The sequence below is a fragment of the Triticum urartu genome, chromosome 5A, assembly GCF_056163025.1.
Source record: "Triticum urartu cultivar PI428250 chromosome 5A, HENAU_Tu73, whole genome shotgun sequence".
NCBI classification, from domain to species: domain Eukaryota; kingdom Viridiplantae; phylum Streptophyta; class Magnoliopsida; order Poales; family Poaceae; genus Triticum; species Triticum urartu.
Window position 1 is genome coordinate 13,372,514 of NC_141877.1, and position 72,089 is coordinate 13,444,602.

Genomic DNA, 72,089 nt, shown 5'->3' on the forward strand with positions numbered 1-72,089 from the left:
TATGGACGTACGAAGCTAAACCACAGGTCAGCTAGATTATGCATGTACTAGTGTGTAGTACGTCGGCAACCTCAAAATGCCTGCACGTAAAGCTAATTAGAGGATGAGCTAGCGGATGCATATGAATGTTGTACTGATGCGTATGTTTATATGTTTTCTTCCTTGTATATCCTGCATTTAAGAAAAGAAAAGAAAAATCTTCCAAATTCAAGATTAATTTATGAAGGTTAGTCAAACAGGAGAGAAAGAAAGAAAGTCGGCGATCCACGATTTTTTGTTCTTCTTTTCTTCCTTCATTTCTTAAAATATCATGCACAAGTATTAACTTGTCTTTTGTGGTATAAAATTCCGTCGAACAGCCGCAACTACAGAATTGTAGTCACGGCCTAGTCCTGTAAGGATGTAGTCTAGCATCTCCGTATGCCGTATCTGACACCGGACAGCCAGCAGCTGCAAGTTCATCTCCATGGCTCTTCATCTTTACCATATAGGCAGCGCTTGTCATAGTGCCCTTCTTGATGGTGGTGATCGCAATTCCGAGATTTATAGTCTGAGACTACGACTAAGAGGTTAAGAGGGTCGTCACCGTTGTCCATAGATCAAAGGTGGACTCCTTCCCAACAATCCAGGGCCTGTATAGAGGATTCGGCCCCATGGCTAAAGTCTTCTCCGCCTATATGATCTCAACCATCTTGGGCGGAGAGGTGTCGGTTTTGTCCAGCCACCACTCACCTGCGCACCTCACATGGGCTCCAAGGATCTGCGCCTTTCAGTGGATGAAATTTCCTCTTGCAAACTTATCAGATGGCGGCGCACCAAGGACGAGGGTGACAGCCGTTGACAAAGACATGGAGGCGGCGACGATGTGGTTTGGTTTTTGTTAGGCTGATCATAGTGGGGAGTAACTTAGACTAGTGTCATATGCATGACTCTAGTCTAAGTTATTACCTTCATATTGCAAAGTAACATAATAGCAGTGTTATAAATGGATTTATTTATTAGCTTGTAGACTCATCCTTTCTCGGGAATAGCTATGTTATAGTGACATATTATGTTACTCTAAACACATCTCTCCTCATTAACTACATGCCACATAAGCAAAAAAAATTAGAGTGTGCTATGTTACTACCTAAGGCCCCTTGCAATGCTCCACCTTGTACAGATGCTAAGGTTATCATGTAGGCAAAAAGTCTGATGTGGAAAGATAATTAAGAGGAGAAAGATGAGTGTGATGACCTCAGAAAGAAACAATGCCAAGTGTGAGAACCTAGGCAAAACACTTAAAAGAAGAATCCCACCAATGCATATAGAACTTTAGTTGCAAAAAAGTTTGGTTTATTTTTCTAAGCACCTTGCAGTGTACATGGTCTTAGAGGTTGAGATAGCTACCGAATAGAGAGAAGTAGTTGAAATTACAACAGAATAGATACCAGAGAAGAGTACGGCGTACCAGGGCACCGCGGCCACCATCTCGACGACCCACCTCACCACACCGGCGAGAGAGCATAGCCCGAGAGAATCCCAGGGAGTTGCGGAGCCAAGTCGCACGAACCGCCGTGCCGGCTAAGCGCCCAGATCGGCTCTCAGCCACCGGGAAGAAAATTGGTGTTCCTTTTTCTTTGGGAGAAAGAGAGTGGTCAATCGGTTGAGACTTGAGGAACACAGGCGGTAGCTTTTTGTTGTCAATGGAGAGAGAGGGTCTGTGTTTTACGGCTGGAAATGGACGGACATCTCTGCCTTCCATCGATTTTGTACTCTAGTAACCGAACGGATGGGAAACGGAGAGACGGCTCGTCTTCAATCGATTCCACGTTAAAATTTGGTGATATGGCTGGGTTGCTCACGTGGAGATAATTTTGATTTTGATAAAGAACATTTCATTGAATTGATTTATCAAGATGATACAGCCATATCAAAACAATATCCAGCCTCTGCATAATATAACACACACAGTCAACAAGTCCAAACGACTTAAAAATAAACATTGTTTTGCAGAAAAAATAACTCATTACAACCTATGGTGGGGCACATCATATACGTAGATTACACCGCCATCTATAGAGGGAGAAAACCTCTTTGACCATACACTCCAGCCGTGCAGACGCAATTATAAAAAGATCTTTGTCCTCCGACTTCCTCAAGATAGATCAAGTACGAAGCCATCGCATACATGCATTAATAACCTGCAATACATTTATTACTAAAACCACATCACTCCTGATAAGCCACAATTCCCAGCAAAAGGCAGCCGCCCCATAAAAATATATGCAAAAAATTGTTTATCAATATCCCGCAACCAATTGCCGAACATGTTACATATACTACGTGAGGGGGCATGGATCTCCTAGGTGTATATAGCATATGATTGGGAATTAGCATCTGTGTTGTGCACGTTCTTTTTACCTTTTCCCTCTGGCAGTTAGGACGTCCATTGCTGTCAATCTGGTTTAGGACATCCATTGTAATGTGGTTGGTCCAGAAAATAGCAGTGGCCCCCAATCCATGCCGAAATTAGCATCTCTCTCGGTACATAAACACGTACGCGCCAGCATGCAAAAAAATCTAAAAAAGGTGTGAATCCCACCCACTTTACGTTAACCGACCATGCACGCCGATCAACTAGTACCGGCGGTCGTCGCCGCCGTGGCCGTGGTGTGCCTGCTCATCACCGGCCGCGTGGACGGCCAGGACGAGTACGCCCCTGGTGGCGCGGCGAGCCAGGAGGTGGAGCCGCTCGCCACGAACCAGAACCCCGGGCAGATCCTCCCGCAGCCGGAGGTGATGCCAGTGCCCGGCAATCTGCTCCCTAGGCCGGGGGCCGCCCTATCCCGGCCGTACACCGGCGGCAACTCCCGGCAGCAGCCGACGACCGAGCCGGAGCCAGAGACAGAGGCGGAGCAGCAGCCGGAGCAGACGACCGAGCCGGAGCCACAGACGGAGGCGGAGCCGCAGCCGGAGCAGACGACCACGAGGGAACCGGAGCCGGTCACGCCCACGCGCGACCAGGGCGATTTCTACCGCACCGGCGCGACGCCGACCACGCCAGAGCCGCCGGCGACGCCAACCTCGACGGAGACGTGGGAGACGCCGGCGACGCCGTCTGTGCCCGTGCAGCAGGGTTATACTTAGTTGTTGCACATGCTTAAATTGTATCTGCAGGCAGAAGACTCCTGTGAAGACCAATACCAACACTCCGGTCAAGAAGAAGACTCTAGGAACTCTAGGAACCAAGAGAAATCTGCTTCCTTGGATTGGGGGATGGATATGCTTACTTGTAATCTGTTCTGGACCATGCGTGTGTGTGTGTGTGTGTGTGTGTGTGTGTTAGCTCAAACTGTTACTTGAACTGGTGTCTGGGGTAGCTGTTTGTGTGTGGTAACTCAAGCTGGAGCTCGAATTTTAAGACTATATTCTGGTTCATCTACTATTATGCAGAACATTTTCACTTGTAATCTGATGCAAATTATCTGTATTTTCACTAAGGTCATGTCAAAAATTTCCACTAACTTTATGCATCTCTTCTCTCCAAACAATGCACATTATATTCACAGTTTACTTTGCTCCATTCACTTGAACACCACATTCACTGTACATCATAGGCAGAGAGGAAGTTTACACTTTTATGCATCTGTATATTTATATCTATACATTCACAGGCTTCATGCATCTTTCCATCCATCTAGACAGAGAAGAAGTTTACACTTTTAGCACAACCACCAGAAGCAATGCACACATAGAAGCACAAAAAAAAAATCACAGGTTACATCTACAACTACAGTGTTTCCAATCTGCCTACTATTTACATCACACAAAGTCTCAGCATTTCTTTGCTGAATTTCACACATCATCTTGTGTGCATTCTTCAGGTGTCGCCGCCTTCTCCGCTGCTGCCACCGACGCTGCCCTTGCTATTGCTCCAAGAAGCAAACGGTAAGAAGCTCCACCCTGCAGGTACATCTCTCAGGGCCATGCTGGTGTTGCGCGAGGTGGTTGCATGAAGAGCTACGGTGGCGCTGCTGTGGGGAGCCAGCGACGCAACGAAGAGGCAAGGGCATGAGGCGAGCGACACTGCCAGTTGCGAGGAGGAAGAAGGGAGAGAGGAGGCGACGCTAAGCAGCACGGAGACAGCTAGGGCTGCGAGGCGCCAACGGCAGCTACTGGAGCACACGACGAGGAGATGGAGTTTGGGTTAGATGGGGCAAGGGGGGGAGAGAAGGGGGTGGCGGCGGCGGTGGTTAGAGCTGTGGGGCGCCGACGGGAAGGGTTACGGCGGCGGCGCACTGTTCTTAGCGACAGAGGAGGGGATCAAGAGGAAAACAGGAGGAAAAATATCTAGTTGTATTTGGTATAGTGCATGGAGGGCGCATGGGTATAAAAGTTCCCTCCTCGACCAACTTTTGGGTTTTGATAACCTGCATGGGGCCTTCTCAGCATGCACGAGTTCAGCCCAAATATCTGCATAGCATTCACGAACAAAGAACAGCCCATCAGCTGTTCACTAGTTAGCATGCATGAGCGAAGCGGGAGACAACTTGTTTTAAAAAATATTTGGAATTTTTTTAAAAAAAATTAAAATTTTAGAAAATGTTCATAATACCAAAAATTGTTCAAATTTTCTAAAATGTCCAAATTTTCTAAAATTTTCAAAGAGATCCATATTTTCAAATTTTGTTAACATTTTCAGAAAAAACTTCAGAATTTAAAATTTCGTTTAAATTTTTAATAAAAGTCGAATTTTGTTTAGATTTTCAAAAACTGTTTGGATTTTTCTCAAAAAATGTTCAGATTAAAAAAATAAAGTTTAAAAAGATAAAACTTTCAAATTTTGTTTCGATTTCAAAAAAAATTAAAATTTCAAAAAAAATGTTTAAATTTTCAAAGAAAATAGTTTTTACATGTTTCAAAAAAAATTCACATTTTTGAAAATACTGGTTGCTATAGTACCGACTGACATGTTTAAGCAGATGCAAGCTGCCAAACAAAGTACCAATTTAGCATGTCTCAGCAAATACACCGCTACCAAACAACAGCAAATATATGTACTCAGCATGTATCAAAGGAGAACAACCATGCTAGGTTCGGAGTGCTACCAAACACACCTGTAGCGAATGGTGGTGGCTAGCGCTCGGTGTCGGTGGTTCTGAGTTTGTTGGGGCCAAGGGCATTTTCATCCAGAAGAAAAATAAGGGACATATACAAGACAATGTTTTCACTAAAATTGACCTCGGTAACTGAAGTGGGAGAATTGGAGTGGCATTTTTCTGAATTTAGAATTTGGAGTGGCTTTATTTGGAATCACCAAAATTGGAGTGGCATTTATCCAATTAACCCTATTTATAAGAAATATGAAAAATTACATTTGCTCGGAGAATAATTTTAACTACCCTCTTAACATCAATTTTAGTGACATGGTATGCCTCACTCCAAAAACAATGTACCATTGTGAACATTTCTACTTGAATTTTATAATTAATCATTTTCCTCAAAGCACATTCAACACCCCTATATCTTTCTTAAACTGATGGGTTCGATAAGTACATTTCTGATCTGGTAGTTTGGCTATAATTCTTTGGTAATTTACATGTTGTTACGTGCATATTCCAGTTGTAAAATTCCCCTAACTATAGCATTGACACTCTACTCACCATTCTAGTCGCGCCTGGATCAGTATTGTGCGCATCCCACCATGACGTGGCTGCACATGCCAAGGGAGGTGCGTGACGTGGTTGGACAGGGTACAAGTTCTCACTGGTGACAAAAGGACGAAGAAGAGCCTAAAGGTGTTGATGCTGGTTATCATGGTGTTGGTGTAGATGACAGGATAGTGGCATAGATGCATTACTGATGTGGTTGAGTACAGTTTGTAGCTGGTAAGGAGGAAAAACGAGCAGAGTTGGGTGCAGTTGAAGCCCAACAAGTATTACTGGAGCTACCTCCACCATGCCTCGAGCCTAAATTAGAGAGGACCTATTCATTCATTTGTTATCTTGATTTTGTGATTGTTCAACAAGTCTATTGGATTATCTTTTTATGGTAAAGGTTTCCCATTTCTTTGTCCTTGAACACAAGCTGCATTGCATTATGAAATGATTATACCTTTTATTGTTTATGTGATCAGTGGAATTTTCACAATACCATGTATGACCAAAACAATGTATAGAAATCAATTTTAGTTGACACAATATTTGAAGTTATGGCCAAACTATAAAACATCAAATATTATTTATAAATTTGTCTGGCTATTATCATTTATATTAGTCAAGATGTGCGTTGCACGTGCACCCGTATTTATCGATAAAGCAAACCAGCCACAAAAGAGTGTTGTGTACGGGATCTTCCCTTGGCAGTTAGGACGTCCATTGCTATCAATATGGTTGAGGACATCCATTGTAGTGTTGTTGGTCCAAAAAATAGCAATGGCCACCAATCCATGCCGAAATTAGCATCTCTCTTCGTACATAAACACATGTACGCGCCAGCATGCAAAAAATTCTAAAAAAAGGTGTGAATCCCACCCACTTTACGTTAACCGGCCATGCACGCCGATCAACTAGTACCGGCGGTCGTCGCCGCCGTGGCCGTGGTGTGCCTGCTCATCGCCGGCCGCGCCGACGGCCAGTTCGAGTACGTTCCTGCCGTGGCGAGCCAGGAGGTGGAGCCGCTGGTCACGAACCTGAACCCCGGGCAGCTCCTCCCGCAGCCGGAGGTGATGCCAGTGCCCAGCAATCTGCTCGCTAGGCCGGAATACGTCGCGCAGACGGGGTTCATACCGGGGGCCTCCTTAGCCGGGGCGTTCACCGGCGGCTACGTCCCGCAGCAGCCGACGACAGAGCCACAGCCGCAGCCACTGCCGGAGTCGCAGACGCCCAAGTGGATGCCGGAGACGCAGACGACCAAGTGGGTGCCGGAGCCGCAGACGCCCAAGTGGATGCCGACGCCAACCTCGCCGGCGACGCCGTCTGTGCCCGTGCAGCCGAGTACCAGCGGCGGATCGTACGCTGGCGGGGCCGCCAACAAGCAGTTGGACGACGACGGAGAGCCGGTGGACGGGCTGAGCCCCAAGGCCATCGAGAACATCCTCAAGGAGCACAACGCATTCCGCGCCAAGGAGCATGTGCCCCCTCTCACGTAAGCACTGGACATGCAAGCATGCATCTCGCGGCGGCCGGCGCCGGAGACGATGATGACAACTCGGCCAACTGGATGGATGGATGCAGGTGGAACGCGACGGTGGCCCAGTACGCGCAGCACTACGCGAACGAGCGCAAGGGGGACTGCGCGCTGAAGCACTCGACGGGGCCGTACGGGGAGAACCTCATGTACGGCGAGGGCAGGGCGTGGACGTGGCGCCACACCGTCGACGAGTGGAGCGACGAGAAGCAGAACTACCACTACGGCTCCAACAGCTGCGACGCCGGCAAGCAGTGCGGCCACTACACCGCCGTGGTGTGGAAGCACACCACCGCCGTCGGCTGCGGCCGCGTCACCTGCACCAGCGGCGACACCCTCATGGTCTGCAGCTACTACCCGCCAGGGAACTACGACGGGGAGAAGCCATTCTAACTCATCATATCATCATCCTCAGCATTTCTCTCTTAATTAATATTCCATCTGATTAATCGGTTAATTAATCACGTAGTTCATTCTCCGCATCCACACGACAGTAGAACAACTCCAGTAGAATGTGCGTATATTTTTTAATATTTCTTGCACATACATAACATGTGCAAAAATTAGCAATCTTCTGAGATAAAGCCTTGCAGCTGCTGGTAGGAAAATACCAGGTGTGCAGTATTTTTTTTTCGGGTAGGTATTGTATTTTTTTTCTCACTTTGAGATTGCTTTTACCACGCTTGTCACGTGGTAGGTAGGTATTGTATTTCGTTGCCAAGAACAACTTATGATGTTTATTCTTAACCAAGTAATGTGCTTTGTTTTTTGTAGTAGAGAGAATACTTTACTGTCCTATGTAAGCAGTTGTCTTTTAACAATTGAAAGTTGCGTCAATTGATAAGGAGGTTCCAAGAAAAACGATCGAGTTTTTTTTCGCAAGGAAATTTTTTCATACATCAACCACGAGCGTCAAGATTACATAAAGGGCACCTCTAATATATAGATGCCCAATAAGCTATAACTAGTACATATGCCCGTGCGTTGCAACGGGCTCCTCATCTCTATTGTAACGTCTCCATAGGGCACGGCAGCCTCGATGAGCGCATGACCCCGGCGTCCTACTCCTCCACTCAACAATTCATCCTAGGGGGATGTAGCATGCAAACGATGGGGATGAGGAGACCAAAAACCATGATATGCAAAAAAATATGTTCTTATCTAGATTCCATGCAATGGCGCACTATCATATCAAGATGCGAGGGCAAGGAGGCAATCATCTCCGTTCATGTTTTTTACCCCAAGAACGAATGCACGCACATGTCCTATGGGTAATAGATGCAATGCCCTAACCTTAGGAAAGACATTTGCTTGCATTATCTTTGGCACACCAGATTTATTCCATTAAGAATGAATACTTACCCTAACTTTATTTCTCTCAATACTAAAGCCAAAATGACACGAAAATAAGTGTTAGATTCTACTCTTTGTTATACTGCCTTTTACTTACAAAAACTTCAGATAGATACCTTGAATTTATTATTTATTATGCATGCCTCAAGTTAATCATCTATTTATTTTTAAACATAATATATTGAACTGGGGATTTCTAAATATTTTGGTGTAAGATGTATATTTACTCACATAACATTGAAGTATACAAATACTTGGACATACATATATACCCAGCCATGTAAATATGAGAAGTTCGTTATGCGTCATCTATAGTGATAGCTCTGTTTGTCTTCTCTATTTGTAGACGAATTTCAAGATTTAATAATGTTGCCAATTCTGACCAATCCATTGTTACATGCATGTACGTACACATATGTATGAGCCATTATGCTAAAAAGGCTAATTTAATAGAATCATTAGCCGAGACAGCATGATGCCATTGTTATTACCTTTGCTACCTGTAGAAATTCAGTCAAATATAAATAGGCACTATATGCTAGACTACATGATGCCATTGTCATTGCCTTATTGCACACATGGCTCTGGCTGCATGCATACTACTGTGCCCAAGGCCAAGAGTAGCTCTCGTTGAGGCAGTCCTCTTCTGGTGTCATCGATCTACCACCAATACAAATCTCTTTTGCTGAAGACAATCTCACCATAATCTTCAGGACTTCTATTAAAACTGGGCATTCATGTTAGCAGATAGAGAGGGAAACGTGATGTCGTAGTATATATGAAGAGAAGTATAACTGACAATATACAATAATGAGCTAATTACTACGATGAGTTATTTCCAGCGCTGCATCCCCTCCTGAACATAGGAATTTTGTTAATTCAGTACGTATGGAAGGCAAGAGCGTCAGACATAAAAACTGACAATACATATGCCTGTCGCTAAACTTAGGTACTAATAAGATGAGATGGACATTGAACTTCTAAACAAATTAATGGTAGGTGATGCAAGAAGGCACCTGTCAATGGCAATGCACCATTTAATGTTGATAAAATCTGGAACAGTTAACAGAGTCTGCAATGCTGACTTCCCTTGTTGACTCTGGTGCAACTCCTGCAGTGATAACCAGAAATCTTAATAAAATTAAATTGAAAAGTGGACAGAACACACATTATGAGTGAACCATGAACAATACTTGATGCTAGAAAATCTTGTATTGATGTGCTCAAGGTAATTATATGCTATGTCTTTCACCGAAGAATGAAGTATTCGCTAGCTAGTTGTGCATTGTAAGCTTCTTCTTTAAAAGAATTACTCAATGCAAACTTCTTACTGAAATGGATACTGCAGAACTTGTGCTACTTGTGCTGCATCATCAATCAATTCATACTATCATAAAAAAAATGTATCACAGCCTTTGGCATGAGCAGTAGCACATCATTCTCACCTGGAGCAGTTACCTGAATAAAAATGAATCAAAACTGCAGGAGATATTGTCCACGCATTTAGATCTGCAGCTTTACTATGCCTCAGCATGTTTGTGTTTCCCCAAACCATCTTCTTTTCCTGGACCTCTATTTCCCTAATGAACACGATGGCTTATGATTGTGGTAGCCTCATGAGATTGGGAGAGAACACTACCATGTGAGACACGAAGCCCTCATCCTCAGGGAAGGTCAAACTAAATAAGATATGTGGTAGTATGGACGTTGAAGACGATGCTTAACAGCCAGCAGTCAGGTTGACGTCACTATTGTGTGCACCAACCCCATCGCCGGCGCAACCGGCCATGGCCTTGTGCACCTTCTGTCTGCATGACCAACCAATTTCAGTTAAAAGCATTGTACAAAAGTAGGCACAAATTAGTAGAACGAAAGTGGAAAGGAGTAAATACTGGAATATATAACTGTTGATATTGATTTAGCTATTAAAACAAGAATCCACACCAAGTAAGTTCGTAAAGAAAATCCACACCAAGAGATAAGAGACCTTAGATGGACATGATCTTTTTTTGTAACTGAATCCAGTTTATATGGTTTCTTTGTAACAATATATGGCCGGCTGCTGCATTAGAAGTGGTACTTTGAAGGATCTGTTCGTCGCAACACAGTAGGATCTGTTCATTGATCTGTATTAGATAGCACACCTTTAGCTTGTAGTGCAGATTTATTGAAATTGACAGTGCCACACTCCAAAATCAGTTATACTCCACAATCTAATTTTAGCTCTATATATTCATGTAACTGAAGAAGTAGTACATCTGCGGCAGCATGCCTCTTTTTGGCCCTTACATAATTTGCTGAATTGAATTGCAATCATGGTACTGAAAGGACACATGAGGACATCCAGTTTGCATGAAAAGTTTTCTGTAAGAATAAATCATACACTCTGATTTCATCTAATCACAGGAGCTGGTGCCTAGGCAGGATCATCCACCTCATTCCCAGGCTCAGTGGCATCACACGTGAACACACTTGACCAAATTGCACAAATAAGGTAATTCCAATCAAAGGTGATGGTGTTACTATTGCTATGAGCAAGCAGGATGCATAGTGCATGAAATCGTGATATCAGTAAGAAGTTCTGATAGCAGCCACGCCACAATCGAGGTCTCAGAATAACAGAGTAGATGGGGAGGGTACCTGGGTCGTTCGGGAGAGGGAGATCGAGAGTGACCACTGCTAGGGCACAGGGGACGTCCGGTTCTTGCAGTTACGGATGCCGACGATAGGATCCGGCGACAAATTATTGAACGCCGGCGAGGCGGTTGAGGGAGACGATGGTCTCCATCCCGCCGGTGCTCGTATTCCCATGCGACGATGGTCTCCATGCCGCCGTGGTCCCCATGCATCTCCTGGACTTGGGACGGGAGGAAGGCTGCCGAGCAGTTCGAGGCTCGAGGGAGAGGGAGGCGACGGAGGGATGTATACCGCTGCTCCCGGCGTGGAGTTCGGCCGCGGACTCAGCGAGGAAGGCGGCGGCGGCGGCGCGCCCGCTCGTGCGCGGGGAACAGGAAGGGGATCGTGGCGTGATGTGTCTGTTGAAAGGATTGCGGGCTGAATGTACTAAACTACAGGGACGTTTCTACAAACAACGAAACGCTACCTTAAATTGGCCACTTAAAAAGGATTGCGGGTTCAATTCCTAAAAAGCACAGGGACCTTTGTGTAAAAGAGCAGCGACGGTGAAGCCGACACACTTAGTTTAAGAAAAATTGGTGCTTTATTATTAGGGAAATATAATAGGGCTTAGTCGCTTTTTACATCATCAAGGGTCAAAAAAAGTGCTCTAACAGGTGTCATATCTCTACTTTTTTTTACTCTAAATTTACAGCACCCCTCCAAAACAGCATCAAACGTTGCAAATTTTCAACACCTGGGCCTTTGGAGTAGAACAAATTCGGTCGTGTGTAAATCTCCAGCTGTCGTGATCCAAGCGAGTTTATGGCTAACATGGTTTCTTTCTCTTCTAACATGTCATATCACACGTTAATTAAAAGAATTTCGTAAGAAGGTAACTTGTCACGAGTAAATTGAAAGAACACGCTACATATATAGAAATATATTTGGAACTACCTCATGTGGCGTCGCATACGTGGTGAGCATTCAAAACTTGATAAGAAAAAGAAAATACAATCAGAATTTTTTTTTGGAGTGGCAGAGAGATCAGTCCTCGGGTCCATTTCATCAAGGAAACCTTTGATAGGGTTCGGCATCAAAATGGAAAATTGAGCTGTTTCGGCGTGTACCGGCATATCTAGAGCCGCTCATTGCGGTCTGAAGATTAGTCAAACAGTCGGGAAGCTCACCAACGAGGAGTAGTCAGTCATCCTCTCCAGCAAGACCTCGACTCACTCGGAGGTTACTGTCGGGGGTATAAATACAGGGTATCCTAAGTATATGAATGGCCCACCAAAAGGCCCTAACCCATTGAAGATACGACCTGGAAGATTATAGGCGAGAAGGCAACGTCACGGTGGCTTGGAGAGGACCAAGTCCCTACACTCGGATCCCAAGGAGTCTCACAGGCAGGAGTAGTCGGCCAAGAAGATGACATGACAGGAGTAGTCGGCTAGGTCAGTAATCCGCAGCTACCTAGGATACCTCCCAACTATGACATCTTAAATACAATAGTTAATTACCCAATGATGGCATAATCTGGTTAAATATGACAGTTATTAGCAGTATATGCCAGGAAACAGTCGGCCGCACCTAAAGCCATGAACAACATTAGCACCAACCCATTATGTACCCCCTCCTAGCGCACTCTATATAAGCCGGGAGGGGAGCATCGGCCTGAGGTTTGAGCATTCACGCCTTGTACCTTACGCACCCTGTCCATCCGAGGAATGACGGCCTGCTCGTGCTGCTTGAGTAGTTGCGTCCCAAACTAGAGCAACAAGTAGCGTCGGTGCACCTGCTGCGGCGGCACTCCCGCTGGTCCTCCTTCCTAGGCAGCAGCGTCGGTGACGATGCTGGGCACAGGAGTACGTGGAGCTAGCGCCTCGGCGAGCAGAGCAGAAGGCATGCGCGCGTGGCCACGAGCGCAGAGTCCGGCAACGGCAGCAGGCTCTCCGGGAGGTGGCACCGGCCATGGCGACACGGGACAGTGTGTGGTGGTGTCGACCACGACATGGCGAGGCAGCGGGAGGCGGCGCTGGTGGAGTCATGGGATGTGTGGGTGGAGAAGAGAAAGAAAAGGGAGGAGATAGAGAGGTGGGAGGTGGGTGGATGATATATAGGACCAAAATTTGACCCAAATCTAGGATAGAAATTGGTCCAACAAACGAAAAAATGAAATGGGTCCCTACGTTTTGGCCAGGAAAATGAAATGGGCTCTTGCGTTGGGCCTCGTTTCTTGTTTGCGTGGACCAAAATAGACATAGGTGGACGAAATGATTTCCTGTGTTAGAGTTGGCCTAAGAGCACCACAATGGTAGGGTACATAATTCTTTGCGTGTACCGAAGAGGGCCAGAACCGGTAGAACGATTGCATCTACATTCATACTCCTAGTATTTTCCTAGTATTGTTAGGATTATATCCACAACATCATCTCTAATAATTATGGTACTTCCAGAGGAAATATCTGATACTTCCACCCCTAGGGTGCTCCCGGTGCTCCAAAATTCCGTAACACATTTTTAAATGTTTGAAAATTTTTGAAAAAAATTCAGCACATTGACACAACATCAAAATATGTTGTAAAAAAATGAAATCAAAATTTGAAACAAAGCTCGAGAAACATAAATGACAAATTCAATAGTAAATAGTACACAACATAAGTTGGGCTTTATATTAGGCCAATTATCACATTGGTGTCCATTTTGTCATTTTTGTATCTCGAGCAATGTTTTGAATTTTGATTTGAATTTTTTTAACAACATTCATTGATGTTGTGCCAATGTGCTAGAATTTTTTCAGAATTTTTTGAACATTTTAAAATATGCTACCGAGCTTGGATCACCGGGAGCACCTTAGAGGGGCAAATTTTTGTGTTTTGACCCTTTTCCAAAACCTATTCGAGATTTGACCCTAAGTTGAAAAAATTTCGAGATCTGACCCTTTTGCTACCGCGAGAGTCCATGGCGATAGGGTCTAACAGCCTACCGCCAGGGACTTTGGCGGTAGGTGAGGGAGTTCAGGATTAGGGGGTCTCCGGACAGCCGGACTCTATCCTTTGGCCGGACTGTTGGACTATGAAGATACAAGATTGAAGACTTCGTCTCGTGTCCGGATGGGACTCTCCTTGGCGTGGAAGGCAAGCTAGACAATACGGATATGGATATCTCCTTCTTTGTAACCGACCTTGTGTAACCCTAGCCCCCTCCGGTGTCTATATAAACCGGAGGGTTTTAGTCCGTAGGACAACATACAATCATACCATAGGCTAGCTTCTAGGGTTTAGCCTCTCCAATCTCGTGGTAGATCAACTCTTGTAATACTCATATGATCAAGAATAAATCAAGCAGGACGTAGGGTTTTACCTCCATCAAGAGGGCCCGAACCTGGGTAAAACATCGTGTCCCCTGCCTCCTGTTACCATCCGCCTTAGACACACAGTTCGTGACCCCCTACCCGAGATCCGCCGGTTTTGACACCGACATTGGTGCTTTCATTGAGATTTCCTCTGTGTCGTCGCCGTTAGGCTTGATGGCTCCTACGATCATTGATAGCGATACAGTCCAGGGTGAGACTTTTCTCCCCGGACAGATCTTTGTGTTCGGCGGCTTCGCACTGCGGGCCAACTCGCTTGGCCATCTGGAGCAGATCAAAAGTTACGCCCCTGGCCACCAGGTCAGATTTGGAAGCTTAAACTACACGGCCGATATCCACGGAGACTTGATCTTCGACGGATTCGAGCCCCTGCCTTGTGTGTCGCGCGGTCACGATGAGTATGATTTAGCTCTGCCATCAGACCGTATTCAGGAGATCGCACCGGCGGCCGCCCCGAGCCTCAATTCGGAGCCAGTTGCGCCATCCATGGAGGGGTGGATAGACCCCGTCACGGAGGCCGTATCCTCAGCGGCGATCGAGCCGAATATCTACCTTACCCTTCACGAGAGCCGTGTTGTCAAACTGCCGGATCCTTCTCCGGCCATGGACTCCGAGCCGCCTGCGCCCGTTCTTGTCGAATCCGATTGGGCGCCGATCATGGAGTTTACCTCCGCGGATATTTTTCAACACTCGCCCTTTGACGACATACTGAACTCATTAAGCTCTCTCTCCATGTCAGGAGAGTCCTGGCCGAACTATGTCCGGCAGGATTGGGATGTGGATGACGAAGAAATTCGCCGCCCACCCACCACCCACTTAGTAGCCACTGTCGATGACTTAACCGACATGCTCGACTTCGACTCCGAAGACATCGACGGTATGGACGACGATGCGGGAGGCGAAGAGGAACCACTGCCCACAGGGCATTGGACAACCACCTCATCATATGATATATACATGGTGGACACACCCAAAGAAGGCAATGGCGACGAGACAATGGAGGATGACCCCTCCAAGAAGCAACCCAAGCGCCGGTGTCAGCGGCGCTGCTCTAAGTCCCGCCAAGGCAAAAGTGGCGATACCGGCACAGGAGATAATAACACTCCGGACAGTGCCGAAGACGGCAACAATCCCCTCCAGGAAGATTTAGGGCAGGAGGATGGAGAGGCCAGCCCTCCTGAGAGAGCGGTAGATGGAGAGGAGGAGGATGATAATTACATGCCTCCCTCCGAAGACGAGGCAAGCCTCGATGACGATGAATTCGTCGTGCCAGAGGATCCCGTCGAACAAGAGCGCTTTAAGCGCAGGCTTATAGCCACGGCAAATAGTCTTAAGAAAAAGCAGCAGCAACTTCAAGCTGATCAAGATTTGCTAGCTGACAGATGGACTGAAGTCCTGGCGGCCAAGGAATATAAACTCGAACGCCCCTCCAAGTGTTACCCAAAGTGCAGGTTGCTACCCCGACTGGAGGAGGAAGCACCGAAACCTACATCCCCGGCGTATGACGCGGCTGATCGGCCACCTCATGGGCGTGACAGAGAAACATTCCAGCCAAAAGCTCAGCCTGCACCCCGACGCCATTCAAATAAAAAAGGCATGGGGAAATACGCCAGACCTGCGAGATGTATTGGAGGACAAAGCAAAACATGCAAGATCGATCTACGGATCACGGGGGCGCGCCACTATGCGAGACGATAATCGTCACGCCGGATACAGTAAAAGTAAGTCCGGCCGGGCCGAACACAGCGGGCAAGACTCATTTGAGCTGCGTCGCGATATAGCCCAGTACAGAGGCGCCGCACACCCCTTATGCTTCACAGACGAAGTAATGGATCATCAAATCCCAGAGGGATTCAAACCCGTAAATATAGAATCATACGACGGCACAACAGATCCTGCAGTATGGATCGAGGATTTCCTCCTGCATATCCACATGGCACGCGGTGATGATCTACACGCCATTAAATACCTCCCACTCAAACTCAAAGGACCAGCTCGGCATTGGCTCAATAGCTTGCCAGCAGAGTCCATTGGCTGTTGGGAAGATATGGAAGCCGCATTCCTCGACAAATTTCAGGGCACTTATGTGCGACCACCAGATGCCGATGACTTGAGCCACATAATTCAGCAGTCAGAGGAATCGGCCAGGCAATTCTGGACACGGTTCCTAACAAAGAAAAATCAAATCGTCAACTGTCCGGATGCAGAGGCCCTAGCAGCTTTCAAGCACAACATCCGCGACGAGTGGCTAGCCCGGCACCTTGGTCAGGAAAAGCCGAAATCTATGGCAGCCCTCACGACACTCATGACCCGCTTTTGTGCGGGAGAAGACAGTTGGCTGGCTCGCAGTAATAACATATCAAACAACCATGGTACTTCGGATACCAAGGACGGCAATAGCAGGTCACATCGCAACAAACATAAGCGCCGCATTAACAGCGACAATACTAAGGATACGGCAGTCAATGCCGGATTCAAAGGCTCTAAACCCGGTCAGCGGAAAAAGCCATTCAAAAGAAGCACTCCGGGCCCGTCCAGTTTGGACCGCATACTCGATCGCTCGTGTCAAATACACGGCACCCCCGACAAGCCAGCCAACCACACCAACAGGGATTGTTGGGTGTTCAAGAAGGCCGGCAAGTTAAACGATGAAAACAAAGATAAGGGGCCACATAGCGATGACGAGGAGGAGCCCCGGCAGCCGAACACCGGAGGACAGAAGAGGTTCCCCCCACAAGTGCGGACGGTGAACATGATATACGCAACCCACATCTCCAAGAGGGAGCGGAAGCGTGCGCTCAGGGACGTATATGCGTTGGAGCCAGTCGCCCCAAAGTTCAACCCATGGTCCTCCTATCCGATCACCTTCGATCGTAGGGACCACCCCACTAGTATCCGTCATGGCAGATTCGCCGCACTGGTCCTAGACCCAATCATTGACGGATTTCACCTCACTCGAGTCCTCATGGATGGCGGTAGCAGCCTGAACCCGCTTTATCAGGACACAGTGTGCAAAATGGGTATAGACCCCTTGTGACGCCCCGAGACCGATGCGCCAGGTGTCTTCCGGTTATTCGCTGTTGTTGCCTTGCCTTTCGTTTGTGTGTTGCATCTTGCCATGTCATCATCCGCATTGCATCTGCATGTTTTCAAAACTTGCATCCGTCCCGGTCTCTTCGTACCGTCCGTTGTCCGTTCTGAGCCCAGACACACTTGCACGCGCCCGTGGCATGTCCGAAATAGTATTTTATAAGTTGCTGGAGAATATTCTCGGATTGGGTTGAAAGTTGGTGTGCGGTCTTATTTTAGTGTAGATAGACCGCCTGTCAAGTTTTATCGCATTCGGAGTTCGTTTGATTAGCGCAACCGTTAAACTATAGCGGCATTATAGCCGGTCTAATGTCGGACGTTTTCGGTCTCCGGGCCTCTCTCTCTTCTCTTCTCTCAACTCGAGCTTTCTGCTCTGTCCGCTGTCTACCGCCAGACCCCGAAACCCTCTCTGCACAGTACATAGAACCCCTCATGTGCGCGTCCGAAACTTCCCCGGACCTGACCCGGACAGTCGTCAACGTTGTGTCCGGGGACGCTTCGTATGTCATGTGCACTGCCTTGCACATGATGGTGTTGTACGATCGAGCCCGTGTAGGCCCCACCATAAAACTTCGGACAAAATCTCTATCATATGTTTGTTCTGGCTTATTCTGCAGGCCAATCCTTTGTTTTGTTTTGATTGTGGTATTCGAGTTGCTTCGAAGTCAAATGTGGATTCCATCCCTTGTCTAAGCGGTGTTCTCATACTCCTATGTGAATGCAATCCTTCTCGATCTTCGAGCTTGCCATCTCAATTTCTTCTGAACCGGTGTTCTTCTCGTCAAGTGGATCCGTTCATTTTCGACAGTCGCGAGATCAATTCTCAGTTCTTTGCAACGGTGTTCGTTTCATCCGTTCCAAGTTGACTTTGTTTTTCCCACCCTCCCTCCCTTGTTTTTCTTCAAGGACTCAGTTTTCTTAATTCGTTATCCATTTTATGGATGTGAAGTTTCTCCACTCTTTTCAATCAACGTTCTTACACGGTGGTTCTCTTGAAGATGCTCTACATGTTCGTCATTATTCGTTATTTTCCTTCTCCGGTGGACTCAACTCAAGCTTTCGGTGTTTATCTCTTATCCTTTTTTTCCTCATTTCAAATACCTTCTCATACCGGTGCACCTCATAATTGTTCACCCCTCGCTATTCATTTGTTCCTAAGTGCTGAAGCTATCTCAGAAGATTCTAGTTTCCATTCTCAATTCGTTCAAGTTCTTTTGAGGACGTTATCCCATTCAAGCCTTTCTCTAAGACCTCTCTTATTTTCCCGGAGTTACTCTCAATTTTTTTCCCAGAGTTATTGAAGGAAATATGCCCTAGAGGCAATAATAAAGTTATTATTTATTTCCTTATATCATGATAAATGTTTATTATTCATGCTATAATTGTATTAACCGGAAACATAATACATGTGTGAATACATAGACAAACAGAGTGTCACTAGTATGCCTCTACTAGACTAGCTCGTTAATCAAAGATGGTTATGTTTCCTAACCATGGACAAAGAGTTGTTATTTGATTAACGGGATCACATCATTAGGTGAATGATCTTATTGACATGACCCATTCCATTAGCTTAGCACTCGATCATTTAGTATGTTGCTATTGCTTTCTTCATGACTTATACATGTTCCTATGACTATGAGATTATGCAACTCCCGTTTGCCGGAGGAACACTTTGTGTGCTACCAAACATCACAACGTAAATGGGTGATTATAAAGGTGCTCTACAGGTGTCTCCAAAGGTACATGTTGGGTTGGCGTATTTCGAGATTAGGATTTGTCACTCCGATTGTCGAAGAGGTATCTCTGGGCCCTCTCGGTAATGCACATCACATAAGCCTTGCAAGCATTGCAACTAATGAGTTAGTTGTGAGATGATGTATTACAGAACGAGTAAAGAGACTTGCCGGTAACGAGATTGAACTAGGTATTGAGATACCGACGATCGAATCTCGGGCAAGTAACATACCGATGACAAAGGGAACAACGTATGTTGTTATGCGGTCTGACCGATAAAAGATCTTCGTAGAATATGTAGGAGCCAATATGAGCATCCAGGTTCCGCTATTGGTTATTGACCAAAGACGTGTCTCGGTCATGTCTACATTTTTCTCGAACCCGTAGGGTCCGCACGCTTAAGGTTTCGATGACAGTTATATTATGAGTTTATGCATTTTGATGTACCGAAGTTTGTTCGGAGTCCCGGATGTGATCACGGACATGACGAGGAGTCTCGAAATGGTCGAGACATAAAGATTGATATATTGGAAGCCTATATTTGGATATCGGAAGTGTTCCGGGTGAAATCGGGATTTTACCGGAGTACCGGGAGGTTACCGGACCCCCCCCGGGAGGTATATGGGCCTTAGTGAGCTTTAGTGGAAGAGAGGAGAGGTGGCTAGGGCTGGGCCGTGCGCCCCTCCCCCCCTAGTCCGAATAGGACAAGGAGAGGGGGCCGGCGCCCCCCTTCCTTCTCTCTCTCTCCTCTTTCCCCCCTCCCGAATCCTATTCCAACTAGCAAAGGGGGGGGGGGAATCCTACTCCCAGAGGGAGTAGGACTCCTCCTGGCGCGCCCTCTCCTGGCCGGCCGCACCCCCCCTTTGAACCTTTATATACGGAGGCAGGGAGCACCCCTAGAGACACAAGTTGATCCACGTGATCGTATTCTTAGCCGTGTGCGGTGCCCCCTTCCACCATAGTCCTCGATAATATTTGTAGCGGTGCTTAGGCGAAGCCCTGCGACAGTAGTACATCAAGATCGTCACCACGCCGTCGTGCTGACGGAACTCTTCCCCGACACTTTGCTGGATCGGAGTCCAGGGATCGTCATCGAGCTGAACGTGTGCTAGAACTCGGAGGTGCCGTAGTTTCGGTGCTTGATCGGTCGGGCCGTGAAGACGTATGACTACATCAACCACGTTGTGCTAACGCTTCCGTTGTCGATCTACAAGGGTACGTAGATCACACTCCCCCCTCTCGTTGCTATGCATCACCATGATCTTGCGTGTCCGTAGGAATTTTTTTGAAATTACTACGTTCCCCAACAGTGGTATCAGAGCCTAGGTTTTATATGTTGATGTTATATGCATGAGTAGAACACAAGTGAGTTGTGGGCGATATAAGTCATACTGCTTACCAGCATGTCATACTTTGGTTCGGCGGTATTGTTGGACGAAGCGGCCCGGACCGACATTACGCGTACGCTTACGCGAGACCGGTTCTCCCGACGTGCTTTGCACAAAGGTGGCTAGCGGGTGACAGTTTCTCCAACTTTAGTTGAACCAAGTGTGGCTACGCCCGGTCCTTGCGAAGGTTAAAATAGCACCAACTTGACAAACTATCGTTGTGGTTTTGATGCGTAGGTAAGATTGGTTCTTGCTTAAGCCCGTAGCAGCCACGTAAAACTTGCAACAACAAAGTAGAGGACGTCTAACTTGTTTTTGCAGGGCATGTTGTGATGTGATATGGTCAAGACATGATGCTAAATTTTATTGTATGAGATGATCATGTTTTGTAACCGAGTTATCGGCAACTGGCAGGAGCCATATGGTTGTCGCTTTATTGTATGCAATGCAATCGTGCTGTAATGCTTTACTTTATCACTAAGTGGTAGCGATAGTCGTAGAAGCATAAGATTGGCGAGACGACAACGATGCTACGATGGAGATCAAGGTGTCGCGCCGGTGACGATGGTGATCACGACGGTGCTTCGAAGATGGAGATCACAAGCACAAGATAATGATGGCCATATCATATCACTTATATTGATTGCATGTGATGTTTATCTTTTATGCATCTTATCTTGCTTTGATTGACGGTAGCATTATAAGATGATCTCTCACTAATTATCAAGAAGTGTTCTCCCTGAGTATGCACCGTTGCGAAAGTTCTTCGTGCTGAGACACCACGTGATGATCGGGTGTGATAGGCTCTACGTTCAAATACAACGGGTGCAAAACAGTTGCACACACGGAATACTCAGGTTATACTTGACGAGCCAAGCATATACAGATATGGCCTCGGAACACGGAGACCGAAAGGTCGAGTGTGAATCATATAGTAGATATGATCAACACAGCGATGTTCACCAATGAAACTACTCCATCTCACGTGATGATCGGACATGGTTTAGTTGATTTGGATCACATAATCACTTAGAGGATTAGAGGGATGTCTATCTAAGTGGGAGTTCTTAAGTAATATGATTAATTGAACCTAAATTTATCATGAACTTAGTACCTGATAGTATCTTGCTTGTTTATGTATGATTGTAGATAGATGGCCCGTGCTGTTGTTCCGTTGAATTTTAATGCGTTCCTGGAGAAAGCAAAGTTGAAAGATGATGGTAGCAATTACACGGACTGGGTCCGTAACTTGAGGATTATCCTCATTGCTGCACAGAAGAATTACGTCCTGGAAGCACCGCTGGGTGCTAGGCCTGCTGCTGGAGCAACACCAGATGTTATGAACGTCTGGCAGAAAGCTGATGACTACTCGATAGTTCAGTGTGCCATGCTTTACGGCTTAGAATCGGGACTTCAACATTTTGAACGTCATGGAGCATATGAGGTGTTCCAGGAGTTGAAGTTAATATTTCAAGCAAATGCCCGGATTGAGAGATATGAAGTCTCCAATAAGTTCTATAGCTGCAAGATGGAGGAGAACAGTTCTGTCAGTGAGCATATACTCAAAATGTTTGGGTATAATAATCACTTGATTCAATTGGGAGTTAATCTTCCAGATGATTGCGTCATTGACAGAATTCTCCAATCACTGCCACCAAGCTACAAGAGCTTCGTGATGAACTATAATATGCAAGGGATGAATAAGACTATTCCCGAGCTCTTCGCAATGCTGAAAGCCGCGGAGGTAGAAATCAAGAAGGAGCATCAAGTGTTGATGGTCAACAAGACCACTAGTTTCAAGAAAAAGGGCAAAGGGAAGAAGAAGGGGAACTTCAAAAATAACAGCAAGCAAGTTGCTGCTCAAGAGAAGAAACCCAAACTTGGACCTAAGCCTGAAACTGAGTGCTTCTACTGCAAGCAGACTGGTCACTGGAAGCGGAACTGCCTCAAGTATTTGGCGGATAAGAAGGATGGCAAAGTGAACAAAGGTATATGTGATATACATGTTATTGATGTGTACCTTACTAATGCTCTCAGTAGCACCTGGGTATTTGATACTGGTTCTGTTGCTAATATTTGCAACTCGAAACAGGGACTACGGATTAAGCGAAGATTGGCTAAGGACGAGGTGACGATGCGCGTGGGAAATGGTTCCAAAGTCGATGTGATCGCAGTCGGCACGCTACCTCTACATCTACCTTCGGGATTAATATTAGACCTAAATAATTGTTATTTGGTGCCAGCGTTAAGCATGAACATTATATCTGGATCTTGTTTGATGCGAGACGGTTATTCATTTAAATCAGAGAATAATGGTTGTTCTATTTACACGAGTAATATCTTTTATGGTCATGCACCCTTAAAGAGTGGTCTATTTTTATTAAATCTCGATAGTAGTGACACACATATTCATAGTGTTGAAACCAAAAGATGTAGAGCTGATAATGATAGTGCAACTTATTTGTGGCACTGCCGTTTAGGTCATATCGGTATAAAGCGCATGAAGAAACTCCATACTGATGGGCTTTTGGAACCACTTGATTATGAATCACTTGGTACTTGCGAACCGTGCCTTATGGGTAAGATGACAAAAACACCGTTCTCCGGTACTATGTAGAGAGCAACAGATTTGTTAGAAATCATACATACAGATGTATGTGGTCCGATGAATGTTGAGGCTCGTGGCGGATATCGTTATTTTCTCACCTTCACAGATGACTTAAGCAGATATGGTTATATCTACTTAATGAAACACAAGTCTGAAACGTTTGAAAAGTTCAAAGAATTTCAGAGTGAAGTTGAAAATCATCGTAACAAGAAAATAAAATTCCTACGATCTGATCGTGGAGGAGAATATTTGAGTTACAAGTTTGGTGTACATTTGAAACAATGTGGAATAATTTCGCAACTCACGCCACCCGGAACACCACAGCGTAATGGTGTGTCCAAACGTCGTAATCATACTTTACTAGATATGGTACGATCTATGATGTCTCTTACTGATTTACCGCTATCGTTTTGGGGATACGCTCTAGAGACGGCTGCATTCACGTTAAATAGGGTACCATCAAAATCCGTTGAGACGACGCCTTATGAACTGTGGTTTGGCAATAAACCAAAGTTGTCGTTTCTGAAAGTTTGGGGCTGCAATGCTTATGTGAAAAAGCTTCAACCTGATAAGCTCGAACCCAAATCGAAGAAATGTGTCTTCATAGGATATCCAAAGGAAACTATTGGATACACCTTCTATCACAGATCCGAAGGCAAGACTTTTGTTGCTAAATTCGGAAACTTTCTGGAGAAGGAGTTTCTCTCGAAAGATGTGAGTGGGAGGAAAGTAGAACTTGATGAGGTAACTGTACCTACTCCCTTATTGGAAAGTAGTACATCACAGAAACCTGTTTCTGTGACACCTACACCAATTAGTGAGGAAGTTAATGATAATGATCATGAAACTTCAGAACAAGATACTACTGAACCTCGTAGATCAACCAGAGTGAGATCCGTGCCAGAGTGGTACGGTAATCCTGTTCTGGAAGTCATGCTACTAGATCATGATGAACCTACGAACTATGAAGAAGCGATGGTGGGCCCAGATTCCGCAAAATGGCTTGAAGCCATGAAATGTGAGATGGGATCCATGTATGAGAACAAAGTATGGACTTTGGTTGACTTGCCCGATGATCGGCAAGCAATTGAGAATAAATGGATCTTCAAGAAGAAGACTGACGCTGACGGTAATATTACTATCTACAAAGCTCGACTTGTCGCAAAAGGTTTTCGGCAAGTTCAAGGGATTGACTACGATGAGACCTTCTCACCCGTAGCGATGCTTAAGTCTGTCCGAATCATGTTAGCAATTGCCGCATTTTATGATTATGAAACTTGGCAGATGGATGTCAAAACTGCATTCCTGAATGGATTTCTAGAAGAAGAGTTGTATATGATGCAACCAGAAGGTTTTGTCGATCCAAAGGGAGCTAACAAAGTGTGCAAGCTCTAGCGATCCATTTATAGACTGGTGCAAGCCTCTCGGAGTTGGAATAAACACTTTGATAGTGTGATCAAAGCATTTGGTTTTATACAGACTTTTGGAGAAGCCTGTATTTACAAGAAAGTGAGTGGGAGCTGTGTAGCATTTCTGATATTATATGTGGATGACATATTACTAATTGGAAATGATATAGAATTTCTAGATAGCATAAAGGGATACTTGAATAAGAGTTTTTCAATGAAAGACCTCGGTGAAGCTGCTTACATATTAGGCATAAAGATCTATAGAGATAGATCAAGACGCTTAATTGGACTTTCACAAAGCACATACCTTGACAAAGTTTTGAAGAAGTTCAAAATGGATCAAGCAAAGAAAGGGTTCTTGCCTGTGTTACAAGGTATGAAGTTGAGTCAGACTCAATGCCCGACCACTGCAGAAGATAGAGAGAAAATGAAAGATGTTCCCTATGCTTCAGCCATAGGCTCTATCATGTATGCAATGCTGTGTACCAGACCTGATGTGTGCCTTGCTATAAGTCTAGCAGGGAGGTACCAAAGTAATCCAGGAGTGGATCACTGGACAGCGGTCAAGAACATCCTAAAATACCTGAAAAGGACTAAGGATATGTTTCTCGTTTATGGAGGTGACAAAGAGCTAATCGTAACTAGTTACGTTGATGCAAGCTTTGACAGTGATCCGGACGATTCTAAATCGCAAACTGGATACGTATTTACATTAAATGGTGGAGCTGTCAGTTGGTGCAGTTCTAAACAAAGCGTCGTGGCAGGATCTACGTGTGAAGCGGAATACATAGCTGCTTCGGAAGCAGCGAATGAAGGAGGCTGGATGAAGGAGTTCATATCCGATCTAGGTGTCATACCTAGTGCATCGGGTCCAATGAAAATCTTTTGTGACAATACTGGTGCAATTGCCTTGGCAAAGGAATCCAGATTTCACAAGAGAACCAAGCACATCAAGAGATGCTTCATTTCCATCCGGGATCTAGTCCAGGTGGGAGACATAGAGATTTGCAAGATACATACGGATCTGAATGTAGCAGACCCGTTGACTAAGCCTCTTCCACAAGCAAAACATGATCAGCACCAAGGCTCCATGGGTGTTAGAATCATTACTGTGTAATCTAGATTATTGACTCTAGTGCAAGTGGGAGACTGAAGGAAATATACCCCAGAGGCAATAATAAAGTTATTATTTATTTCCTTATACCATGGTAAATGTTTATTATTCATGCTAGAATTGTATTAACCGGAAACATAATACATGTGCGAATACATAGACAAACAGAGTGTCACTAGTATGCCTCTACTAGACTAGCTCGTTAATCAAAGATGGTTATGTTTCCTAACCATGGACAAAGAGTTGTTATTTGATTAACGGGATCACATCATTAGGTGAATGATCTGATTGACATGACCCATTCCATTAGCTTAGCATCCGATCGTTTAGTATGTTGCTATTGCTTTCTTCATGACTTATACATGTTCCTATGACTATGAGATTATGCAACTGCCATTTGCCGGAGGAACACTTTGTGTGCTACCAAACGTGACAACGTAAATGGGTGATTATAAAGGTGCTCTATAGGTGTCTCCAAGGGTACATGTTGGGTTGGCGTATTTCGAGATTAGGATTTGTCACTCCGATTGTCGGAGAGGTATCGCTGGGCCCTCTCAGTAATGCACATCACATAAGCCTTGCAAGCATTGCAACTAATGAGTTAGTTGTGAGATGATGTATTACGGAACGAGTAAAGAGACTTGCCGGTAACGAGATTGAACTAGGTATTGAGATACCGACGATCGAATCTCGGGCAAGTAACATACCGATGACAAAGGGAACAACGTATGTTGTTATGCGGTCTGACCGATAAAAGATCTTCGTAGAATATGTAGGAGCCAATATGAGCATCCAGGTTCCGCTATTGGTTATTGACCAGAGACGTGTCTCGGTCATGTCTACATTGTTCTCGAACCCGTAGGGTCCGCACGCTTAAGGTTTCGATGACAGTTATATTATGAGTTTATGCATTTTGATGTACCGAAGTTTGTTCAGAGTCCCGGATGTGATCACGGACATGATGAGGAGTCTCGAAATGGTCGAGACATAAAGATTGATATATTGGAAGCCTATATTTGGATATCGGAAGTGTTCCGGGTGAAATCGGGATTTTATCGGAGTACCGGGAGGTTACCGGAACCCCCCCGGGAGGTATATGGGCCTTAGTGGGCTTTAGTGGAAGAGAGGAGAGGTGGACAGGGCTGGGCCGTGCGCCCCTCCCCCCTAGTCCGAATAGGACAAGGAGAGGGGGCCGGCGCCCCCCTTCCTTCTCTCTCTCCTCTTTCCCCCCCTCCCGAATCCTATTCCAACTAGGAAAGGGGGGGAATCCTACTCCCAGAGGGAGTAGGACTCCTCCTGGCGCGCCCTCTCCTGGCAGGCCGCACCCCCCCTTTGAACCTTTATATACGGAGGCAGGGAGCACCCCTAGAGACACAAGTTGATCCACGTGATCATATTCTTAGCCGTGTGCGGTGCCCCCTTCCACCATAGTCCTCGATAATATTGTAGCGGTGCTTAGGCGAAGCCCTGCGACGGTAGTACATCAAGATCGTCACCACGCCGTCGTGCTGACGGAACTCTTCCCCGACACTTTGCTGGATCAGAGTCCAGGGATCGTCATCGAGCTGAACATGTGCTAGAACTCGGAGGTGCCGTAGTTTCGGTGCTTGATCGGTCGGGCCGTGAAGACGTACGACTACATCAACCACGTTGTGCTAACGCTTCCGTTGTCGATCTACAAGGGTACATAGATCACACTCTCCCCTCTCTTTGCTATGCATCACCATGATCTTGCGTGTCCGTAGGATTTTTTTTGAAATTACTACGTTCCCCAACAGTTATTTTCTCAGAAGATACCTGACTCTTCTTATTTTCCCGGAGTTACTCTCAATTTTTTTTCAAGTTTGACGTAAGAATGAGTTATCATCAGTCAAATGCCTTTCTCTAAGATCTCTCAAATTCTTTTCATTGTTGGCTCAACCTTTTCCAATTTTCTTTCCGGAGTGCCTCAAAAATTTTCAGTGGTGGTTCTCGTCATCATTCTCAACATTTGAAGACCGAGGAATAATTTCTCTTCAATCATATCCGTTCTCGTGAAGATTCTAAGTTCTAGCTTGATGCCATCCTCTCATAATTGTTTTGGTTGCGAGAATTATTTTCATCTATCCGGAGCAATTCAAGAGTCTTCTCAGTTTGTTTCTCCGGAGCCCATCATCTCAAAATTATTCATGTCAGCTTTCAGGTATCATTCAAAAAATCTTACCGGTGCATCGCCCAAATATCCTTTAATCAGCTTGTGATCTATTCGTTCTCATGGATCTAAATTCACTCAAGCATCTTCGTTCATTTGCTAATTCTTCCCAGTGTTTCTTTATATTTACTTCATTCATTTTCAATTCTTACGGTGGTTCGTTCAAGATTTCTCTTCCTTCTTTATCATATCAATTCGTTCGTTGTTTCGATCCTACCGGTGTTTTCGTTGAAGACCTTCTCAAGTTTGCACATATCTATCTTAAATCCTTTCTACGAGAATAAGTAGTATGACAATTCCATTGCTTGTCATCAATTTGAATTGGTGAAGGATAAGTATAATGTAATTCTTATTATTGTTTCATCCAAGTGATTTAATTCCTTATTCCGGAGGTTCATCAAAATTCTTGATTTCAGTTGTTTCATCTTTTCTTCCGTAGTTCCAAGTTTTTCACTTTATCTCATCGCAAAGTTCCATCCAATCATCGCAAGGTTTCACCTTGTGTTTTTAACTTCTTTTTTCCTTTAGTCTTCATCATCCTTTTGTTACCGGAGTTCTTCATGGATGTTCTACATGATGGTTCATCAAGGACTTAATCCGTTCTCGAAGTGTTCATCAAGATTCTTTCCGGAGGAGCTCAAGCATTCTTCATCTTGCAATCCAGAGTGCCATTCTTTCTATCGTATCATTAGAGGTGGTATTATGTCATTCTTGATAATTTGAGTTCATGTTTCATGATTCACATGTTTTTAAGAATGAGATATTTTAAATCCATCAATCTCTTCATTGCAGCTACCTTGGATTATATTCCACCTAAAGCCTTCCCTAAGGATTGTTGATATCATGGTGTTTATAATTGATCCAAGTTCTTCTTTTATCCTTCCGGTGAAATAGTTTCTCGTCTTCTTGCTCATATCAATCCAATCTATTGTTTTCCGTTATTGGCAGAATTTCAGCTCATAATTTTGAAATTTTTCCATAAGCCCGCACCAAGCTTATCCTTTTCATTGTGGATTTAGCAACTCCGTTCGACCCTTCTCCTAAGGATTCCTTTTCAAGCTCAATTGTGACAGAAGTTGGCATTTTCTCCTCCATTCTTTTATTTTAATTATCTATCTTCTATTTCTTCCGTCCGGAGGCATTGTGATGTTGCTCTCTTCAACCCTTCTTCTTGTGTTGTCAGGATCGTGTTCTTTTCGTGCTTATCCATTTAACCGGAGGGTTGTGCCTCTGCTCAAGTTCTTTTCGCCTTATCAAGTCTTGCATCACTTCTCAACCGGAGTGCTGCTCAAATTTGTTCTTCCTTGTTCCTCTTTTCTAACAGAGTGTTTTCAACTTCATTTATCTCCGTTGTATTCTTTTCTCGAAATGGCTTAACCTCGCAAGGTTCTTTGGTTTCACTCGTTTGTCAAAGAAGCAACTTAGTTTTACCTCTTCTCTTTCTCTTCCGTTTTTCCCTCCGGTGCCATTCTAGATCTCGGGACGAGATCCTCTCGTAGTGGTGGAGTGTTGTGACGCCCCGAGACCGATGCGCCAGGTGTCTTCCAGTTATTCGTTGTTGTTGCCTTGCCTTTAGTTTGTGTGTTGCATCTTGCCATATCATCATCCGCATTGCATCTGCATGTTTTCAAAACTTGCATCCGTCCCGGTCTCTTCGTTCCATCCGTTGTCCATTCTGAGCCCAGACACACTTGCACGCGCCCGCAGCATGTCCGAAATAGTATTTTATAAGTGGCCAGAGAATGTTCTCGGATTGGGTCGAAAGTTGGCGTGCGGTCTTATTTTAGTGCAGATAGACCGCCTGTCAAGTTTCATCGCACTCGGAGTTCGTTTGATTAGCCCAACCGTTAAACTATAGCGGCATTATAGCCGGTCTAACGTCGGACGTTTTCGGTCTCCGGAAACAGTCGCTGGGCCTCTCTCTCTTCTCTTCTCTCAGCTCGAGCTTTCTGCTCTGTCCGCTGTCTACCGCCAGACCCCGAAACCCTCTCTGCACAGTACATCGAACCCCTCACGTGCGCGTCCGAAACTTCCCCGGACCCGACCCGGGCAGTCGTCACCGTTATGTCCGGATCATCCCCAAACATCTACAAAAGGTCACCGTTTTCTTATTTGGACTCCCTAGCCTATTTTTCCTGACCGTCCGATTAAAATCGGAGGGACCAAATGCCCCTATCACAAATCCACTTTCTTTACATATAGACCACCCCTAACCTAATATAGACACACCACCTAATTTCTAGGGATCCTCCCGAGCGCCGGCACTCTTCCTGTCTCTTCCTCATCGGGATCCTCCCCGATCCAAAAATCCCTTCCTCGTTTTCAGATTCACCCAATCCCTCCATCGGTCCAACCACAGCCCTCCGCTGCTCTGCTTCCCCTCGATCCACCCGAGCTCCTCGATCCCTCCTCGCTCTCCTCGTCGACCAGGGAGACGAGCTCCTCCCGAGCGTCCCCTCCTCACCTCGTCGCCCGATTCCCTTGCCTCCTCGTTCCCGTGTCTGCAGCAGCCGAGCAAGGGACCTTGCGCCCGATCCTTCCCCTCGTCCAGGAGGTAGGAGCCCGAGCTCCTCGATGCCTCCCCGCCGGCTAAGTCCTCGCAAGCCGCCGCCGCAGGTCGTCCTCCACGCTTTCCCCACCTCCGATCGCTCAGAGTCGGCGAGCCCAGTCGCCGGTGAAGCCCCGCAGAAGCTCGTCCCGCACGCCGCGCCTCGCTGCATCACCGCTCGCACCGCCCCATCTCTGTAGCCTCCTCCTTCCTCGGTTCCGAGCAGCTTTGCACCCCGCCTCGACTCGCCATGGAGACCACCGCGGACTTCGACACCGCCGTCCTCGTGCTGCATCGCCGCCGAAGCCTGTGTCAGCGAACGCCGCTGCCTCCTCTGCTTCAGACCACCACGCCGGTCACCGGATCCGAACCCAGACGCCTCCCTCACCCGCTCCCGCGTCCGGTCGCCGTCGATCCTCACCTGCGTCGCCTCGCCAAGTCCCTGCAATCGCGCCGGAGTTCACCTGTTGCTGTCACTGTTCTTCAGAGCGAGCAGTTTGCCCGCTCGCCTGCGCCTCGCGTTGACCGAGCACGATGCCGCAGCGATCGTGCATGGGCCTCCTCTTCCCTCGCCCCGGCCCAGAGCTTCCTCCAGCAAGTCCGGCCCAGCACCAAGGCGCAGGCCCAGCTCCCTTCGGCCGCGAGGCCCAGCTCCGCGCGCCCCTGCAGGCCCAATGTGAGCCACCCACATCCCAGTGCCCCTCCTTTGTCCTTACCAGTTGGGCTGCCCATATTCGGCTTATTTCTTTTTTTCCCTGCGAACGAATTTCCTAATTTCCAATACATGCATAATTACAGGAGGATGCCATTATTTTAATTTGCTCACACCTAAATAACCGTGCATCGGATTTAAACAAACTTAACATGAAAGTTGCTTATAATTTTGTGTAGTTTCATAATATGTCACTCTCACCCATGTTTAAAATGTTTAAATTGTTGTTTGTTTAAATTTGCTCCTATGTCATGCTAAAATGATTTATTCCATAACTTAATAACCGTAGCTCTAAACCCAACAAACTTTATATGTAAATGGGGTAGAATTTTGCATAGATTAACATGTTGTACTTGCCTTGCATGTTTAAAAACTCTAAAATTATGTTTAGGGCAGTACAGTACCAAACCTAAAATATGCACATGAGGAGTTTCCGGACTTGTTGTTTTGTTGTTCCGGCCTCATTTAAACATGTCTAGATAGATAGATTCTTTTTGCTTCACCCTCTTGCCATGTTTAACAACATTTAATATTGTTGGGTACATAAACAAGATCGAACTAAATAAGTCACGTGGTGTTTCGTCAAATATGCAACGGAGTTGCATATTGTGCTCCACTTAATTTGTAGGATTGTTTGTGCACTTTGCCATGCCATGCTTCATTAAACCGGACATGCATCATACTTGGTTGTGCATCATGCCATGTTATGTGGTGGTTGTTTACTATGTTGTTTGCTCCTTTCCGGTGTTGCTTCTTTGGGTTGGTTCCGATAACGTCGCGTTTGTGAGGATCCGTTCGACTTCGTCCGTTTGTCTTCTTCATGGACTCGTTCTTCTTCCTTGCGGGATCTCAGGCAAGATGACCATACCCTCGAAATCACTTCTATCTTTGCTTGCTAGTTGCTCGCTCTTTTGCTATGCCTATGCTGCGATACCTACCACTTGCTTATCATGCCTCCCATAATGTTGAGCCAAGCCTCTAACCCACCTTGTCCTAGCAAACCGTTGTTTGGCTATTTTACCGCTTTGCTCAGCCCCTCTTATAGCGTTGTTAGTTGCAGGTGAAGATTGGAGTTTGTTCCATGTTGGAACATGGATATTTTGTTGGGATATCACAATATCTCTTATTTAATTAATGCATCTATATACTTGGTAAAGGGTGGAAGGCTCGGCCTTATGCCTGGTGTTTTGTTCCACTCTTGCCGCCCTAGTTTCCGTCATATCGGTGTTATGTTCCCGGATTTTGCGTTCCTTACGCGGTTGGGTTATAATGGGAACCCCTTGACAGTTCGCCTTGAATAAAACTCCTCCAGCAAGGCCCAACATTGGTTTTACCATTTGCCACCTAGCCTTTTATTTCCCTTGAGTCGGCCGGCTCAAGGGTCATCTTATTTTAACCCCCGCGACCCAGTGCTTCTCTAAGTGTTGGTCCAAACTGAGCGATGTCCGAGGCTACCCGGGGCAACTCTGGGCTGGCTTACCCAACGTCTTGCTCATCCGGTGTGCCCTGAGAACGAGATATGTGCAGCTCCTATCGGGATTTGTCGGCACATCTGGGTGGTCTTGCTGGTCTTGTTTTACCATTATCGAAATGTCTTGTAACCGGGATTCCGAGCCTGATCGGATCTTCCCGCTAGAAGGAATATCCTTCGTTGACCGTGAGAGCTTGTGATGGGCTAAGTTGGGACTCCCCTACAGGGATTTGAACTTTCGAAAGTCGTGCCCGCGGTTATGGGCAGATGGGAATTTGTTAATGTCCGGTTGTAGAAAACCGGAAGTTGACCTTAATTAAAATGCACCAACCGCGTGTGTAACCATGATGGTCTCTTCTCGGCGGGGTTTGGGAAGTGAACATGGTGTTGGAGTTATGCTTGAACGTAGGTTGTTCTAGGATCACTTCTTGATCACAGTTTCTCGACCGTGCCTTGCCTTCTCTTCTCGCTCTCATTTGCGTATGTTAGCCACCATATATGATAGTGCTTGCTGCAACTCCAGCTCATACTTTTACCCTACCCATAAGCTTAAATAGTCTTGATCGCGAGGGTGTGAGATTGCTGAGTCCCCGTGACTCACAGATTTTTCCAAAACCATCTTGCAGGTGCCGATGATACCGTGCAGGTGACGTAACCGAGCTCAAGGAGGAGCTCGATGAAGATTGTGTCCGTTATGGTGTTCCGTTTCAGTTGATCAGTAGTGGAGCCCAGTCGGGACGATCGAGGATCTGTGTAGCATTTGGGGTAGTCTTCTTTTATTTTGGTTCCGTAGTCGGACCTTGTCTGTATCTGGATGATGTAATGCTTTATTCATGTATTGTGTGAAGTGGTGATTGTAAGTCAACTATGTATCTCTTTCCCTTATGTATTACATGGGTTGTGTGAAGATTACCTCACTTGCGACATTGCTTACAATGCGGTTATGCCTCTAAGTCGTGCTTCAACACGTGGGAGATATAGCCGCATCGTGGGCATTACAAGTTGGTAATCAGAGCCTTCCCCGACCTTAGGAGCCCCCTGCTTGATCGAATCATTGGCGTTGTTGAGTCTAGAAAAATGTTTTGAGTCATTTAGGAATTATATATTGGAGAGTTAGGAATTCTTTTTACTCCCCAGTCCCTTCATCACTCTGGTGAGGCATCCTGACGTAGAGTTTTGACTCTTCTCTTCTCAAATTTCACTAAAAAAAATTTAGGATCACGCGGGTATCTTGGAATCGTTCCGATGGTTTTGTGACGAGAACATTGTTCTTGGTGCCTCCTGACATTTAGGGGTTGTGGCAGTGTCCCGGGGAGTTGAGCTCCGAGGTGTTGTCGTCACAATTTTATCGTTGCAGTTCTGGAATACCTGAGTTTCGCCGACATCGAAAATCTCTTTTGTGCAGCAACCGCACTAGGGGCTTCCCGCTTAGTTATTTTTCTCTTTCAGGACTTTAATCTCTGGAAACCCTATCTAGCAGCAGGATTGCCGAACACATGATGCAGCAACCAAGGAGGCACAAAGCTACGTCACACCACGGAACTCCCAGGTGGATTACGATAACGAGTGAAATATTTACTTTAATACTATTCCTCAGCTTGCCCTTGGAGGGGACATAGTCCTATTTTTTGCTTATCGCACTACCTGTATCATTCTGCTTTAACACACCTTTTTGAATAAACAATGCATAGCATTAAGACTATTATTGCATTCTTCTATATATATATAGGGTCACGCTATTCGTCACCCTGGTTGAGGAATAGTTATTCTTCACCCCTCTCTATTTTGAGATCAATGCACCGTATTTTTATGTTTCATAAATTTTGTCTTATTTCATACATAAAAGGAGAACGTAAGAAAATATGTACTCGTCGTAAAAATTATTTTATGTTACGTAAAACTATGAATGTAAAAACATAGTGTAAAACATACATAAAATGTGATTTTCCTGGTCTTATAACTATTTTTTTAAAACCAAATTTTACATATTGAATCAATTTGCACATAACTATTTATATTCTAAACATAATTTATTTAGAAAGCGATCGTAAGATTACCTCGGATGAAGAATAACTTATTCTGCATCCTGGGTGATGAATAGTAACACTATATATATATATATATATATATATATATATATATATATATATGTTCATTCATGACATCCAGCACCCGTACACTCTAGTACGACCAATACGCTAGGGGCTTAAGCATACCCCATAATACGGCGTGAGAAGTCCGAACACTTTCGACAGTGCGGCACCCCGAACTTATAGCATTATATGCATCAGCTCCGAATCATGTCTTGGGTCAATAGTTGGGTTTGCCTGGCTCCCATGTTTTGGTACCTTACATTCCGCTATATCGGCTAAGGTAGCACTGGGAGAACTACTGCAATTGTGCCCCAGTTCTGCTGGGCTAAGCACCTCAGTAGAGAAAGCTAAAACTGACTGTCATGATAAGGCGAGAAACTGGTCGTTGTTCGAGAGGTTTCGAGTCCCTAAAGGCGTATGCCGCTTAGAGCGAGGAGTCGGCCCTGTCCGGCTTAAGGCGTGTATCGCGCCCCGAATTCGGCCTTCCGAATACTAGGGGCTTCGCCGAAATTTAAAATTATAGAATTCTATGGCTAAGTGAGAGTGATAACGCATTATAGTCCGATTGCCTTGTTCGTTGTGCTGAGCACCTCCCTCGAAGGACCCAACAATGGGAACAAGAGTGCTCAGGTTTATCCCGAACACCCCAGCACTCGTGGCGTGGGGGCAGAAGCCGACGACTAGCCATCTCTCAGATTTGATAAATAGCCGAACAGAAGGTAATATTTTAAATTCAAACAAGCGTTGCATAGCGCATATGAACAAGTTTTTATAAATACAGTATTACACGAGCGAGTTTACTCAAATATTATATCTTTCGTACACTTGTCTGCTACGAGACGGGCACCCTTTAGGACACTCTCAGAGTACATCTCGGGGTGAGGATGCTCCTTGCCCTTCGGCGGCCCTTCCTTAATCAGCTTCACGGCGTCCAGCTTGGCCCATTGCACCTTCACACGGGCGAAACCCCGACGTGCACCTTCGATGCAGACGGACCGCTTGATGACTTCCAGCCGTTGGCAGGCATCCACAAGCTGCCTCACCAGGCCGAAGTAGCTGTTGCGTAGGGCGTCGCCAGGCCACATCTGGACTGTAAAGCCCTTCATGGCCTGTTTGGCCGCCTTGTGTAGCTCGACCAGCTGCTTTAGCTGGTCGCTCATAGGCACCGGGTGTTCGGTCCCAGTATACTGGGCCCAGAACAACTTCTCCGTCGAGCTTCCCTCCTCGGCCCAGTAAAATTTCGCGGCATCCTACATGCCGCGGGGCAAATCTGCGAATGCTCCTGGAGAGCCCTAGATTCGGGTAAGTAACAAGTAATTTACTTTCACATGCTTGCTTTGCGTATAGAATGCCTTACCCGCCGCTATCTTCTTCATCGCATCAATCTCCTAGAGGGCCTTTTGGGCTTCGGCCTTGGCACTCTTTGCGCTCTCGAGGGCCGCGGCAAGCTCGGACTCTCACGTCTTCAAGTCAAGCTCCAACGCCTCGTGCTTCGTCATGAGAGCGTGGATCTCTTGCTGCACCTCGCCCACCCGAGCCTCCTGCCTTTCCCGCTCGGTGCGCTCCTTGGCCGCTTTGTTTTTGGCCTCGGATAGCGCTTGCTTCAGGGTCGCCACCTCGGTCGTGGCCCCTGGCAAATTTACGATGATCCTGTCATTTTGCAATCGCATTCTTTTTTATCCATAGACTAGGTACTACTTACCTTTGTTCTCCTCGAGCTGCCTCTTGGCAAGGCCGAGCTCTTTCTTGGACCCTTGGAGGTCCTGCTTCAATGCGGCGACCTCCACAGTCAGTGCGGCAGAGGCCAACAGCGAAGCCTGCATACGCATATAGACATACTTATATTAGGCTCCTGCGATATTATTTGATCCTCTGTTCGGCTTTTCTTTGTGAACACCGAACAGAGCATCAGGGGCTACTGTCTATGCGGTACTATTTTTCCTATATTTCAAAAACTTACCTCAAAGCCTGTTAGAAGGCTGGCACAGGCTTCAGTTAGTCCGCTCTTGGCGGACTGAACCTTCTGGACCACCGCACTCATAATAGTGCAGTGCTCTTTGTCTGCTGGAAGCGCTGCGAAGCGCTCCCAGTAGATTGACTGGTGCCTCTGGATGGACAGAGGTCACCGGCACATGCGTCTTGCTCCTCTTGGAAGGAGGCCGCCTGCCCGAGTCCGGAACCACTGGAGGTTCCGGCGCGGTGTTCGGCTGAGGGCCGAACTCGGAGCCCTCGGGAGCCTTGCTCCCTCTGCTCCCGGAGTCTGGAAGGTCGCCTTGAGGCGCCTCCGGGACTATCTCCCTTCGACTCGGTGCCTCTTGAGACAACGCCTCGGCATTGTCCGTAGGAAAAGGGGAGGTGGCGGTCGGAAGTGGATCGCTATCCATAGCCGACGAGTCCAGGGAGCCGTCCGACGAGGATACGTCGATACGGGCTCGGGGCGGTCTGCATAATCATAATTCGGCGTTAGGAGAAGCAGTGCGACAAAGGTATGCTATGAGTTACTCTGGTATCCGAATACTTACGACTTCGCCAGGGCTTGGCCCTGAGCAGCCACTCGTCCTCGCCTTCGGCGGCGGTGGTGGAGTAATCCGGAAGGAGAGTCCTTCCCTTCTTGGACCCTCCGCCCCCCCCCAGTGGGGGCGGCATTCCTTTTCTTGTCTCCCCCGACTGAAGGGGGAGCATCTTCATCTTCCTCCTCGTCTTCGGGGGAGGAGTGCGTCGAGGAGTTATCGGACAATGAGTCCGATAACACCTAGCACCGGGAACTCTTTCGGGTTCCCTTGGCCTTCTTGGTCTTCTCCGGCACCTTGTAAGAAGCCGGAGTCAGCATCTCCGTCAGGAGAGCGTCCGTAGTGTCTTCTGGCAGAGGGGCCAGACAGTTAATCTGCCCCGACGTCTCCACCCAGTCCTATCAAAGGCATGGAGCTCAGACCCCGCACATGGTTAAGCTAGGGGAAATAAATATCCTACCGGATGTATAGAACTCACCGAATGCGCTCGGCGCTTCGTGCTTAGCCCGCGGTCCTCGGTGAGAGAGGGAGGGACCTCGGCGCCCTTGAACAGCACCCTCCAGACGTCCTTGTGCGTCGTGTTGAAGAGCTCGCTCAGAGTTTGGTGCTGGGCCGGGTCAAACTCCTACAAGTTGAAATCCCGTTGTTGACATGGGAGGATCCGACAGATGAGCATGACCTGGACTATGTGGACAACCTTGAGTTTCTTGCTTGCCATGTTCTGGATACATTTCTGGAGTCTGTCCAGCTCCACCGATGAACCCCACGACAGGCTCTTCTCTTTCCAGGAAGTGAGCCGTGTAGGGAATCCGGATCGAAACTCGGGGGCCGCCGCCCAGTTGGTGTCGCGCGGCTCGGTGATGTAGAACCAGGCCGATTGCCACCCCTTTATGGTCTCCACGAAGGAGCCTTCAAGCCATATAACATTGGGCATCTTACCCACCATGGCTCCACCGCATTCTGCTTGTTGGCCGCCCACCACCTTCGACTTGATATTGAAGGTCTTCAGCCACAGACCAAAGTGGGGGCGGATGCAGAGGAAAGCCTCACAGACGACGATGAACGCCGAAATGTTGAGAATGAAGTTCGGTTCCAGATCACGAAAGTCCAGCCCGTAGTAGAACATGAGACCGCGGACGAATGGATGAAGGGGAAACCCCAGTTCACGGAGGAAGTGGTGGAGGAAAACTACCCTTTCATGAGGTTCCGGGGTAGGAACGATTTGCCGCGCAGCGGGCAGCCGATGCGCGATATTCGTGGCTAAGTATCCGGCTCCGCGTAGCTTTTTGATGTGTTGCTCCATAACGGAGGAAGCCATCCACTTGCCTCCCGCTCTGGACATGTTTGGAGGAGGTTGAGGAGAAAGATGTGGACTTGGGCGTTGGGGCTCGAGTGCGCAAGAATAGATGAGCAAGGAGAAAGAAGGCGTGGGTAGAAAAAGGTTAAACCTTATCCCTTTATAAGGGCGGCCGAAACTATGCGCCCCCACTAGCCTGGTAAAACTCGCTTATCCCCCAAGTGTCGTAATCAATGGCGCGGTTGGGTTACTCACGCCCGTATTGATGAGAATCCCGTAATAAGGGGAACACGATCTCTGCTTTCAAGAAACTGCCTCGCATTATGTGCGGGCTAGTTAAATAAGAACGGTTCGAATAATCGTCGAGCCATGGCATGATGTCATGTTGCCAAAACGTGTCAGCAGATTAGATTTGTGGAAATATTATTCTCTCTACGGTGGTATGTTGAACTTATTTTGCAGGGTCGGACACTATCCTTTTATTTGAACTCTTCTGTGGTATATCCGGAGGAGGAACCCTCCTTGCAATGCCGAAGACAACACTGCGCGCCGGACTCATCGTCATTGAAGCCTGGTTCAGGGGCTACTGAGGGAGTCCGGGATTAGGGGGTCTCCGGACAGCCGGACTATTGGACTATGAAGATACAAGATTGAATACTTCGTCTCGTGTCCGGATGGGACTCTCCTTGGCGTGGAAGGCAAGCTAGGCAATACGGATATGGATATCGCCTCCTTTGTAAATGACCTTGTGTAACCCTAGCCCCCTCCGGTGTCTATATAAACCAGAGGGTTTTAGTCCGTAGGACAACATACAATCATACCATAGGCTAGCTTCTAGGGTTTAGCCTCTCCGATCTCGTGGTAGATCAACTCTTGTAATACTCATATCATCAAGAATAAATCAAGCAGGACATAGGGTTTTACCTCCATCAAGAGGGCCCGAACCTGGGTAAAACATCGTGTCCCCTGCCTCCTGTTACCATCCGCCTTAGACGCACAGTTCGGGACCCCTGCTACATCTTGAGCTTGCGTTGGTTTTCCCCAAAGAGGAAGTGATGATGCAGCAGAGTAGCGTAAGTATTTCCCTCAGTTTTTGAGAACCAAGGTATCAATCCAGTAGGAGGCCACGCTCAAGTCCCTCGTACTTGCACAAAACGATAGCTACTCGCAACCAACATGATTAGGAGCTGTCAAGCCCTTCACGGTCACTTATGAGAGTGAGATCTGATAGATAGAATATCTTTGGTATTTTTGGTATAAAGATGCAAAGTAAAAAGTAAAGGCAAAGTAAATAGCAAAACAATATTAAAGTGATAGAGATTGATATCATGAGAATAGACCCGGGGGCCATAGGTTTCACTAGTGGCTTCTCTCAAGAGCATAAGTATTCTACGGTGGGTGAACAAATTACTGTTGAGCAATTAATAGAATTGAGCATAATTACGAGAATATCTAGGCATGATCATGTATATAGGCATCACGTACGTGACAAGTAGACTGAAACGATTCTGCATCTACTACTATTACTCCACTCATCGACCGCTATCCAGCATGCATCAAGAGTATTAAGTTAAAAACAGAGTAACGCCTTAAGCAAGATGACATGATGTAGAGAGATAAATTCATGCAATCTGAAATAAACCCCATCTTGTTATCCTCGATGGCAATGATACAATACGTGCCTTCCTGCCCTTTTTGTCACTGGGTAAGGACACCGCAAGATCGAACCCAAAGCTAAGCACTTCTCCCATGGCAAGAACTACCAATCTAGTTAGCCAAACCAAACGGATAATTCGAAGAGAGTTGCAAAGATAACCAATCATGCGTAAAAGAATTCAGAGAAGATTCAAATATTATTCATAGATAGACTTGATCATAAACCCACAATTCATCGGTCTCAACAAACACACCGCAAAAAAGAAGATTACATCGAATAGATCTCCACGAGAGAGGGGGAGAACTTTGTATTGAGATTCAAAGAGAGAGAAGAAGCCATCCAGCTACTAACTATGGACCCGAAGGTCTGAGGTAAACTACTCACACTTCATCGGAGAGGCTATGATGATGTAGAAGCCCTCCGTGATGACGGCCCTCTTCCGGCGGAGCTCCGGAACAGGCCCCAAGATGGGATCTCATGGATACAGAAAGTTGCAGCGGTGGAATTAGGTTTTTGGCTCCTGTCCTGATCGTTTGGGGGTATATGTGTATATATAGGAGGAAGAAGTACGCCGGAGGAGCAACGAGGGGCCCACGAGGCAGGGGGCACGCCCTAGGGGGGCGCCCCCACCCTCGTGACCGCCTCTTTTGTTCCTTGGAGCAGGGTCCAAGTCTCCTGGATCACGTTCGGTGAGAAAATCACGTTCCCGAAGATTTTATTCCGTTTGGACTCCGTTTGATATTCCGTTTCTTCGAAACACTGAAATAGGCAAAAAAAACATCAATTCTGAGCTGGGCCTCCGGTTAATAGGTTAGTCCCAAAAATAATATAAAAGTGGAAAATAAAGCCCAATATAGTCCAAAACAGTAGATAATATAGCATGGAGCAATCAAAAATTATACATACGTTGGAGACATATCAACCCCCTACCCGAGATCCGCCGGTTTTGACACCGACTGTAGGAAACATCTCTACCGCCAAATGGGCTGGCGGTAGCCTGCACAACCCTACCGCTAAGGAGCTTAGCGGTAGGCACGAGCACGCACTGTGTTCAATACTTAGGCGGATTTTGGCGGTAGGGCATGCAACCCTACCGTCAGGGTCCTTGGCGGTAGGCTGTTATACCCTACCGCCATGGTCCCTGGCGGTAGCAAAAGGGCCAGATCTCGAAAAAAATTCAAACTAGGGTCAGATCTCGAATAGGTTTGAAAAAGTGATCAAAACACGGAATTTAGCCCCCTAGATATGGGAGTACCAGATATTTCTTCCGTACTTCCAAATGTGGTCTATAAAATTCTATTTAAGCCTCATTTTGCAAAGTTAAATTCCTAAATTAGTTTGTCATTATCTATCCGCAACCATGGTGGGGCTAGATGCCCCTTGGTGTAGTAGGTAGTGCACTAGTCCGTGTCATCTCAAGGTCCAGTCCGGTCCGGTCGATGGATCACCCGGAGATCGATCGAGCAAGAGCCAGTACTAGCATACACATGCATGCATGCATGCATGCGGTAGGCTTTTTCCCTAGCTCCATGTAGCTGCGCCAGTGAAGTGACACGACGCATGCAGCGTGGAAAGACGAGCAGCCAAAGCTAGCTGGAGCCTGGAGCAGTACACATATCTAGTGCAGGTGGTGCAGGCAGCAGGGCCTCTGCTCGTCCTCCACTCTGCTTCACTTCACCTCTCTTCTGCCTTCCCTCCCAATGGGGCGCCGCCGCCATGTCGTCGTCGTCCTCCTCCTCCTGCTCCTCTTGCAGCTGGTTCCCCGGATCCTCGCCTCCACCGCCGCCACCCACGGCAATGCAGAGGCCGCCATTACCAAGGTGCGTATGTAGTACGCTTAATCATGCATGCTAGCTAGTAGTAGACTGATCGACCGTGTATGGATTTGCAGGAGGAAGGGGGCAGCGTGGGGGCCATGATGCAGCAGACGCTGGGTTCCCGGCCGCCGAGCTGCGAAGGGCAGTGCCAGTGGGCGTGCGGCGGCCGCCGGTGCGAGGCCGTGCAGGTGCCCGTCGCTCCGCGCGACCTGGGGCGGCAGCTGAAGAATAGGAAGAAGGAGAAGCGGGCATCGCCGGCGGCAGGGCGAGGAGGGGGCGCGCTGCTGCCGTCCTCGTACGACGAGCACTCCAACTACAAGCCGCTCGGCTGGAGATGCAAGTGCCTCCACTCCTAGGCCTGGCTAGCTTAATATCAATCACGCCATGGATTCTAAGCTACCTTCTACGTAGTGTCAGTATATATGAATCTGAAGCTTCGTTCGTTGTAGTATTGTACGTACATGGGATCTGCAAACCTTGCTTCTGTGCTCTGCTCTTTCTTGTGTTCGTGTGATTAAAGATTAATTTCTAGGGCAGACCGTCTCTTTTGCTGCACTTTTAGGTTTCAACTAGCCAGCCAGTATATTGACTCTTCACGCTTCGAGTCATGCACATGCACGTATGCTACTACTCAGCCAGTATATTGACTTTTAAGTTTCAAAGATGAATGTGAGTAATAATCTACATGCATGCGTTCTTTTATTTTTTACAAGTGCTGCATGCATGTGTTGATGAGTACACAACTAGTGCCGATAAAGGTTTTCAAAAAAGAAAAATGCTGATAAAAGTAGAATTAGGCATGTGTATAAAAAAAAGGATAAATCAACATGCAGTGCTGTTGCAAACTTTGGTGCTACTGCAAGAGCAAGACGATTCGGTCCAACCTCGCTGCTTCCTGCTTGTATCTTCTGCCGGACAGTCGGCAGATATAAACGCTGTGACGGGACAAGCCAGAGACAGTGAGCTCGACACACGGCATCGTTCCCGTCCGTCCGCGCCCCGAGGAATTGTTGTCATGTCCAATCCAATGAAAGAAAGCAATGGTGACCTGCCTTTAACTCCACTGCAAAAGCGGCCAGGAACCACTGGGCAGAGATACTCTCGTTTGTAATGCACCGCGGGCTGGTCCGTGCAGTGCATCTACTTGAGCTTGAACGGAGCAGCAGCTGGATTGGCCGGTCGATCGACGGCTAGCTGTTGTGCTGCCATGTGTGTTAGCTAGCCTGGCCTCCATGGACAGATCATCACAGTGCCGTGCCAGATGGAGCCATCTGTAGGTCACGCGTGCGCAACAGGTGCAAGCAAGCAAGCTGCAGTACTGCCTCCATGCACGGTACAGAGGAGAGAAGTGTACTCCTCCGTTGTTGACGGGCGAAGAGAAGAGGAGGGGGATGTGTCACCCTGCATGTCCCATGGCGTACGTGATCAGCCGAGCTAGTCTGCATGCGTGTCCCGTCAAATTAACAGAAGGTCCGTACTGCCTACTGTCTATATATACGTACATTGATGAACCTGCAGGGGTGTAAACTCATTTGGCTGGTCAGGTCGCACACTGCAGTGATCCAGGATAGTCCAATCCATCCATCTTCTGTCGGGTCAAGTCAAGTAAGATCAGATGAGTCTATCTACATGCAAAACCATCGGTATCGTGAGAGTAGCTCACCATCTTTTACGCACTGCATGCGCTGCCTTGCTAGGAGACCGTGCGTGCCTGCTGCACGAACAAGCTGTCCAGCCATCTGGCCTTCCATGCACCGCGACGTCTGCGCGTGGACCTGCCACGAGAGAATATCTAGTGACACCAACACTAGACTTTCCCGTTTCAAAAATATCAAATTTAAATGGGTCGAAACTTTTCGAAAATATATTTGTGGATGTCCACAAGATATGTATGTACAGCTCCTACAAAATTCATGCCGGAGTCGATAAACAGAGATTAAAAATTGTCAAATCTGGCATGAATATCAACATTTATAATACGTTTTTTGGGTACAATTTTAACCATTAGAAACCCTTTCTATATAGGTAGTTTGGTTCACATGATCTGACCAATGTGTTGGTGTTTCTTTTCACTCTAGTTCGGAGGGTAATATTCATCCACTCAAACTTATTTGAATACATTCTCTGTTTTTCAGTGGTGTCAAACACTATTTACTCCAAATTTATGGACCAGGGCCTATGCTTCTCTTTTCTGTTGAGATTAATTAGCACATGTAATTAGCAGGGAATCTCCCCTTGCCCAACCGTCATTGCGGTTCCTCCCGCAACAGACGCCTCTCTCTCATATCCCCTGGAACCGACGCAACCCCTCGGATCATCACGTCTCTCCAGTCCATGTAAATTGTACTCGGAAACTCCTAATCAATAGAAGTTTCCATTCGAGCAGTGGTGCGGATTCGAGGTCTCCCACCCTTATCCGTAACCGCTTCTTCGCTCTCTTATGCGGTGCGGCGGCAAGTGGATCGGCCAAAGGACATGGAGGCCCAGACGCCTGGCGTGACTGATTTGGGCTGGATTTCTTCTCTGTTTTATTAACAATAGTATTAATTATTGTATTTGTGCAATTTTAGACTCTGTTTACTACTGTTTAGTACCTAGATTGACTCCTAATTACATTTTAGTCTTGTTCTAGATTTACTCTATATTAGGACTTGTGTAATTATTAGTAGTTGTGTTTATACTATTATGCAATGGATTGATAATATAAATAAAGTACCGGGTTTCATCTAGGGATGGCATGTTCCATGTGTTTACCACATATCAAATTCTCTTTGAACATGTTTTTGAAGGAAATATGCCCTAGAGGCAATAATAAAGTTATTATTTATTTCCTTATATCATGATAAATGTTTATTATTCATGCTAGAATTGTATTAACCGGAAACATAATACATGTGTGAATACATAGACAAACAGAGTGTTACTAGTATGCCTCTACTTGACTAGCTCGTTGATCAAAGATGGTTATGTTTACTAACCATAGACATGAGTTGTCATTTGATTAACGGGATGACATCATTAGGAGAATGATGTGATTGACTTGACCCATTCCGTTAGCTTAGCACTTGATCGTTTAGTTTGTTGCTATTGCTTTCTTCATGACTTATACATGTTTTATGCAACTCCCGTTTACCGGAGGAACACTTTGTGTGCTACCAAACGTCACAACATAACTGGGGAATTATAAATGTGCTCTACAGGTGTCTCCGAAGGTACTTGTTGGGTTGGCGTATTTCGAGATTAGGATTTGTCACTCCGATTGTCGGAGAGGTATCTCTAGGCCCTCTCGGTAATGCACATCACTTAAGCCTTGCAAGCATTGCAACTAATGAGTTAGTTGCGGGGTGATGTATTACGAAACGAGTAAAGAGACTTGCCGGTAACGAGATTTAACTAGGTATTGAGATACCGACGATCGAATCTCGGGCAAGTAACATACCGATGACAAAGGGAACAACGTATGTTGTTATGCGTTCTGACCGTTAAAGATCTTCGTAGAATATGTAGGAGCCAATATGAGCATCCAGGTTCCGCTATTGGTTATTGACTGGAGACGTGTCTCGGTCAGGTCTACATAGTTCTCGAACCCGTAGGGTCCGCACGCTTAACGTTATGATGACAGTTATATTATGAGTTTATATGTTTTGATGTACCGAAGGTTGTTCGGAGTCCCGGATGTGATCACAAACATGACGAGGAGTCTCGAAATGGTCGAGACATGAAGATTGATATATTGGAAGCCTATGTTTAGATATCGGAAGTGTTCCGGGTAAAATCGGGATTTTACCGGAGTACCGGGAGGTTACCGGAACCCCTCGGGAATCAAATGGGCCTTAGTGGGCCTAGGTGGAAGAGAGGAGAGGAGGCAAGGGCTGGCCGTGCGCCCCTTCCCGCCCTAGTCCGAATAGGACAAGTAGAGGGGGCCGGCGCCCCCCTTCCTTCCTTCTCCTCCACTCCTTCCCCCTCAAGTCCTAATCCAACTAGGAAAGGGGGGAGTCCTACTCCCAATGGGAGTAGGACTCCTCCTGGCGCGCCCTCTCCCTTGGCCGGCCACACCCCCCCTTGCTCCTTTATATACTGGGGTAGGGGGGCACCCTAGAGACGCAACAATTGATAATTGATCTCTTAGCCGTGTGTGGTGCCCCCCTCCATCATAGTCCACCTCGATAATACTGTAGCGGTTCTTAGGAGAAGCCCTGCGTCGGTAGAACATCAACATCGTCACCACGCCGTCGTGTTGACGAAACTCTCCCTCAACACTCGGCTAGATCGGAGTTCGAGGGACGTCATCGGGTTGAACGTGTGCTGAACTCGGAGGTGCCGTATGTTCGGTACTTGATCGATCGGATCGTGAAGACGTACGACTACATCAACCGCGTTGTGCTAACGCTTCCGCTTATGGTCTACGAGGGTACGTGGACAACACTCTCCCCTCTCATTGTTATGCATCACCATGATCTTGGGTGTGCGTAGGAATTTTTTTGAAATTACTACGTTCCCCAACAGTGGTAATAGAGCTAGGTTATATGCGTTGATGTTATTTGCATGAGTAGAACACAAGTGAGTTGTGGGCGATATAAGTCATACTGCTTACCAGCATGTCATACTTTGGTTCGGCGGTATTGTTGGATGAAGCGTCCCGGATCGACATTACGCGTACGCTTACGCGAGACTGGTTCTACCGACGTGCTTTGCACATAGGTGGCTGGCGGGTGTCAGTTTCTCCAACTTTAGTTGAACCGAGTGTGGTTACGCCCGGTCCTTGCGAAGGTTAAAACAACACCAACTTGACAAACTATCGTTGTGGTTTTGATGCGTAGGTAAGAACGGTTCTTGCTAAGCCCGTAGCAGCCACATAAAACTTGCAACAACAAAGTAGAGGACATCTAACTTGTTTTTGCAGGGCATGTTGTGATGTGATATGGTCAATACGTGATGAGATATAAGTTTTTGTATAAGATGATCATGTTTTGTTGAAGTTATCGGCAACTGGCAGAAGCCTTATGGTTGTCTCTTTATTGCATAAGATGCAAGCGCCAAATAATTGCTTTACTTTATCGCTATGCGATAGCAATAGTTGCAAGAGCAATAGTTGGCGAGACGACCATGTGACGACACATTCATATAGATCAAGATGATGGAGATCATGGTGTCATGCCGGTGACGATGGAAATCATGACGATGTTTTGGAGATGGAGATCAAAGGCACAAGATGATGATGGCCATATCATGTCACATATTTTGATTGCATGTGATGTTTATCTTTTATGCATCTTATCTTGCTTTAATTGAGGGTAGCATTATAACATGATCTCTAACTAAATTTCAAGATAAAAGTGTTCTCCCTGAGTATGCACCGTTGCCAAAGTTCGTCGTGCCCAGACACCATGTGATGATCGGGTGTGATAAGCTCTATGTCCATCTACAACGGGTGCAAGACAGTTTTGCACACGCAGAATACTCAGGTTAAACTTGACGAGCCTAGCATATGCAGACATGGCCTCGGAACACTGAGACCGAAAAGTCGAGCGTGAATCATATAGTAGATATGATCAACATAAGTGATGTTCACCATTGAAAGCTACTCCATTTCACGTGATGATCGGTTATGGTTTAGTTGATTTGGATCACGTGATCACTTAGAGGATTAGAGGGATGTCTATCTAAGTGGGAGTTCTTAAGTAATATGATTAATTGAACTTAAATTTATCATGAACTTAGTCCTGGTAGTATTAGCATATCTATGTTGTAGATCAATAGCTCGCGTTTAGCTCCCCTGTTTTATTTTTGATATGTTCCTAGAGAAAACTAAGTTGAAAGATGTTAGTAGCAATGATGCGGATTGGATCCGTGATCTGAGGTTTATCCTCATTGCTGCACAGAAGAATTATGTCCTTGATGCACCGCTAGGTGACAGACCTATTGCAGGAGCAGATGCAGACGTCATCTACGTTTGGCTAGCTTAATATGATGACTACTTGATAATTTAGTGCACCACGCTTAACAGCTTAGAAACGGGACTTCAAAGACATTTTGAACGTCATGGATCATATGGATGTTCCAGGAGTTGAAGTTAATATTTCAAGCAAATACCCGAGTTGAGAGATATGAAGTCTCCAACAAGTTCTATAGCTAAAAGATGGAGGAGAATAGCTCAAGCAGTGAGCATGTGTTCAGATTGTCTGGGTACTACAATCGCTTGAATCAAGTGGGAGTTAATCTTCCAGATAAAATAGTGATTGACAGAATTCTCTAGTCACCATCACCAAGTTAGTAGAACTTTGTGATGAACTATAGTATGCAAGGGATGACGAATACGATTCCCGAGCTTTTCATGATGATGAAATTGATGAAGGTAGAAATAAAGAAAGAGCATCAAGTGTTGATGATTAACAAGACCACTAGTTTCAAAAAAAGGGCAAAGGGAAAGAAAGGGAACTTCAAGAAGAACGGCAAGCAAGTTGCTGCTCAAGTGAAGAAGCCCAAGTCTGGACCTAAGCCTGAGACTAAGTGCTTCTACTGCAAAGGGACTGGTCACTAAAAGCGGAACTGCCCCAAGTATTTAGCGGATAAGAAGGATGGCAAAGTGAACAATGCTATATTTGATATACATGTAATTGATGTGTACTTTACTAGTGTTTATAGCAACCCCTCGGTATTTGATACTGGTTCAGTTACTAAGAGTAGTAACTCGAAACGGAAGTTGCAGAATGAACATAGACTAGTTAAGGGTGAAGTGACGATGTGTGATGGAAGTGGTTCCAAGATTGATATGATCATATCGCACACTCCCTATACTTTCAGGATTAGTGTTAAACCTAAATAAATGTTATTTGGTGTTTGCGTTGAGCATGAATATGATTTGATCATGTTTATTGCAAAACGGTTATTCATTTAAGTTAGAGAATAATTGTTGTTCTGTTTACATGAATAAAACCTTCTATGGTCATACACCCAATGAAAATGGTTCGTTGGATCTTGATCGTAGTGATACACATATTCATAATATTGAAGCCAAAAGATGCAAAGTTAATAATGATACTGCAACTTATTTGTGGCACTGCCGTTTAGGTCATATTGGTGTAAAGCGCATGAAGAAACTCAATGCTGATGGGCTTTTGGAATCACTTGATTATGAATTATTTTGATGCGTGCGAACCATGCCTCATGGGCAAGATGACTAAGACTCCGTTCTCCGGAACAATGGAGCGAGCAACTGACATATTGGAAATAATACATACTGATGTATGCAGTCCGATGAGTGTTGAGGCTCACGGCGGGTATCATTATTTTCTGACCTTCACAGATGATTTGAGCAGATATGGGTATATCTACTTGATGAAACATAAGTCTGAAACATTTGGAAAGTTCAAAGAACTTCAGAGTGAAGTGAAAAATCATCGTGACAAGAAAATAAAGTTTCTACGATCTGATCGCAAAGACAAATATTTGAGTGACGAGTTTGGCCTTCAATTAAAACAATGTGGAATAGTTTCACAAAATCATGCCACCTGGAAAACCACAGCATAATGGTGTGTCCGAACGTCACAACCGTACTATTATTGGATATAGTGCAATCTATGATGTTTCTTACTGATTAATCACTATAGTTTTGGGGTTATGCATTAGAGACAGCTGCATTCACGTTAAAAAGGGCACCATCTAAATCCGTTGAGGCGACACCGTATGAACTGTGGTTTGGCAAGAAACCAAAGTTGTCGTTTCTTAAAGTTTGAGGTTGCAATGCTTATGTGGAAAAGTTTCAACCTGATAAGCTCAAACCCAAATCGGAGAAGTGCGTCTTCATAGGATACCCAAAAGAAAATGTTGGGTACACCTTCTATCACAGATCCAAAGGCAAGTTATTCATTGCTGAGAATGGATCCTTTCTAGAGAAGGAGTTTCTCTCGAAAGAAGTGAGTGGGAGGAAAGTAGAACTTGATGAGGTAACTGTACCTGCTCCCTTATTGGAAAGTAGTTCATCACAGAAATATGTTTCTGTGACTCCTACACCAATTAGTGAGGAAACTAATGATGATGATCATGTAACTTGAGATCAAGTTACTACCGAACCTCGTAGGTAAACCAGAGTGAGATCCGCACCAGAGTGGTACGGTAATCATGTTCTGGAGGTCATGTTACTTGACCATGATGAACCTACGAACTATGAGAAAGCGATGATGAGCCCAGATTCCACGAAATGGATTGAGGCCATGAAATCTGAGATGAGATCCATGTATAAGAACAAAGTATGGACTTTGATTGACTTGCCCAAAGATCAGCGAGCCATTGAGATTAAATGGATCTTCAAGAGGAAGACGGACGATGATAGTAGTGTTACTATCTACAAAGCTAGAATTGTCGCAAAAGGTTTTTGACAAGTTCAAGGTGTTGACTACGATGAGAGTTTCTCACTCGTATCTATGCTTAAGTCTGTCTGAATCATGTTAGCAATTGCCACATTTTATGAAATCTGGCAAATGGATAAACAAAACTGCATTCCTTAATGGATTTATTAAAGAAGAGTTGTATATGATGCAACTAGAAGGTTTTGTCAATCCTAAAGGTGCTAACAAAATATGCAAGCTCCAGCGATCCATCTATGGACTGGTGCAAGCATCTCGGAGTTGGAATATACGCTTTGATAAGTTGATCAAAGCATATAGTTTTATACAGACTTGCGGTGAAGCCTATATTTACAAGAAAGTGAGTGGGAGCACTACATCATTTCTGATAAGTATATGTGAATGACACATTGTTGATCGGAGATAATGTAGAATTATTCTGCAAAGCATAAAGTAGTGTTTGAAAGGAGTTTTTCAAAGAAAGACCTCGGTGAAGCTACTTACATATTGAGCGTCAAGATCTATAGAGATAGATCAAGACGCTTGATAAGTTTTTCGATGAGTACATACCTTGACAAGATTTTGAAGTAGTTCAAAATGGAACAGTCAAAGAAAGAGTTCTTGCCTGTGTTACAAGGTGTGAAACTGAGTAAGACTCAAAGCCCGACCACGGCAGAAGATAGAAATTATCCTTAGTGGAATAAGGGAGTACAATAGTGATCTAGGAGTAGATCACTGGACAACGGTAAAAATTATCCTTAGTGGAATAAGGATATGTTTCTCGATTATGGAGGTGACAAAAAGGTTCGTCGTAAAGTGTTACGTCGATGCAAATTTTGACACTGATCTAGATGACTCTAAATCTCAATCTAGATACATATTGGAAGTGGGAGCAATTATCTAGAGTAGCTCCGAGCAGAGCATTGTTGACATAGAAATTTGCAAAATACTTACGGATCTGAATATGGCAGACCCGTTGACTAAACTTCTGTCACAAGCAAAACATGATCACACCTTAGTACTCTTTGGGTGTTAATCACATAGCGATGTGAACTAGATTATTGACTCTAGTAAACCCTTTGGGTGTTGGTCACATGTCGATGTGAACTATGGGTGTTAATCACATGGTGATGTGAACTATTGGTATTAAATCACATGACGATGTGAACTAGATTATTGACTCTAGTGCAAGTGGGAGACTGAAGGAAATATGCCCCAGAGGCAATAATAAAGTTATTATTTATTTCCTTATATCATGATAAATGTTTATTATTCATGCTAGAATTGTATTAACCAGAAACATAATACATGTGTGAATACATAGACAAACAGAGTGTCACTAGTATGCCTCTACTTGACTAGCTCGTTGATCAAAGATGGTTATGTTTCCTAACCATAGATATGAGTTGTCATTTGATTAATGGGATCACATCATTAGGAGAATGATGTGATTGACTTGAACCATTCCGTTAGCTTAGCACTTGATCGTTTAGTTTGTTGCTATTGCTTTCTTCATGACTTATACATGTTTAGGGTTTAGGGTTCCTCCCGCAACAGACGCCTCTCTCTCTCATATCCCCTGGAACCGACGCAACCCCTCGGATCGTCACGTCTCTCCAGTCCATGTAAATTGTACTCGGAAACTCCTAATCAATAGAAGTTTCCATTCGAGCAGTGGTGCGGATTCGAGGTCTCCAACCCTTATCCGTAACCGCTTCTTCACTCTCTTATGCGGTGCGGCGGCAAGTGGATCGGCCAAAGGACATGGAGGCCCAGATGCCTGGCGTGACTGATTTGGGCTGGATTTCTTCTCTGTTTTATTAACAATAGTATTAATTCTTGTATTTGTGCAATTTTTAGACTCTGTTTACTACTGTTTAGTACCTAGATTGACTCCTAATTACATTTTAGTCTTGTTCTAGATTTACTCTATATTAGGACTTGTGTAATTATTAGTAGTTGTGTTTATACTATTATGCAATGGATTGATAATATAAATAAAGTACCGGGTTTCATCTAGGGATGACATGTTCCATGTGTTTACCACATATCAAATTCTCTTTGAACATGTTTTTGAAGGAAATATGCCCTAGAGGCAATAATAAAGTTATTATTTATTTCCTTATATCATGATAAATGTTTATTATTCATGCTAGAATTGTATTAACCGGAAACATAATACATGTGTGAATACATAGACAAACAGAGTGTTACTAGTATGCCTCTACTTGACTAGCTCGTTGATCAAAGATGGTTATGTTTCCTAACCATAGACATGAGTTGTCATTTGATTAACGGGATGACATCATTAGGAGAATGATGTGATTGACTTGACCCATTCCGTTAGCTTAGCACTTGATCGTTTAGTTTGTTGCTATTGCTTTCTTCATGACTTGTACATGTTCCTATGACTATGAGATTATGCAACCCCCTTTTACCGGAGGAACACTTTGTGTGCTACCAAACGTCACAACGTAACTGGGTGATTATAAAGGTGCTCTACAGGTGTCTCCAAAGGTACTTGTTGGGTTGGCGTATTTCGAGATTAGGATTTGTCACTCCGATTGTCGGAGAGGTATCTCTAGGCCCTCTCGGTAATGCACATCACTTAAGCCTTGCAAGCATTGCAACTAATGAGTTAGTTGCAGGATGATGTATTACGAAACGAGTAAAGAGACTTGCCGGTAACGAGATTTAACTAGGTATTGAGATACCGACGATCGAATCTCGGGCAAGTAACATACCGATGACAAAGGGAACAACGTATGTTGTTATGCGGTCTGACCGATAAAGATCTTTATAGAATATGTAGGAGCCAATATGAGCATCCAGGTTCCGCTATTGGTTATTGTCCGGAGACGTGTCTCGGTCATGTCTACATAGTTCTCGAACCCGTAGGGTCCGCACGCTTAACGTTACGATGACAGCTATATTATGAGTTTATATGTTTTGATGTACTGAAGGTTGTTCGGAGTCCCGGATGTGATCACGGACATGACGAGGAGTCTCGAAATGGTCAAGACATGAAGATTGATATATTGGAAGCCTATGTTTGGATATCGGAAGTGTTCCGGGTAAAATCGGGATTTTACCGGAGTACCGGGAGGTTACCGGAACCCCCCGGGAATCAAATGGGCCTTAGTGGGCCTAGGTGGAAGAGAGGAGAGGAGGCAAGGGCTGGCCACGCACCCCTTTCTCCCTAGTACGAATAGGACAAGGAGAGGGGGGCGGTGCCCCCCTTCCTTCCTTCTCCTCCACTCCTTGCCCCTCAAGTCCTAATCCAACTAGGAAAGGGGGGAGTCCTACTCCCAGTGGGAGTAGGACTCCTCCTGGCGCGCCCTCTCCCTTGGCCGACCACACCCCCCTTGCTCCTTTATATACGGGGGCAGGGGACACCCTAGAGTGGCGGTGCGGTGCCCCCCTCCACCATAGTCCACCTCGATAATACTGTAGCGGTGCTTAGGCGAAGCCCTGCGTCGGTAGAACATCAACATCGTCACCACGCCGTCGTGCTGAAGAAACTCTCCCTCAACACTCGGCTGGATCAGAGTCCGAGGGACGTCATCGGGCTAAACGTGTGCTGAACTCGGAGGTGCCGTACGTTCGGTACTTGATCGGTCGGATCATGAAGACGTACGTGTTGGGGAACGTAGTAATTTCAAAAAAATTCCTACGCACACGCATGATCATGGTGATGCATTGCAACGAGAGGGGAGAGTGTTGTCTACGTACCCTCGTAGACCGAAAGCGGAAGCGTTAGCACAACGCGGTTGATGTAGTCGTACATCTTCACGATCCGACCGATCCAAGTACCGAACGCACGGCACCTCCAAGTTCAGCACACGTTCAGCTCGATGACGTCCCGTGAACTCCAATCCAGTAGTTCCGTCAGCACGACAGCGTGGTGACGATGATGATGTTCTACCGTCGTAGGGCTTCGGCTAAGCACCGCTGCGATATGATCGAGGTGGATTATGGTGGAAGGGGGCACCGCACACGGCTAAGAGATCAAGAGATCAATTGTTGTGTCTATGGGGTGCCCCCTGGCCACGTATACAAAGGAGTGGAGGAGGAGGGGGCCGGCCTAGAGAAGGAGGCACACCCAAGGGGGGCAATCCTACTCCAAGTAGGTTTTGCCCCCCCCCTTTCCTATTCCAACTAGGAGAAGGGGGAAGGAGGAGGTGGAGAGAAGGAAGGAGAAGGGGGGCCGCGCCTCCTTCCCTTTCCCAATTCGGATTGGGGCAAGGGGGGCTGCGCGCCACCTCCTGCTGCCTCTCCTCTTCCACTACTTTGGGCCCATGAGGCCCAATAACCCCCGGGGGGTTCCGGTAACCCCCGGTACTCCGGTATATATCCGATAACCCCCGGAACCATTCCGGTGTCCGAATATAGTCATCCAATATATCAATCTTCATTTCTCGACCATTTCGAGACTCCTCGTCATGTCCGTGATCACATCCGGGACTCCGAACAACCTTCGGTACATCAAAACTCATAAACTCATAATATAACCGGCATCGAAACGTTAAGCGTGCGGACCCTATGGGTTCGAGAACTATGTAGACATGACCGAGACATGTCTCTGGTCAATAACCAATAGCGGAACCTGGATGCTCATATTGGCTCCCACTTATTCTACGAAGATCTTTATCGGTCAGACCGCATAACAACATACGTTGTTCCCTTTGTCATCGGTATGTTACTTGTCCGAGATTCGATCGTCGGTATCTCAATACCTAGTTCAATCTCGTTACCGGCAAGTCTCTTTACTCGTTCCGTAATACATCATTCCGCAACTAACTCATTTAGTTGCAATGCTTGCAAGGCTTAAGTGATGTGTATTACCGAGAGGGCCCAGAGATACCTCTCCGACAATCGGAGTGACAAATCCTAATCTCGAAATACGCCAACCCAATAAGTACCTTTGGAGACACCTGTAGAGCACCTTTATAATCACCCAGTTATGTTGTGACGTTTGGTTGCACACAAAGTGTTCCTCCGGTAAACGGGAGTTGCATAATCTCATAGTCATAGGAACATGTATAAGTTATGAAGAAAGCAATAGCAACAAACTAAATGATCAAGTGCTAAGCTAACAGAATGGGTCAAGCCAATCATATCGTTCTCCTAATGATGTGATCCTGTTAATCAAATGACAACTCATGTCTATGGTTAGGAAACATAACCATCTTCGATTAACGAGCTAGTCAAGTAGAGGCATACTAGTGACACTCTGTTTGTCTATGTATTCACACATGTATTATGTTTCCGGTTAATACAATTCTAGCATGAATACTAAACATTTATCATGATGTAAGGAAATAAATAATAACTTTATTATTGCCTCTAGGGCATATTTCCTTTAGTCTCCCACTTGCACTAGAGTCAATAATCTAGATTACACTGTTATGATCCTAACACCCATGGAGCCTTGGTGCTGATCATGTTTTGCTCGTGGAAGAGTCTTAGTCAACGGGTATGCAACATTTAGATCCGTATGTATCTTGCAAATTTCTATGTCTCCCACCTAGACTAAGTCCCGGATGGAATTGAAGCGTCTTTTGATGTGCTTGGTTCTCTTGTGAAACCTGGATTCCTTCCCTAAGGCAATTGCTCTAGTATTGTCACAAAAGATTTTCATTGGACCCGATGCACTAGGTATGACACCTAGATCGGATATGAACTCCTTCATCCAGACTCCTTCATTTGCTGCTTCCGAAGCAGCTATGTACTCCGCTTCACATGTAGATCCTGCCATGACGCTTTGTTTAGAACTGCACCAACTGACAGCTCCACCGTTCAATAAAAACACGTATCCGGTTTGCGATTTAGAATCGTCCGGATCAGTGTCAAAGCTTGCATCAATGTAACCATTTACGATGAGCTGTTTGTCACCTCCATAAACGAGAAACATATCCTTAGTCCTTTTCAGGTACTTCAGGATGTTCTTGACCGCTGTCCAGTGATCTACTCCTGGATTATTACTTTGGTACCTCCCTGCTAGACTTATAGCAAGGCACACATCAGGTCTGGTACACATCATTACATACATGATAGGGCCTATGGCTAAAGCATAGGGAACATCTTTCATTTTCTCTCTATTTTCTGCGGTGGTTGGACATTGAGTCTTACTCAACTTCACACCTTGTAACACAGGCAAGAACCCTTTCTTTGCTTGATCCATTTTGAACTTCTTCAAAACTTTGTCAAGGTATGTGCTTTGTGAAAGTCCAATTAAGCGTCTTGATCTATCTCTATAGATCTTAATGCCCAATATGTAAGCAGCTTCACCGAGGTCTTTCATTGAAAAACTCTTATTCAAGTATCCCTTTATGCTATCTAGAAATTCTATATCATTTCCAATCAATAATATGGCATCCACATATAATATCAGAAATGCTACCGAGCTCCCACTCACTTTCTTGTAAATACAGGCTTCACCAAAAGTCTGTATAAAACCAAATGCTTTGATCACACTATCAAAGCGTTTATTCCAACTCCGAGAGGCTTGCACCAGTCCATAAATGGATCGCTGGAGCTTGCACACTTTGTTAGCTCCCTTTGGATCGACAAAACCTTCCGGTTGCATCATATACAACTCTTCTTCTAGAAATCCATTCAGGAATGCAGTTTTTGACATCCATCTGCCAAATTTCATAATCATAAAATGCGGCAATCGCTAACATGATTCGGACAGACTTAAGCATCGCTACGGGTGAGAAAGTCTCATCGTAGTCAATCCCTTGAACTTGTCGAAACCCTTTCGCAACAAGTCGAGCTTTGTAGTCAGTAACATTACCGTCAGCGTCAGTCTTCTTCTTGAAGATCCATTTATTCTCAATTGCTTGCCGATCAATGGGCAAGTCAACCAAAGTCCACACTTTGTTCTCATACATGGATCCCATCTCAGATTTCATGGCTTCAAGCCATTTTGCGGAATCTGGGCTCACCATCGCTTCTTCATAGTTCGTAGGTTCATCATGATCCAGTAGCATGACTTCCAGAACAGGATTACCGTACTACTCTGGCGTGGATCTTACTCTGGTTGATCTACGAGGTTCAGTAATAACTTGATCTGAAGTTTCATGATCATCATCATTAACTTCCTCACTAATTGGTATAGTTGTCACAGGAACCGGTTTCTGTGATGGGGTACTTTCCAATAAGGGAGCAGGTACGGTTACTGTCGTGGAATTGTCACGGCAAATGTCCTCATGGAAGGACTTAGTCGTGGAGCCATCACTACGGGTTAGCTTGAAGGGGTTAAACCGGACAAAGGGACACGAGAGTTTATACTAGTTCGGCCCCTTCGATGAAGGTAAAAGCCTACGTCTAGTTGTGATTGGTATTGCTGGGGTTTCGAAGACCAGGGAGCGAATCCACTTTGTCTGGCTTCGAGTTGTTGTTTCCTGTCCCTCAACCGCCGGCGGGTCACCCCTTTATATATTCAGGAGGATCCCGGCCGGTCGACAGAGTCCCGAGGCTGGCTCATACAAGTGTCCGCCTCGGTCTCTTCTTTCTTATCTTACAATGCAAGTTTATACAATCATGGCGGTTTACTATCATGGGCCCTAAACCGCCTGTGGGCTCTGGGCCTCTAAGCTTCATTCGTAAGCGCCATCTTCTGGATTTCCTTGGGCTTTAGTATAACTGAAGGTGAACCGGCCCCTCCTGGGCGGTTTATCCTCAGTGGTTATATCTTCAACATTAGGCCCCAGATTGATTTGAACCTGTTCATGTCAGTCTTCAATCCTTGAACTTCTGGCAATTCTCGTAAACCGCCATATTGTCTTCTCCCTATGAACTTTATGAATCGCCATGACGTCATCTTCTGTTACTGTAGTAAATCATTGTGACGTCATTCCTGTATAAAAAAGTTTTATAAAGATTCCCTTCTCTTTAATTAATTCCCGAAGATCGAGGCGACAGCTGCATCCTCTTTTGCCGCTTTCGATTCCTCGATTTTTGTTCCTGCCGTTTTATCTCACTTCCTTATAAATAAGACCGAGGTGCCTTCCATTTTCCCCCTTTCCAAACCACATCGTCTTCCTCCTCGCGACCTGAAGACCTCAAGTATCGCCGCGGCCGCCGTTGTTGATCTTCCAGTCCGCACCGACTCAGGCCGCTGCATCGACCTGATTCTGACCAGAAATCGACGGCGAACCTCCGCAGCTCGTCCACATCCGTGAGTTCTTCTCCTTCCCCTTCTCAGATCTGCATTGGAACTTTGTTTGAGTTCGTCGGCGGTCATCGCCGCCCGATGCAAACCCTTGTTAGTTTTCACCTCCAATACCCTGTTTAGATTGTAAAAACAACGTAGAACTGCTGCAGCAATTGTTTGCACTTATCTTGCATAAAAATAGATCTCATTTCCATTGTTTGGAAGCTCTCTTTGAGTGTATGAACTTCTCTGCACTGTTTTAGGTCTAGAAATTTTTCCTTCCAGAGCGACCGTTTGATCCAAAATAATAATTGCAACTTATGAAACCTGTTTGTTCCATACTTAACAAATTTCCAGCTTGGGGTTCTGCCTCAAAAGGGCGGTTTATCCTTTAGTGTTGATAATTCGTCGTATGTCATTAGCCCTCTCTTAAACCGCCATCTAGACTTTGAACAGCCATGCCCGGTTCACCTCATACATATACCTTGAATTGCCGGTTTAACATTTTGACAAACAGATACGAACCGCCAATCGTAAACCATCCATTTTCCTTTTACAGACTTTGTAAGATGACGAAACAATTTGCTGCTTGCAACTGGGTTCCGTCTCGGATCACAGAAACGCAAATCAATGAATATGTCACCACCGGTGCTTTAGCCTCGAAAAATGTCCTCCGTTGGCGAGTTCCTGGCCCTGAATGCCCCCCTGAACCTCAAGATGGAGAAGTGATTGTATTATTGCAGCATTTAGCTCGAGGTTTTAGCCCTCCCGGATCAAAATTTTTCCTGGATGTTCTTGCCAGGCTCCAACTTCATCCTCAAGATATCGGACCAAATTCTGTGTCCAACATATGCAACTTCCAAGTATTCTGTGAGGTTTATCTGCAAGAAGAACCCACTGTCGATCTCTTTCTAGATCTCTTTCACTTAAACCGCCGGACAGAATTTTCTGATGGACCTAATACTGAACTTGGCGGTGTGTCGATTCAAAAGAGGAAAGAAGTTGATTTTCCTCACGCCAAACTTCACAGTCATCCAAAAGACTGGAACCAAACCTGGTTCTATTGTCAGAATACCGCCCCTGCTGAAGAGAATCCCTTGCCGGGCTACCGTCCGCACCGGCTCAGTAATAATCACCCTTTACCTCAGAGATTGCCTGCCAAAGATCGACAAGCCTATGCACCTCAACTCGCCAAACTTCGGGCTCTTCTTGCCAACAGTTTAACTGGTGTTGATCTTGTCCGTTGCTGGATTTCATGGTGCATTCTTCCTTTAAGCCGCTGGCCTGGATTGATATTCGAATACACCGGCAAAACCAATGATCCTCAACGGTTTAATTCAGTAGCACTGACGGATGATGAAGTCAGTAAAAGTGTAAAGAAAATACTCGACGAGCCTCTCGCCGTATGTACTCAAATTGGTGTGCATCCTTTTTACGCCTCCAACAAACCACCCGGGGTAAATATTTTAACCTTGTACTTTTCCTTATCCTTCTCCACTTTGACACTGCTATAATAATACCTTTGTGCAATCCCATAGGCCAGTAGCTCTTTTTGGAAAAAGAAAACTCAAGACAAAGTAGCTAATGCTCCTCGTAGTAAGACCAAGGTCATCAAGAAAGCTGCCAAAAAAAACTGCTGAGTCTTTAGAACCACCAGAAGATGTTGATGACTCGGCTGAAGAGGTAAAGTTTGATCTCCCTTGACTTCTATCCATATATTTTACTGACAATGATTATTTCCAGGATGATGCGGAGGCCAGCCATGCAGATCATGATGAGGTAATTTGTCTTTCTTCTGACTCGGAACTTGTGCTAGTTCAACAATTTCGCCGTGCAGTTCGAAAAGTGAAATGCTCTCACCCTGTTGCTCATTTGGATCAAAAACTTTCTTTGAAGACACAGCAAACCGAAGGGCATCGCACAACCCGGCACAATGGTCAACAGGTCACTTCTTCCGGTTTACCTCATACCCCAAACCGGAAACGTCGTCCAGAGGTTGCTTGTTCTTCTGAAAAACGTTATCTTTTGAAAGGTTTCTTCCGATGCCCCCTCAATTCATCTGATTCAAATTATTAGGCATCTTCTAATTCGTCTGGCGGTTCATCAACCACTCAGCTGCCTCCCTTGAAAACTGTCCCTGGGTAAGTGTGTAGTCTTCCCTTCTCTTTCATAACTCAGTTGACCATGCTAATCTTTGTTTTAATATTAGTGCTCAAGCTCGTTTGAGTAAGAAGGCCAAGACCTGCGCCCCTACCGGTGAAGTTGAGCTGGAGAAAACTCCTGAGGATGTTGATAAAAATCTCTATAATCTCATGGATGATTTTACTCTGCCAGAGCCAACTATCAATGTTAATCCGCCGGAAGCTGATCCGGCCATGCATGAGGATACCTCAAGTCCACATGTTATGCCTGCAAGTCCAGCTACTGATCCGCTGAAGTCAAGTGCTAATCCGCCAAGCCCAGCCAAGGACGATGACGTTATTGTTACTAGCACTGCTTATACCGCTCCGGGTGATCCAGTTGTCTTGGCAAAACATACCGCCAAGGATGAGTTTATTTCAATGGGCAAGAGGAAGATGGAAGCTGATATGTCAAAATATGCTAATCTTTCTGCCCAGGATCTTCATTCCGGTTTCTTGAACCGGCTTTATACAAGTCGAGATAATGAGGCTGACTTGGTAAATCTGATGAAGGAGCGTTATGAGGTAAACATTTTCCTCCTTATCTTTGTATTTTCACTGCCTTGTATCCTGTAGCCCCCAAGGGTCGGTTTAATTTGTAAAAACAAACCGGGACTTTGAATTTCCAAACTTCACATTGTTGACTGTTAAGTTTTGTGAACAAACACACATTAGCCCCCAAGTGCCAGGATTGAAACTTGTATGAATCCTTGGGACTTTGAAGAAGCAGTAAGAAAGAATTAATCTGCATTAGCCCCCAAGTGCCAGGATTGAAACTCGTATGAATCCTTGGGACTTTGAATAAGCAGTAAGAAAGAATTAATCCACATTAGCCCCCAAGTGCCAAATGTAGAACCAGTTGTATGCTTGGGACTTTTGATAAAATATTGAAATGCTCCTCTTGTTTTTGGCAGGCTGACATAAACCATCAACGGACGCAGATTGCTGATCTTCAAGAAAGTATCAAATCTCAACAAGAAGAATCCTCCAAAGCCAAAGATGAGCTTCGATCCGCTTTAACTTCCATAGAACGACTGAAAGAAGAATTCAAGACGGACGTGCCAACTGGGACACTGAAAAGGGGACATTGCTGAAACTGGCTGAAGACACCGAATCTGCACTTAAACCGGTGGCAGAAGAGCTTTCTGGGTTAAAGCGTCAAGTGAACGCCATGACCTCCGCAGTATTTGGTAAGTACTCCTAGCAAAGTATTTGAAATACCCATCTTGTAAGGTGCCGGTTGAAATATGAAATTCTTAAACCGTTGCAGGGAGCCGCATTAGTCATCTGGGCTCAGATGTACGGATGAAGCTGAAAGCAGCGTATACTCTTCTGGAACAACTTTACACCGGTGCTCAACGGGTTATCTGTGCAGCCTCCTATGACAATCCGGCCCCAACACTGATCAAGGATACTCTGACAAGGCTATCCATGGTACCAGCACAGCTAGAAGAGGTTAAGCGATCTGCTGCCAGGGCCGGCGCTTTGTTGGCACTTACCCGAGCCAAAGCATGGATAGCTGACTTGGATCCGGTTGACCTTGCCAAAGGCTTTCCAAGCACACAAGAAAACATGGCAGATTTTGATGATGCAGCCCTTAAAAGAGTGACAAGGGAGATGCGTCCTCTGGCGAGTCAGCTGGCATAGGATGCTAACTTGACGGTTCACAGGTCTTATTATGATGCCAACAACAAACGGGTTAACCCTGTCATTCCGGAGGCGCAAAATCTTATTCCAGGAATCCGTAAGCACACTTATGCCCCTTACATTGATCCGTCAGAACTTATTAGTGAAGAAGCTATCTTTCAGGCCTTAACCCGGATTAATTGGACCACCGCAAACTTCCAGCCGCTAGGTGGGGAAGAGGAAGCTGAACCGACGCCAGATGACCCATCAACTTCGCAGCAACATGGTAATGAGACTTGATTCGGCAATTAGAGTGATGCTCCAGAAACCTTGTTCTACTGGAAACACCATATTTTGGGCCTTCAAGCGCCTTGTAATAAGCTAGTGGAAATACTTTGATCCGTTGCCCTCGTGCAGCGGGATACACTTTGCGTTGATTTTTCATGAGAATTTCAGTACTGGCTTATGTATTTTTACAATATTATGCAATCCTTGTGTCTGCATACGGAAAATCTGTCCAAGCGGTTTACCACCGGACGGGTCAAAATATCCCACTTGGTAAGCAACTATGGTTGCAGCAAATAATAAATCATACCTGTGATATAAAACATTGCTGTCGGTTTACCAATTGTGATTTGAAGAAGGGTGAAAGCCCAAACTCCACCGTACCATGTTGGTATATATATGATATAGAACCGGGTTGTGATGAACGCCGGCCGATTGCTGGAGACAAAGCGTTAAAGCCAGACCGGTTTTGAAGGATGCCGGATTACCTTTAATTGCATACTTGAATAGAAGATCCATAAGCCGTGCCGGGTTTAAAAAACTCCGGTTTAACGTAGACCTCACGAAAAACAAAAACTTGGCAGAAAAAAGCAAACAAAAAACTGTAGTCGAGGCTTTTCGAGGGCTGCCAGGCCCAAATCGAGGCTTTTCATGGGCTGCCAGGCCACTGAGTTAAACCATTTTGGCAAAGCCTTTTAAGATGGCCCTCCAGCTAACCAATCATCGTTTTAGCTTTCACAAGTTCAGGGTCTCAATGAGAGTAACTGTCAAACGTTCGAAGGGTCGTGCCAGGATTACCTGGATAGGAGTGGCTTACTTGATGAAGGCAGGTTAACCCGGGGTTTTAGGTGAATACACCAGGCTTCCAAGTCGTGGGTCGATACCCAGCTACAAGGGTCCTTTCAAACTCTTTGGTATTTGACGCAAAGAGCCCCCAAGTAACTTTGTGAGCTGTGCTCAATGGGTGCCTATGTTTGAGTTGTGCGTAGCAACAAGACTCTCTTTGGCCCCTTGGGTGTGAAGCTCCCAAGCTTTGTTGTGGCATGATAACTGCATCAGGAGGTTAGTAATGCTATGTTCTCTTTGGTGAATACACCTATGTTTGAACAGGAAGCCCCCATGTTAACAGATATTTGAAGAAAAACGGCGGAGGCCCTGCTTGATAGCAAGGATGCCGGTTTATTATATTAATCATAATATATACATTGTTGAAATATGTACATATGAAAAGCCTGTGGCTTCAAGTGTAATAAGGCCGTAGGAGAGCTATGTTCCATGGCCGCCGGGTCTCCTCCTCAGAGCTACGTGAATCTTCTTGAACGTCAATGAGGTAGTATGATCCGTTGTGCAGATTTTTGCTGACCACAAAAGGCCCTTCCCAAGGTGGGGATAACTTATGCATATCAGCCTGGTCTTGAATGAGCCGAAGTACCAAATCGCCTTCTTGAAAGGTTCTTGTCTTAACCCGGCGGCTGTGATAACGCCGCAGGTCTTGCTGATAAACTGCCGACCGAGCCAAAGCCATGTCTCGCTTCTCATCTAATAGGTCCAGGGCCTCTTGGCATGCTTGCTCGTTATCCGCTTCAACATAATTCGCGACCCGGGGCGAGTCGTGACGAATATCACTTGGGAGGACAGCCTCAGCCCCATAAACCAGGGAAAAGGGTGTATATCTCGTAGATCGGTTTGGGGTGGTATTTATGCTCCATAACACTGATGGTAATTCCTCCACCCAACAACCCGGCGTCCGCTTCAAAGGGACCATGAGCCGAGGCTTGATACCCTTCAGGATTTCTTGATTCGCCCTCTCAGCTTGACCATTAGACTGGGGATGAGCCACGGACGCTACATCAAGCCGGATGTGCTCTCGTTGGCAGAGCTCCTCCATCTCACCTTTAGAAAGGTTCGTACCATTATCTGTGATGATGCTATGTGGAAAGCCGAAACGGAAAATAATCTTTTTGAGAAATTGAACCGTTGTGGCTGCATCACATTTACTGATGGGCTCCGCTTCAACCCATTTGGTGAACTTGTCAACCGCCACCAACAGGTGGGTCTTCTTGTCCTTAGAACGCTTAAAGGGTCCAACCATATCAAGCCCCCAAGTAGCAAATGGCCAAGTGATGGGGATCATGCGTAACTCCTGAGCAGGAACATGAGCACGACGTGAAAATTTCTGACAAGCGTCACACCGCTTTACCAAGTCTTCTGCATCAGAATGAGCTGTCAACCAGTAGAACCCGTGTCGGAAAGCCTTAGCAACCAAGGACTTTGAGCTGGCATGGTGACCGCAATCCCCTTCATGGATTTCCCATAGAATCTCTTGTCCTTCTTCAGGAGAAACACAACGTTGGAATATGCCTGAAACGCTAGAACGGTGCAACTCGCCATTGTGAATAACCATAGACTTGGATCGCCGGACTATCTGCCTGGCGAAAAGTTCGTCTTCTGGTAATTCGCCCCGGTTCAGATACGCCAAATATGGAACCGTCCAATCCGGAGTGGCATGTAAAACAGCTACAACTGGGCCTCCGGATCAGGAACAGCTAAATCCTCCTCTGTAGGCAACTTTACAGACGGGTTATGCAAGATATCTAGAAAGGTATTAGGTGGTACCGGTTTACGCTGAGATCCCAGTCGGCTTAGAGCATCTGCTGCTTCATTCTTGCACTGGTCGATGTGCTCCACCTGATAACCCTTAAAGTGACCTGCTACAATATCCACCTCGCGCCTATAAGCCGCCATGAGCGGGTCTTTAGAATCCCAGGTACCAGAAACTTGCTGAGCCACTAGATCAGAATCTCCAAAGCATCAAACCCGGCTTAAGTTCATTTCCTTAGCTACACGAAGACCGTGGAGCAAAGCCTCGTACTCTGCTGCATTGTTAGTACAAGGAAACATTAAGCGGAGAACATAAAAAATCTTATCTCCTCGAGGGAAAGTGAGGAAAACTCCAGCCCCCGAGCCTTCCAGCTGCCTGGATCCATCAAAGTGAATGGTCCAGTATGTATTATCCGGTTTGTCTTCTGGTGCCTGTAACTCGGTCCAATCATTGATGAAGTCCACAAGTGCCTGAGATTTGATGGCTGTTCGGGGTGTATACTTCAAACTATGGGGACCGAGCTCGATCACCCACTTCGCAACCCGGCCAGTTGCCTCTCTATTCTGGATTATATCACCCAAGGGAGCAGAACTAACCACTGTAATAGGATGGCCTTGAAAATATTGCTTGAGTTTCCTACTTGCCATGAAAACTCCATACACTAGCTTCTGCCAATGCGGATATCTTTGCTTTGATTCGATCAGTACTTCACTGATATAATAAACTGGTCGTTGAACCGGATATTCTTTCCCAGCCTTCTTACGCTCAACCACAATCGCCACACTAACCGCTCGGGCATTGGCAGCCACGTACAACAGTAGAGGTTCATTATCAACTGGAGCAGCGAGGACTGGCGGTTCAGCTAGCTGCTGCTTCAACTCCTCGAATGCCGCATCAGCGGCATCACTCTAGACGAATTTTTCTGTTTTCTTCAACATCTGATATAGGGGAATCGCCTTCTTTCCCAAACGGATGATAAATCGGCTGAGGGCTGCAATCTGGCCCGCCAGGCGCTGAACATCATTGATACATGTCGGTTTAGCCAAGGATGTGATTGCTTTGATCTTTTCCGGATTTGCCTCAATACCTATGTTAGACACAAGAAAGCCCAAGAGTTTGCCTGCCGGAACACCAAAAACACATTTGTCCGGGTTGAGCATCATTTTGTAAACCCTAAGATTGTCAAACGTCTCCTTGAGATCATTTATCAGGGTTTCCTGCTTCCTGGATTTCACCACAATGTCATCCACATAGGCATGAACATTACGGCCGATCTGCTTGTGAAGACAATTTTGCACACAACGCTGGTAGGTTGCTTGGGCACTCTTGAGCCCAAAGGGCATAGAAACATAGCAGAAGGCTCCAAAGGGAGTGATGAAGGCTGTTTTCTCCTGGTCCTTAACTACCATTTTAATCTGATGATAACCTGAATAAGCATCCAGAAAACTCAGGCGCTCACAACCCGCCGTTGCATCAATGATCTGATCGATACGTGGGAGAGCGAAAGGATCTGCCGGGCAAGCTTTGTTCAAATCAGTGTAGTCCACACACATATGCCAAGTGCCATTTTTCTTAAGAACAAGCACCGGATTAGCCAACCATTCGGGATGAAACACTTCGACAATAAATCCAGCTGCCAGCAGCCGGGCTACCTCTTCGTCGATGGCCTTGCGTCTTTCTTCGTTAAAGCGGCGAAGGTACTGCTTGACCGGTTTAAACTTAGGATCAATATTTAGCGTGTGCTCAGCGAGTTCCCTCGGTACACCTGGCATGTCAGAAGGTTTCCATGCAAAGATGTCCCGGTTCTCACGGATGAACTCGATGAGCGTGCTTTCCTATTTCGGATCCAGATTTGCACTGATACTAAACTGCTTGGATGAATCACCAGGGATGAAGTCAACAAGCTTAGTCTCATTAGCCGGTTTGAACGTCAGGGCCGGGTCATGTTCAGTCGTAGGTTTCTTCAGAGGGGTCATATCCGCCGGATCAACATTGTCTTTATAGAATTTCAGCTCCACCGTGGCACAAACCGATTCTGCATAAGCTGCTTCACCTTCCTCGCAATCCAAGGCAATCCTTCGGCTCCCATGTACTGTGATCGTCCCCTTATAACCTGGCATCTTGAGCTGTAGATAGACATAACAGGGCCTCGCCATGAATTTCGCGTAAGCCGGCCGTCCAAATAGCGCGTGATATGGACTCTGGATTTTCACCACTTCAAAGGTCAAAGTCTCAAACCTGGAATCAAACTCATCTCCAAACACAACTTCCCAAGCAATCTTTCCCACAGGGTAGGCCGATTTACCTGGTACCACACCATGAAAGATAGTGTTTGATGGTTTAAGATTCTTATCCGTCAAACCCATGAGACGGAAAGTCTCATAGTATAGGATGTTGATACTGCTCCCTCCATCCATCAGAACCTTGGTAAACTTATAGCCCCCCACCTGAGGCGCTACCACCAAGGCTAGCTGGCCTGGATTGTCAATCCGGGGCGGGTGATCCTCCCTGCTCCACACAATAGGCTGCTCCGACCATCGTAGATAATGCGGTATAGCCGGTTCAACAGTATTGACTGCCCTCTTGTGAAGTTTCTGATCCCGCTTGCACAAGCTGGTAGTGAACACATGATACTGTCCGCTGTTCAACTGCTTGGGGTGACTCTGGTAACCTGACTGTTGCTGATTCCCTTGGTTATTCTGCTGGTTATTACCATGGTTGTTCTGATGGCCCTGGTTGTTCTGAAATCCCGAGCTTGAACTGCCGCCCCCATGGAAAACTGGGCCTGAACTGCCCGGTGGATCCTGATCATACCAGTATAAATCAGAATATTTGAACTCCCTCATTATGTGACAATCTTTCCAAAGATGTGTGGCAGGGGTCTCCTTGGTTCCATGCTTCGGGCAGCGCTGGTTTAACAAACGCTCCAGATTCATGCCGCACTGGGGCGGTTTACCTTTGCGACGCTGCATATTTGTGTTAGCCACCAAATCTGAATTATCCGCTTTACGCTTACTGTTATTCCCATGGCCCCCTTGGTTGTGCTGCTGCCCTTTTGCACCGCCGTTCTTCTTTCCCTTCTCCGGTTTGTCCTCCTCTGAATCCGGATCCTTGGTATTATCTGAATCGGCATACTTAACTAAAGCGGCCATGAGTGTTGACATGTCATTGCAATGACGTTTGAGCCTTCCCAACTTCTGTTTCAACGGCTTGAAACGGCAATTGCCCTCCAACGTTAATACTGCGGTATCTGCATTAATAGGATCTGACGAATGCAAAATCATCGAGACTCGTTTAACCCAATGGTTCATGGACTCCCCTTCCTCTTGGACACAAGCGGCCAGATCCACAATTGACATCGGCTGCTTGCACGTATCTTTGAAGTTCTGGATAAACCGTCGCTTTAATTCGGCCCATGAGTCGATAGAGTTGGTTGGCAAGCTCTTCAACCAAGTGTGAGCTGTTCCTTCCAGCATCATGGTGAAATATTTAGCACAAACCGCCTCATCCACATCTAACATCTCCATTGCCATCTCATAGCTCTCCACCCACGCCTCTGGCTGCAACTCGGCGGTGTAATTTGGTACCTTGCGAGGTCCCTTGAAATCCTTGGGCAATCGCACATTACGCAGTGCGGGAATTAAACATGGTACTCCTAGGGAACTGAACATTACCCCTGGCTCCATGGAGGCAGTGGGGTGAACCGGAGTATGATGTCGTGCTTCGTGTCGAGCTGTCAACTCGGCCCCCCGTCGTGCGCGGCCGTGGTCCACAACATCTTGCGCATTAGCACCTCCCCTGGCCGGGTTGTTCTCCCGTGGAGAATTTCGGTGGCGTGCGCTACTGGATACGGCCGGTTCGTCTTCCACGTGTCTATAACTCCGGCTTGGACAGGGAGTGGAATGAATCCTCTCACGGCTGTGTGAATACGCTTGCTGTTAATTCAGTGCTGTCTGAAGGAGATCCCTAGCCCGACGCGCTTCCACTGCAACTGGTGATTTGCCGTCGGTTGGGAGAGCCGCCAGGCGTGAAGCGGTGGCCACAATATTATCCAACGGGTTGGAATAATGCCCGGGCGGCGTCGATGATACAACGTTGTTCTGGCGAGGCAGGTTTGTTGCGTGTGGCTGAACCGGCGCTCCTGCTTCCGGTGCCCCCGCTCGGTTTGGTGCGGGTTGGTTACCAGCTCCTGCACCTGGCGTGTTGAAAAGATTTTGTGGCTCATAAACCGACAGGAGACGTGATCGGTACCTTCTTCTCATGACCTCTTCTGAAGCATTCTGATCTAGTCTAATCCGGTAAGCCTGTGCTTCCAACTCGGCCCGCTCTATGGCCATCCTGGCGTTCTCTGCTGTCAGGCCCGCTTTAGCCTGGGCTATCTGATCTTTCACCTTTAGAATCTCTGCATCATGCTGATCCCTGGCTGCTGCGTCTACCTCCGCGGACATCAGTGCCGCTAGAGCGTCGAACAAGTCAGACAAGACTTGGGCCGGAGGCGGCGCCGAGCTTCCTACACCTGCTGGCGTGGCTGTTGTTGAACCGGAGAGTACCGCTGCGGCGGTAGATGAATGAGGCACCGGTCGTGTGCCGGCCATGAAGACAGCGGCCCGGTTTGGCAGACCGGGGGAATCCGGAATACTGTTGCCCTCGGATCCTCCCTCAATCCGGCCGTCGTACAACTGGTAAAGCGATTCGGTTTCTCCGGAAGACTCGTCATCACTATGGATTACGGTTTCTCCATCGGAGATCGGTTCCTCCTCATAACTCGAACCGTGGACAACACCCACGAAAACATGCCTGGCCTCAGGCTGAACCGGTGAAGAACTTGCACGCCGAGCCGTCTCGATGATGTCGGTGCAGGTGTCCGGCTCAGGGGCCGGTTCGCCGATCTTGCCGATGAAGACGTGAATCCCACCAGAGGGGACCCGGTACCCGTATTCGATTGAATTAGCCTCGGGACCCCATCCTGCGTTGTCGATGTAGAGCTTGCCATGGCAACTCTTCGTCATCCGGCCCACAGCGTATCCCCTCAGTCCATCGAAGTTGCCCTTCAAGAACTCGAAACCATCGTGCGATAGCCCCATGGTGGGCGCCAACTGTCATGGAATTGTCACGGCAGATGTCCTCATGGAAGGACCTAGTCGTGGAGCCATCACTATGGGTTAGCTTGAAGGGGTTAAACCGGACAAAGGGACACGAGAGTTTATACTAGTTCGGCCCCTTCGATGAAGGTAAAAGCCTACGTCTAGTTGTGATTGGTATTGCTGGGGTTTCGAAGACCAGGGAGCGAATCCGCTTTGTCTGGCTTCGAGTTGTTGTTTCCTGTCCCTCAACCGCCACCGGGTCACCCCTTTATATATTCAGGAGGATCCCGACCGGTCGACAGAGTCCCGAGGCTGGCTCATACAAGTGTCTGCCTCGGTCTCTTCTTTCTTATCTTACAATGCAAGTTTATACAATCATGGCGGTTTACTATCATGGGCCCTAAACCGCCTGTGGGCTCTGGGCCTCTAAGCTTCATTCGTAAGCGCCATCTTCTGGATTTCCTTGGGCTTTAGTATAACTGAAGGTGAACCGGCCCCTCCTGGGCGGTTTATCCTCAGTGGTTATATCTTCAACAGTTACCTCATCAAGTTCTACTTTCCTCCCACTCACTTCTTTCGAGAGAAACTCCTTCTCTAGAAAGGATCCATTCTTAGCAACGAATGTCTTGCCTTCGGATCTGTGATAGAAGGTGTACCCAACAGTCTCCTTTGGGTATCCTATGAAGACACATTTCTCCGATTTGGGTTCGAGCTTGTCAGGTTGGAGCTTTTTCTCAGAAGAATCGCAGCCCCAAACTTTAAGAAACGACAACTTTGGTTTCTTGCCAAACCACAGTTCATAAGGCGTCGTCTCAACTGATTTCGATGGTGCCCTATTTAACATGAATGCGGCCGTCTCTAAATCATAACCCCAAAACGATAGCTGTAAATCAGTAAGAGACATCATAGATCACACCATATCTAGTAAAGTACGATTAAGACATTCGGACACACCATTACGCTGTGGTGTTCCGGGTGGCGTGAGTTGCGAAACTATTCCGCTTTGTTTCAAATGTAGACCAAACTCGTAAATCAAATATTCTCCTCCACGATCAGATCGTAGAAACTTTATTTTCTTGTTATGATGATTTTCAACTTCACTCTGAAATTCTTTGAACTTTTCAAATGTTTCAGACTTATGTTTCATCAAGTAGATATACCCATATCTGCTTAAATCATCTGTGAAGGTGACAAAATAACGATATCCGCCACAAGCCTCAACATTCATCGGACCACATACATCTGTATGTATTATTTCCAACAAATCTGTTGCTCTCTCCACAGTACCGGAGAATGGCGTTTTAGTCATCTTGCCCATGAGGCACGGTTCACAAGTACCAAGTGATTCATAATCAAGTGGTTCCAAAAGTCCATCAGTATGGAGTTTCTTCATGTGCTTTACACCGATATGACCTAAACGGTAGTGCCACAAATAAGTTGCACTATCATTATCAACTCTGCATCTTTTGGCTTCAACATTATGAATATGTGTATCACTACTATCAAGATTCATCAAAAAAAGACCACTCTTAAATGGTGCATGACCATAAAAGATATTACTCACATAAATAGAACAACCATTATTCTCTGATTTAAATGAATAACCATCTCGCATTAAACAAGATCCAGATATAATGTTCATGCTCAAC

At 46.1% G+C, this 72,089-nt stretch overlaps 2 protein-coding genes and 1 long non-coding RNA gene across 3 annotated transcripts; 2 read left to right on the forward strand and 1 right to left on the reverse strand.

The window, feature by feature from the left end:
• Positions 1 to 2,549: 2,549 nt before the first annotated feature.
• On the forward strand, positions 2,550 to 7,926 carry LOC147967482 (uncharacterized). Its single transcript, XM_087525314.1, has 3 exons — positions 2,550 to 3,113; positions 6,739 to 7,128; positions 7,218 to 7,926. The coding sequence occupies exons 1-3, from the start codon at positions 2,605 to 2,607 to the stop codon at positions 7,561 to 7,563; spliced, it is 1,245 nt and encodes a 414-aa protein (XP_087381440.1). The 5' UTR covers positions 2,550 to 2,604; the 3' UTR covers positions 7,564 to 7,926.
• A 164-nt stretch (positions 7,927 to 8,090) lies between these two features.
• LOC125555433 (uncharacterized) lies at positions 8,091 to 11,584 on the reverse strand. Its single transcript, XR_007304700.2, has 3 exons — positions 11,164 to 11,584; positions 9,540 to 10,331; positions 8,091 to 9,379 (listed from the first exon to the last, which is right to left on the reverse strand). It is a non-coding gene; the product is annotated as an uncharacterized LOC125555433 (long non-coding RNA).
• A 30,380-nt stretch (positions 11,585 to 41,964) lies between these two features.
• On the forward strand, positions 41,965 to 42,786 carry LOC125555436 (EPIDERMAL PATTERNING FACTOR-like protein 2). Its single transcript, XM_048718395.2, has 2 exons — positions 41,965 to 42,160; positions 42,232 to 42,786. Exons 1-2 carry the CDS (start codon positions 42,041 to 42,043, stop codon positions 42,511 to 42,513), a joined length of 402 nt encoding a protein of 133 aa, XP_048574352.2. The 5' UTR covers positions 41,965 to 42,040; the 3' UTR covers positions 42,514 to 42,786.
• Positions 42,787 to 72,089: the final 29,303 nt, after the last annotated feature.

What these genes read in the sequence shown, in the direction of transcription:
- LOC147967482 (XM_087525314.1), top strand. Translation starts at nt 2,605, where the DNA reads ATGCACGCCGATCAACTAGTACCGGCGGTCGTCGCCGCCGTGGCCGTG. An exon ending in ACGCCGTCTGTGCCCGTGCA is followed by an intron (nt 3,114 to 6,738) that starts GCAGGGTTATAC and finishes TCTGCTCGCTAG; the next exon opens with GCCGGAATACGTCGCGCAGA. An exon ending in GAGCATGTGCCCCCTCTCAC is followed by an intron (nt 7,129 to 7,217) that starts GTAAGCACTGGA and finishes GGATGGATGCAG; the next exon opens with GTGGAACGCGACGGTGGCCC.
- LOC125555436 (XM_048718395.2), top strand. Translation starts at nt 42,041, where the DNA reads ATGGGGCGCCGCCGCCATGTCGTCGTCGTCCTCCTCCTCCTGCTCCTC. An exon ending in CAGAGGCCGCCATTACCAAG is followed by an intron (nt 42,161 to 42,231) that starts GTGCGTATGTAG and finishes ATGGATTTGCAG; the next exon opens with GAGGAAGGGGGCAGCGTGGG.